Below are 60,948 nucleotides of genomic sequence, written 5' to 3'. Positions count from 1 at the left end.
AACACCTACCCTTTGCATTTAATGGGGAGCTGTCACATTGTCTTGAAATGGGTATTTGGACTTAACCCTGGGCCTCGGGCAAAATCTTCACTATTGAACTCTTTTGGGCTTCCTCTCCTTTTAAGCCCAGAGTTAAATATTAACCCAAACAATATGATTTAATTAATGGTGAATTTCTAAGTGTTGAGCCTTTAGAAGTGTCATATAGACACCAACAACAGATGATGAGTGATGGATGAGTGATGGATGAGTGATGTTTTGTTCTTGATGTTCTTATAGTTACGTACGGTGTTACCTCTCATTATATCCATGGCAAATGACTGTTTATTTACATGCCATATTTAGGCAATTGCTAGTACTGCGATATATTTATGTTTGTTTTGTGGTGGGTAGATGAGAAAGGATTTAGTGGGCTAGCCAGATTCCTTTCTCTTTATGGGTAAACTTTAGGCAGCCTGCCATGCTAATATTCACGCGACTTCAGGCATTTCTACGACGGAGTAAGATTCTCTCCTATTCAAATGTTTTCCATTTTTTTCATCCTCTCTCATTTTTTTTCTTTTTCTTTCTCTTTCTAGCACAAGCACTATCTCGTACTCTGCCATTATTTACCTTCCAACTTTCCAAATAATTAATGCATGTTCTATACGTAGAAAAATACTCTAACCTTTTGGGAATATCTCGGCAATGTATCATGCATACCGAATGCGCTATCGTCGATCGATCCCTCACATTAAACCTCACATTAAAAAATAAGTTGAGAGCATGGACTAAGATGTTTGAAAACTCTGATACCATGTGTGGAAAATTACAAGGAAATATGATGTTATTCTAAGAAGCATAAAGACAATTAGGCTAAGGTGCGATTATCTCGCTCTTTTTAAGGAGATTGAAGTCCACTGCAGTTTAACAAAAGTCCACAAACCGATCCAATAGTATATCTCTTGACTTGTCCTCTCCACGATACAATAACCCAACTGAATTGTTGAGTGACTCAAACCTATCTGCACAAAAAGGAAGAGTCTAAAGCTCCACCACATGAAAACACCCTTCTTTGGCCAATAAGTAAAACAGAAAAGATGAAGGAATAAAGAATAATTGTTGTCGAGGAATTACTAGTGGGATAATCAATAAAAGGATGGTGGAGAAAATGCTACTAATTATAGATTTATTCTCACACTTAATGAATATGGTAATAAACACAAACTAACAAAACAAAGGTTATAAGAGTTACAAAATATGAAAGGCTAAAAGACTTCATCTTAATTTTTCAATAACAACAAATAATGACAACCATCTTAATTTCCGACTAACAACAAGTTATGACAATCATCTTAATTTCCCACATACAACAAATAATGACAATTTTAATTAATTTAATATTAAAAATGTACCAACACGATGTTAATTAGATAATCATTAGACCCGTATTAACCCAAAACATGTAAGTTGTATTAGTATTTCAATATGGTTGGATGAAGAAGCTAATTAAGGTTCTGAGAAGAAAATGTCATGGGCCTGAAAAGAGCTTCATAGGTATAGAAAAAGGTAGGGGACCTTATAGTTATATGGGAATTTTCCTATACATAAATCCCAGCTTCAGAGTTCTCAGAAACTCTTATTGGTGCTGAGAATTTTGTACAAGACTACAAGTATGCCCCATCACTGAATGTAAACTAATATACAAATGAGATACTAGGAAAGTACAAGATGAATGTTGAGGCCTTTGAGGGGTCTATTATATTAACTATGTGGAGAGAGAGAGAGAGAGGGAGAGAGGGAGAGAGGGAGAGAGTGCAAAGGGAAGTTTGGTTGGTGGTCATTGGACATTAGCCCGTGCACCGACCTACACTTTGTCAGAGCATACATATATATAAAGTCTACACACAAGCCCTAATGGATCCTCACATATCAACTCCATAGACAATTGATTCTTGAAGCATCATACCATACACACACACATATATGATTATATTAGTGTGTGTAGCTACTGCGCGTGCAAGAAAAGAAAGATAAAGAAGATTGTCTTTTGTCCCCCGCCCCTCCACTTCAACACCCACATCCTTTCTCGGTTTAAAGCTAGTGCTGCTGACTGCATCTGTGGTCGACAATCCTCGTAACTTCACTCACTCTCACACTAATTTTCTCAGTTGCACAGTCTTGGACATTATTACGGGAAATGCTAAGATAACTCTCTCAAACTGAAATTCTTTATGGACTCTTTGTCACTTTATAAGTTGACATCAATTCTCATGCTAACATTATAAATTATTGTGCCAAAAATATGAAATGACAGGAGAATCTCACTTTTAAAAGTGTGTGAGATGTAAAAAATGATGTGTGAATATCACACTTTTTTTTTATTATCTTCCTTTCTTTCTCATCTTGTCACTCCCGGTATCTTATATTTTATGCTTTTTTTTTTAGTTTGAACCCCATTTTTTATATAATAATTGTCTCTATCTAACATACAAAAATAAAATCGGCATGCAGAAAACTGGAATCTTCTACTTTTTTAAGGGTTAATCACTTAGAAGCAAAGGGTCTTATAATTCTGTCATCATGTTGCCAAATCCATCATTAATTAATTAATTCTGACTAGTTAACTATGTCACATAAACTTTACGTCTATAATTTAATAGTACAAAGTTATAGCAACCACAAATTTTAAAAACTTTTAGACTTTTAAATTGTGGGAGTTTGTTGTTGCGGCTGAGAGGGTGAACTAAAGTATTCAAGCTTACTATGTATCAACAAATCTCAGAGAGGATTAAGTTTTTTATTAGTACTGGTTTTTTAACATTAAAAATGTCGTACCTAGTGCACAAGGCTTCCGTTTTACGCAGGGTTTGGGAGAGGTGAATGTCGGCTAGCTTTACCCCCATTAATGGAGAGGCTGCTCCCAAGTCTCGAACCCGAGACCTACCGCTCATGGGCGAAGGCACTTGCCATCGCACCAAGTGCCTCTCCATAAATGGGGATAAGACTAACCGACATTCACCTCTTCCAGACCTTGTGTAAAGCGGGAGCCTTGTGCACTGGGTACGACCTTTTTACGACTGGTTTTTTAACGCTCCCTACAGTTAATATGGTTGGCTTTTTCTGGTTTACTGATTTTTTTTTAAGAAGAGAAACCATGCTCAATCTAAGGTTAGTATTTTCATTGTAATTTGTGATCTGAAGCAAACATTTGAAAGAATTATGGGGAATTCTAGAATGGTGGAGTACATATATTTTTTTAAGTTGCAATATTGCAGAACAGTTCTAAACTGGTGGCCGCCCTGTGTCTGCATGGTATGTCTCGATTTATCAATATTATATGCACTTTCACATACTTGTGTTTGTGCACTGAATCAGAGGAAAGAAGATATTTTTTTATGGGTATCTTCATTCTTTAATTTACACCTTTTCTGCTTGCACTTCTACTTCCCTTTTTTGCCTTTTGGATTGAATAAACTAACAGAAAATTAAGAGACAAAAAAAAGTTTCAAAAGAGATAGGTGCAGAAATCATTTTTCTTGATTTTTCCGGTTTGTATATTTTCCAACAAATGCTTGCAGAGTGTTAGGTTACTGATGGATTGTAGTGGATTAGCTAGGACTCAATTTCATTATCTTTTTCAATTAGAAGAAAAGACAATACATATATAGGACATCAAGATGAGGAAGAAAGAAAAGGAACATACTTCATAATTTTTTTTATAGGAGCACATAAAACAACTCCTCTATACTCACATAATGATCCCTCTACTAATTTTTTACAAACGTGGATAAGTTTACAAATCAGACCAGTTAATCAGCAACGCTCAACGTACTTGTCCAGTAGGGATCGAGGAACACCATCCAACAAGCAAGAGACTGGTGGAATTGTCAGCGTCTGCAGCTCTCCATAAGCATTCCAACAATACGGGTCGGATACCTTGTCTCCTACCGCAGGAAGGAGCTCAACTTCTGAGAGTGTCAAGTTAGTGCATGGGAGAGCATCACTGCAGGCAAAATGCATTGGTGAACTCCGAACGTCATAAGTCCCCTTTATGTTTGAATAGAGTATGTCAGATACGAACACTGCTGAAGTTTGGTTTGTGCACCCTTTGGTAAGGCAATAGTATTGGTCAATCATAATAGGGTTTCTAACATTATCCATGTGAATATTACTGAATGTTACTGCAGATACCGATCCAGACCCGCCCTGCCATGTCTTGATCCTAACTCCATTATCCGTCCCTTTGATTATCGAGTCCCTAACTGTAATGTTAGAGACGCATGCCCGCGAATTGTGATTTCCGAGACTCCCAATGCTGATTCCGTGACCAGGTCCACAAGTGATGTTCCGTATGTCTACATCATAACAGCCTGATCCAATTGATATACAATCATCACCTGCACAACACGAGAGGTTTTAATAACAAACAGGTAAAATTGAGAAAGAAAAAAAATAGAAGATTTGGAAGTAGTTTAAGGCTAACCATTAGAAATGACTGAGTTATAAATTTGGACATCATTTGTGTTCTCTATGTGAATCCCATCTGTATTCGGACTTTTTGCAGGGGCGGATATAGAAATGGATTCTATATGCACATTCTTACAATTATCAAATCTGAAGTGGAATTTGGGACTATTCTTAATTCTAAGTCCTTGAACTGTCAAGTTGGAGCTCATGAAGAACCTCAGGGCCTGCATTATTCAAATTCATGTCATTCAAGCTCATTACTAAACATATATACATGATTACGTATCAAAAGCAATGGTTTCAACTTACAATTGGGCTATCGCATGGCCCTGGCAATGTGGTTCCATTTATCCCCTGTGTCATTAAATTTTCAAAGGATCAGAAATTGCTTGAATCACAAACCCCACACCCCCCGGGGCCCACCCCAACCCCGCAACCACCAAAATAAATAAATATATATATATCAGACAGGATTTGAACAATTTAAAAAAAAAATACCCTATGGGGTTTGCAGGGAAGATTCCACCATTTCTCTCCTCTCCCATCAATTACACCGCCGCCTTGCAGTGACATCTCATTGACTCGGTAAAAGACCAGCCATTGGTGCCTGCTGATGTTCTTTGGCCAGGACTCTGGTCCATCAGGTGGTACTAGAGTTCCATCAACCTTCTCAGTACCAAATATACACAAAACCAACAAAAAAATATTTAGTACTTCATCAACTAATCGGCCTAAAGTCCTGAAATAAAGTAAAGGTTAATCCAAACAAAGGCCTAGAATTAGTACATTACCTGTAACACCAAGCCCCCAAGGCAGGGACCAGTGAATATTGTAGATTGTATCATGAATGAGAAACCTTGGGGAACAAGGATCCTTGCAGCAGATTCATCACTTTGGCAGGCTGTGTCCCATGCCATCTTAAACGCCGCGGTGTCATCAGTTTGGCCATCTCCAACAGCACCAAATGATCTTACATCGAAAGCACCGGAGGAATGGTGCGGATTGGTAGGCGGCTCTTCGGGAGGACTAGCAGGCTCAGGTGAGGAGGAAGGAGGTTGTGAAATGTTGGATTGCTTGTGAGAGTGCTTGTGTTTTGTATGGTTATGCCATCTGGCTTGGGTGGACATTAATAAGAAGCAAAAGAATGAAATGCAGAAAACAAGCAGTGACAACTTGCAATTCTTCATGTTGGGTTGCCCAATTTAAATTGATTCTATAAATAACAGAGAAAAGTTCTACTTTTCACTTGAAATATATGGATGAAATTCAACAAATTTATGTCAATGTCATGAAACAAATGTGAGAACAAATTGCACCCTATATTTTGGGAAGTAGAAACTAGTGGGACAAGAAGAGAGCAAGTTGCACAAGGTGAGAAGTTGAGCTTATTGGGTTTTAGAATTCATGCAGAATATATATATGCAGAAAGGCTGATGAGTCTCTATATATAATAGTTACTAGCAAGTGTTGCCAGGGTTAGTGGAAGGCCAGTCCAACTTATAGTTTTCTCTCTTCCTCTTGTTTAATTTAATACTTTGATGGGGCGGGAAAAGGAAGCCGACCAATACCATTCAGGCATTGGCCTTCTTTTTTTAATTTATTTAACTTTTATTATTTGTTGTGGGTTCTGGAAAAAGGTGACGAAATAACAAGATTCATTGAAATGGGTGGGTAAGGTGGGAAAATCCATAAGCGCCCCATGTTCTTCCCATAACTGTCACTTTCTTTGGTCTCAAATATAGTTAGTGGCACGATCCCTCCTTCAGTTTTTTTTTTTTACTATTGAAAATTAATTGACCCAAAACAAGTAAGGAAAAGTCCGGTTTGATAGACTAACTGAATTATAGAGATCAAAACAATTACACACTTAAGAGCCATCCCCGTAGCTCATGTGTTTATATGAAGTTGAACGTTGGATAATCATTTCAGTTTTTAATTTTATTTTTTGAAAACTGAACAATTCTGCTTAATAACTATTTTAGTTTTCAAGTTCCTAAAAATCATAAAAGTCAAATTGAAATTAATTTTTATTATTTTGGAAATTGATAATTATCGAACAAGTTTTTAGTTTTTTTTAGTTTTTTTTTTTTAACAAAGTTTTTAGTTTTAAAAGTGAAAATATAAACTAAAACTGAAAAAAAAAAATTAATGATTTATATATCACTGTATCAATGTTAAAGTACTTCCAATTTGATCCCACTCGACATCTTTGGGAGTAAGCATCATGTGCGGGTGCCTAGCTTGTGACTCTTGTCCCTCCTAGGGTCGAGATAGATTAACTAAGACAAAAGAATAAATTTCTCATCCCTTGGTGTTAGGGTAATTATTGTTTATATTATTTCAATCATACTTTTTGAGGTTTTCTCATGCTTTAAAAGTTGTTGCTTAATTTCCCGTTCTTATTGTCGCATTGCGTCAGAAAATCTAGTGAGATCACGAGGTCAGTATATTACGATTCTATACTAGAAATGGCTTACAATAAGTGAACTATTACGTTAAGATTGAGTAATTAGAATTTTTGTTTTTTTTTTTTCAAATGATAGATTTTGTTAAATTAGATGTTAGATTAGTCACCAACGAGATTCGAACATACGCCGTCATGCAAGGGCTCAAAACTTTTCCATCACTGTGGTAAAGGGCCACTTGCAAGTAACTAGAAAAGTTTATTTCCTCTTCATTGCAAATTCTCCTTTTGACAATAGTGACATTGACATGATCCCCCTATATAATGTCTCATAAGAGTGAGTGAGTGTAGGCAATTATTCCCTTTCCCTAATGGTTTGTTTCTTCCTCATTTGTGGCAATCTAGGGTTACAAATTTGGTTTGCAATGATATGCGCCATGGTTGCAGTCCATTTTTTGGAGAATCATGAAAATCACTAGGGAATTCTGGCAGTTTTTTGCAACGTAATACGTTTGTGTTGTAGTATATATATTAAACCAAACCCCATACACCAAACAGCAAACACACTTGCATAATGCATAATGCAGTCCCTTTCGGTTTTCCAAGTGCTATTAGGAATGGGGTGTGACTTCGGCCGAAAAGGATTCCAGATCGAGTTTATCTCTCTCTTGAGTTAGGCAGCCCACCATCAGCTATACATCTCCAATATTTATATACATATATACGTGTGTGGTATATCTGATCTCGCCGACCCATTGATCTCACACTCACTCTCTCTCTCTCTCTCTCTCTCAGCCAGGGATTCTCAGTTGCTTGCTGCTTCTTCAAACTGGTCCAACCCTTCCTCTATCTTCTAAATTTCTGCCTGAAATCGTGAAATGATTAGGTGGGCTCAGCTGCGTATAGCTTATTTTTGAACTCTATGTGGGGCGGTGGATAATACACTACGCTATCCATTTGTGATAACTTAAAAATACAGCATTACCTTATGCCTTGTATGAATGTGCAGAGGTTGTAAATGTTGTAATTGGCACTTGTATACTTGAACTTTATCTCAACCATTATGATCGGTAGTTTTTTTTATTTTTTATTTTATTTTTTTTAGTATATCGATGCGATGGCAAGTGCCTTCGCCCATGAGCGGTAGGTCTCGGGTTCGAGACTTGGGAGCAACCTCTCCATAAATGGGGGTAAGGCTAGCCGACATTCACCTCTCCCAGACCCTGCGTAAGCGGGAGCCTTGTGCACTGGGTACGACATTTTTAGTATATCGATATTTTTACACTAAGGAGAGGAGTTCGGCTAAGCCTCACAATGAGCAGTCTAATTTAGTATCGAATTCGCCATCCACAAGATTCGAACTTAAAACCTCTCACTTCCAAATGAAGAGCAATACCACCATACCGAAGTACTGAGTAGCATGATCAGTAGTAGTATTAGCTTTAGGCCGTGGCATTTCAAATGGAACATTTCACCCAAGTGCCCCCCATATTGGGAGAGAGTGCCAATGTTGGCCTCTTATGGATTGCTTGCCAATTTTATTAGGGTTAGGAATGTTAACTAATAGGGTTGGTGGACAGAACAAAGGAAATACTTTTAACGATCAACTCATTTTCTGATACAAAACCTCCTTGCCAATATTTTCACTTCAAGGGTGTGCAAACCCATTAAGATTTGAGGCACATAATAAGCAGAATAAACTTCTTAATCTACTTTCTTTTACATACAAGGCTTAATCGGATAAATATAAAGACAAATAAAGGGGCCAAAGAAGAAGGGATTAATAAAAAAAACAAATATTACAGCTTCAAATCGACGATGGCATATAGATGGGACAGAAGCTACGGTTCTACAGCATCCCACTTGTTTCTGTGCAGATCAGACATCAACTACAAAGAACGGTCACGACCCAAGGAAGGCGCACTGTTTTCTTGCGTGCTCCGGGATCAGCTTAACAAGCATTTCTGCAGGCACTCCCTTCAGTTCTAATCAAAGTGGGATCATTAAAAAGAATTACCAGTTAGGATTAGACTGCTCAAAGAATAAAATGAAAGTGATGGAAGTACAGTACAAAAAAGAAACAACGCTTATTACCATGAGCCTTAAAGTTGAACAAAGGGGGAAGGAAGCGTCCATTTGGCAAGCGGGTGTTAGGATCACGCAACTCGTCAAAGAAGGGATGAGCTAAGGCCTCCAACTACATTGAAAACATAGCGCTTTACATTAAAACTTGTGAAAGGGTAACAAGAAGCTAAGCTCAAGTACAAAGATTAAATCGGATCGATGCGGATCACAAAAACTGTACAAGGCATATGTCATACGTGGGATGCATGATAATTAAGGTCAGACCCCAGTAACACACATCCATAATGGGACAGAAGAAAGAAGTATCAAATGGACTCCACATGTGCTTGCACATGCAACAAAAATATCAATGAATATTTCTTAGGATGGGGACATCAAAACCTAAACAGCTTAGCATTCGTACGCCTAAACCGATCTTTTGTTTTTTGGAATAAACGGAGGCCTCTAGTGATTATAGGATGAATGCAAAGACAGCACAAAAGAGGAACACTGATAATGGATCCCATCAGAAATACTCACAGCTGTACTTCGAAGGTTTGGAGAGTACTGCAGCAGCCTTGATACGAGATCCACAGCTTCTGGGGGCATGCGCTTGTGAAATATCTGATAATCAATGTTGTATAAAAGGATATTAACATCCAATTTCTTTGACAGGAAATAAACAACAAGTAATATCCCAAGTACCTTGTGCCACGGGTGAGCTTTAATTTGGGGAAACTTAAACTCTGTGTAGTTAGGGTTCATGCATTTTATTTCCTCCCTCGTTGGGGTACCTAAAACCTGCATGAGAATTGAATAAGTTATTAATGAGAACTATTACCATTAACCCAACAGCTTAACCTTAAAAAGAAAAAAGAAAAAATCAAAGGCCGCAATCACCTTGATGATTTGAACAAGCTGGTCTACTCCACTTTCTCCGGGAAACAGGGGCTGCAGAAATAGATATTACTTAATTAGCACATATATCAAAGCCTAGAGATGAAAGTGTAAGAATATGAGTATGAGATAGAGAAGTTTTAGGACCGGTTATAGGTATTCAATTTGGATAGAAAGTCCTATTGATGAAAGGAATGCTGATCCTTGACTGAAAAGGATTTTGGTTAGCATCAGGAAACAAGTGTTTGTTTCCGATGAGGATTTTGATAGGAAATCCTGATCTATTTTGGTGAAGTCTATATGTATATATACAGTGACCTCTCTTCTCACAGAACTAACGCTTATATTGGACCATAACCTATCTGTGAGTCGAGCTCTTGACAATCTGCAAGAGAAGAGAAGGATCACTGAAAGTTTGCTGCAATGGCTACGAGTTCTGGTGCAGCTGCAGGTATGTTTTCCTTTCTGGTTATTTATGTGCACATAACTGGGTTGGTTTCCTTTTGTTTGTGGTTCCTGTTTTGGTCTTGGTGTTTGTTTGTTTACAAGTTCTTACAGAAAGAACACTCACTGAAGAATAATAACTACCTGTCCAAGCAGAAGTTCAGCTAGAACACAGCCAGCAGACCAGATGTCAATGGCTGTTGTGTATTCGGTAGCACCAAATATAAGTTCAGGTGCTCGATAGTACCTAGAACAGATGTAAGATATGTTGGGTTCCCCTTTTACCTGTCAAATGTACAAACAATTCAGTATTGCAAAATCATTAGCCACAGAAAAAGGGAATGTATCTAGAGAATGCCAGGATGCAGAAAACAAACCAAAACTTTCGCACTCCCAAAGTCACAGATTTTAAGCTGGTGAGTATGGGGATTGACCTGTTAGAATGGGGATAGACGATCAATTAGTCTATTCACACAACTAGAACCAAAATACAGAACAGAGCAAATTCCAACATACCAACAAATTTTGCGGCTTGATGTCCCTGTGGCACACTCCAATAGTATTATGAATGTAAGCAAGAGCTCTACAAATCTGTAAAAAGATACAAAGAATTAGATGAAAGATCCAATAACTACCGAGTCATATATATTATTCTCCGAAAAATTGTAAAAAATAATTAGAACATCACGCAGAGTTTCCTCAAAACATGTATGTAGTGTGGTTCAACAAAATGAAAAACACACCTCATCTAAAGGAATCAAAAGCAATGCTCTACAATTCAAATGATATATATGGAAAGGAACAATTTAGTAAAGTACTACAGAATTAAAATGTAACAAAAAAAATACCTGGTAAAAGTAAAGTTTAACATAAATATGGGGCATCCTCTGGTTCATCTTACTATAGTGCTTGATCACCCTATGGGCAGTCTCGGGGACATACTCAAGTACGAGGTTAAGGTATAGCTCATCTTTTTCAGTTGTCGAAAAGAAACAATGTCTAAGAGACACAATGTTTGGGTGGTCTAGAAGACGCATGGTTTGCAACTCCCGGTTCTTGTACCTCTTGTCTTGAAGAACCTTTTTAATAGCAACAGTTTCACCAGTTTCTAAGCACTTGGCCTGGATAAATAACAAATCAAAATATCATTCAGCTAACCGCAAAAAGTTTATTAAGAATAAGCACATCAAAAGCCGGAAAAAAATTACATAAAAGCAAAACGAAAAATTACCTGGAAAACCAATCCGAAAGATCCATGTCCAACAACGCGCTCAGCCATATAGCTTATTGTCTAGAGTTATTAAAAGCAAAATCATATCACCATCTATTTGAAACGCCTGAAAGTTGAAACTACAAAATGCAGCCGTAGGAAGGGAAGAGAAAGCATTTCAAAAGCTCACCTGTTTTGGCTGGCCATTCTTTCCACCAATAGTTGTGACAATAATATGACCCGCCTCCGTTCCATTACCATCAACAACAGTTGCCCCCATTTCCTGTAAATGGAAAACGATAACATTTTACAGATTTCACAACCAAAAGGAGCTTGCGTAAAATAATAAATCTCGAGTACAAGTCATAAGAAGACAGTCACATAGTTTACCTTGTCATCCCTAATTTTCATGTCATTCATCTCATTTGGCAAATTATCGACACCGACTGCATTTCCACCGGGCTCTCTTAGACCAGAAGCAGGAACCACACTTACGGAAGCCATGATCTCAGACGAAAAGAACTCAGCGAATCGCCTTCTGGATTCCCCTTCTCAGCTCAATAAAACAAATCAATAACTTTCCTGCCGAAAATACAACCACGTATCAAGCATTCACCCAAAATGCAGTGAAGTATTACGCGCAACATAACATTTTCAAATTTTCATAGGTCAAAATCTGCCTAGTTCTGCTCGTCTAATCCTCTATCGCGCACACTAGTGCCGTTAATTAAAATAAAAAAAATAAAAAACCTAAAGCAGGTCCTTGTATTAACTACATTCCTTATTTGGTGAATCTATGAACTGTAGTTTCAAGGATATTAGTTAATTAAACAAGAGTCGGAAATCAGAAGCCAAAGAATCCAAACCGAATTCGTTTCCAAACAAATCAACTCTTCAAAAAGTTCATAATTTCACATTTGATTAAGCAATTCAATGAAATCAAATTAGAATTCGTACAAATTCAGCACACAAAAATCAAAATTGAAAAAAGAGAAGAGATTTACCGATTGGCTGGGAAGTTGGCGGAGGTGAGGGGATCGGCGCGACGGAGACATGAGCCGGCGATTAGATGGCGATGTGAAATTCTGAAACTTTGATGTCAATCAATCACTCAATCTAACTATTGATATAATTGTACAAACCGAGAAGGATAACTACGAAGAAAGAAAAATGAGATTTTTTGAGATATGGAATTTGGAGAAAATACAAGTTGAATGAAATGGATTTGGTCTGGTTTGGTGGAAGGAAGAGGAGAGAGAGAGAGGGAGGCAGTCAAACTCAAAAGCGGAGCTCAAGCATTTATGTGTTTTTTAACATTTAATATTAATCAACTAATTAATTATCAGTAATCAACTAATAATCTCTCTCTTTGCCTCCTTCTTCGGTCCTCAATCATCTCTTTCTTTTCAACTTTCAACAGCCACTCTCCCTTTTTTGACCGGTCAAACCCCTCATGGGGCCCCACCGCCACCTTCCCTTTCAGAATTTTGTCCTTATTCACAATTATGAATCTACGATGGCAGTTGGAGACTTGTCTGCTCTCCCCTCCACATGACTTTCTTTGTCCTTCTTCATTTTTTCCAAGGCCCAATTCTTATGGAGGGGCCCAATTCTCTTTGCCTCGTTCTCCATATGACTTTCTTTGTCCCTCTTCATTTTTCCAAGGCCCAATTCTTATCCTGGGTTGCCTGGCCCAATAAATTAACTAAGCCTAGTCATATTTGGCCCAAATTTGATTCCTCAAACTTGACACTTGAGCAAACTAACATATTCAATTAAAAAAGAGTTTGACTTAAAAAGAGAACATATTCAATCAAAATAGAACCCAAGTTTTTTATCTACCAAGCATAACACGTTTGTTTCACATATTAAACATATGAAATTGGCATATGCTTTTTCATCTATAGAATCTGGTTTTCAGTTGTGCTAGAATGACCCTTTTTTTTTTTTCTTTCTGAGTACATATGTATTCATTATGCAACATTCTGTTCGAAATAAATACTAGAAAGTCCAATTTGATGTCTCCAAAGACGTTTATCTATTAGTTATTCCTTTGTACTGTTCTATTGTTCATGGACAATGCATATTGGACTCATTATGCAACATTCTTCCCAACAAAATAATAGGAAGTCTAATAACGATGTTTATCTATTACTTATTCCTTTGTAGTGTTCTATTGTTCATGGACAATGCATATGTACTCAGTGTGCAACACTCTGTCCGAACAAAACACTTGAAGTTCAATCTGATGTCTCCAAAGATGTTTATCTATTAGTTATTCTTTTGTAGCGTTCTATCGTTCATGGACAATGCTTGGTTAGGATGGGAATATTTACTTTACTAATGGTTTAAATTGATAGGGTGTGGAAAATGCAAAGTTTAACATGTTTTTCTCTAATTGCAATTTGAACTAAGTTTTGTTGAGATAATTAATGGTCAATAGCCCGTTTGATAACCATTTCGCAATTGTGTTAAGATAATTAATGAAAATACATGGGGAAAAATAAGACTGGTTAAGACTAGATGAACGATGGTTGGAGAGACGTAGAAGAATTGTATAAGGAAAGAAACACAAAATGATAACTAAAAATAAAAAACTATTTTAAGTTATTTTTACTTTTAAGATTTTGTTTTCATTTTCATTCTTTTTATATAATTATCTTATATCTTAAGTACAAAATGTGAAAACCGAATTGTAAAAATGAATCTGTTGACCCTAAAAACTACCAAGCCTACGTGGCGCGCAGGCTGAGTAATCTATAAGCTAATTACGTCATTCGATGAATGCGGGGCGTGCCAACTCGTCGGTCGAGCTCGGCCGAGGAGTAAAATTTGTTGATGTTGTGTTGGGTACGCTACTGACTTCTGCGTCTTGCGATTGCGACCGAGGAAGGAACACGTCTCGGCCTCTTGGGTTCTCAAACCTGAAGACAAGGCTACTATTCTTACGAAGTTCACGAATCGCTGTCGTCGGATTCGGTTACAGTGATGTTATTCATCAGAGTAAACTCACACCAAATCGACACCAAAGTGTAAGGGCACAAATACTCAAAGCGAATATAAGTCTTAATAGTGAACGTGGTTCAGCCGTCTGAATGCCGAACTCTAAATCCCACTTGAGAGTATCCAATCATAAAATAACTCGGCGTGCAATGCGCTGAGCTCAGTAAACTGTAACACCTCACTTTGCCGAGAAGGCTAATGAGATGACCTCAATCAATAAGGATTCGGAAATCCTTCTCGACCGAGACTTGGATAGGTAACCAACCATCCTCGCCGCAGTGCTGTTGATGCCAACGGAAAATGCTACGAGATCGGCTGATTCTATGGCGACAGAGTTATCTATGCCTACTTAAGATATCACCGGTTGCTTTCACAGTGCTATTGATGCCAACGGAAGATGTGTCAGCGAAAAGAGAAAATAAAAATCTCAGAGTTGTTGAGAGAATTTGCGCAGGGCAGTTGTGTGTTGAATTGGAGATCATTTGAATGGTGCACGACCTCTCGTATTTATAGTGATGTATATCTGCTGCGACATCCAGGCTAAAATAATATTCCTCGGAATATTATCCTTAATACCCCACGGATTGCTTTTCAATTCTATCTCCTGCATGCAATCTCATCTTCAAATTAGTCTTTGATTTGATAATGTCTGACAACATCATAATCACCCTAAAAAGTCCTAGCCACCCCAGGCTTCTTAAATGTCACCATTATCCAATACTTTTATCTTGGCATTCCCCCATACTTTCATACTAGGTGCATGCAACGAACGTGATGTCAATCTTTTGAAGATACATCCAGGCCATTCTAATCCGATGCATAGCTAACAACAATTTATTCCAGACTGTTCCGCTTGCTTGGAGGTATAACTTGCATCTTATCTTATCCCATTCAAGAATATGTCAAGATAACTCATAAAAAATAATTATTATGATAAAACTCATAATATTATCCCTTAGCAAAAATATCTCCATTTTCTCATCCGACGGTTGAGTACCATGCTCACTCAATGACCTCGATTATTTGGGCCAATGGTGTAAAATCGGGTCCAAACAAACTCATAAAAAATAATTATTATGATAAAACTCATAATATTATCCTTTAGCAAAAGTATCTCCATTTTCTCATCCGACGGTTGAGAACCATGCTCACTCAATGACCTCGATTATTTGGGCCAATGGTGTAAAATCGGGTCCAAACAGAATCGTAAATTGTGTTCGATATCCAGTTGTAGAGAAACTGAAACTATGAATGTGTTGCTTAATTAGTTAATTCTTACATAAATCAATTGGTTGTTTTGTGATTGAGGCAACCAACCCTTAAACAATAAAGACTCATATAATGGCAGTGAAAGTTTTAGGTTGTTGGTGGTCGACCCACCGTTGGCATTCCATGCTTTCCAGCTGCCGGTATGTATCTAGAACCGATAACCCTAAAGAATAAGGACCATTCATTTGCTTTTGGGACATCAGTCATTCAATCATCATCCTCCATAGTGTGGCTTGACTAGTCGGATTACCCACCCACTTACACTTCAGCATTTTAGCTAAGATTTAGTTAATTTTATAGCATAAGTTAAAATAAAGATAACTTTAAAGAAAAGTTATCGCTACTATTCACTTTAAAGAAAAATCATATTTTTACACTAAAAACTTAATCTTGGTACTTTTCACTTTACCCTTTATTTTGTCTTTATCGTTAAAACTAAAAGTTTTCAAACTCTTTTCATTAGTTTTCCTTAAAATTAATGGTGTGCCAAATACTTTGGGTAAGGGTAACCCAGCAGTTGAATATGAGGTTTAGGTTCGTATTTCACATTATACGTTTTAGGTTTAATTTTTAACTTTTGTGAATTGCACTATAGTGGCCAAGAAAGACTAAAATGCAGCATTTTCCCTAAAGAAGTGAAGTGTCGTGACAAAGTTACCCGATGATAATTTTTTATTTGTTTTTAAAAATAAGATAAATAAATGGTGTGTCGCCTAGTCACACATATCTGGTACTAATAAAGGAAGGTATTTGGCGTTTGGGCAGAGACACTTGTAAAACGTCACCTAATATTCTCCGCAACCCTAAATAATTGGACACCTAATAGTAATCTTAATACCAACAAGGATAAGAAATTAAAGAATAACAAGGTACGTTACCTACAATAATTACAGCCACTGGTTGCCAGAATCCACAGACAATCAGAAACAATAATTCTGGTGATTGCTATGCCACCTGGCAATCATGCATGCAAAGGTCTTCAAGTGTCAACATTGAGGAAAGTTACCAAAAATAAAGACAGGTAATCAATAATATCTCAACGAAGAAAACTTGGCTGCTGAAAATAAAAACAGGTAATCAATAATATCAAAACTTAAACACATATTCACATGAGGTTGAATGTAAGGAGGAGTGGCTGCTGAGCCAAGTTAATTCCTATCTCAACACATCAAATTTATTTACCCAAAAAGTAAGCACGTATGTTATCAAAAGCCAAACTACCAAAGCCCTCGTCTCAGGTTTCAGAAACTCAATTAATTTCTAGTTAGGTGGGATGACTTGCAATTTGAGTTGGACACTTAAATACTTAACCAATGTGATCGGTTTTGTAAGCCCGGTTATTACGTTTAATTTAGTGGTATGAACTTTACGTAATATCTAATCATTGGTAAGTTTTATTAAATTTTTATATTCAAGATTTAACAATTAATTTTTGATTAATTAGTAATACATATCAAATGGTACATTCATGAGAAAAAAAATAGCATATTGCATGAGATTCGCGGCGAAATAAATTCAAATAACGAATTACAATTCGATGAATGGAGGGGGTGGGGTTGAGAGCTCAAACTCAAGCACAAAATCAATGTTGAATTTACAATCATCGAGGGGGGCAAGATCAAGTGAGATCCAGACCAACACCTATAAAAGTTGGAGAACAGTCTTGTATAGGGTTCCAAATCTGCACTTCTTCAAATAGCCCATAAATAACTCCTCGACATCGTCCCACGAAAAGAAAGAGCACACGGGGCTCCTTGACCTGTAGGTGGTCCGCTACATAAAGTGCGGAGTTGAGCTTGAATTGGCAAATTAAAGTCACTTTTGGAATCATACTTCCTACATCTAACACGTATTCATTTCAACAGAAACATACAACGTAAACAAACATGAACTGCTATACCAAATTCCCTGCTTGCTGCCTTTAATTTAGCATCCACTTTGGTGCTCTAATGACTTAGTGATCGAAACACTATATAACAAAGCATCCGTGGATCGAAACGCCATATAAACGAAAAACTGTTTTATATAAATTGCCCACTCCATCTCCAATTGTTGGGCTAAAAGCTAAATATTTTAGTCCAGAAACATCTTTTATGCTCCAACCGTTCTAGCCTAAAATTTTAGCTCTGAATTATTAAAGAATGAACTTAGGCTATTTTTGTGGATAAATTAAATTTAAAAAAAAAATGTAGACTATCATAAATTAATTTTAGGAACATTTTAATCTAAAAAAATTTAAATTCCGATAAATATTGAAAAATTTAAATTCCTATTTCTAGGCTAAATTTTGGAGGGAATCTGGTCTTGGTTTAGCATTTAGCATTTAACCCAAATTTTCCTCTTGGGTTGGATTGAATTTAAGGAAAAATTTTGAGAGATAATTTGATTTTTAGCCTACCATTAGAGTTTATATTATGAATGTAAAGAAAATAGAAATGTCAACTCGGCAAGCGACAACTCATTCGTGCTGGAGTCTAGAGAGGGAATGAAGAGCATTACTAGTATCCACGAAACATCCTTGCAAGTTACAACAATCTTAAGGTCACGCGTCTGACCTAAATATGGTCACGTGTCCGTCAAGCGATATGCCAAATCCATCTTCTCATTTAACGTGTACTCAACAGTGAACTGTCAAAGCTCCTGGGAACACACACGTGACACGTGTCGATGACCCAACAAACCGTAGCCACCGGTAACCGGTCTCGCCCGTCACCCCGTCCCTTTAAATACCGGTTCAACCCTAACTAACTCAATTTTTGCTGATCCAGCGAAACAGAAAAAAACCGAACTACGAGAAAATTTTCCAGAAACCGCGAGAAAATAACAAAAAAATTTATCCGATTCTCCTCCTCGTCGTCGTCGTTGGTTGTCGAAGTTTTGTTCGAGCTTAACAACGTTGTGGGATCGTAATATTGTCTGGCGGTGTTTGTTTGCTTGGTATGATTTGATAGAAAATGGTGGCGGAAACTAAGGTTGTGTGCCAGCAGAGCGTGCCGGTGCTGGATGTTGAGTACTTTGCCAAAAATGTTCACGAGGTTGAAGATGTAGTTGCAGTTACCCCATCGATTTCGTCGCCCAAAAGTTTTGACAGGAATCATGCTTCGGAACCGGTCTCCGCCGCCGCCCTCTTGAGCTCCCAAGCCGTGAGTTTTCCGATCCTCAAGTTCCCTGCTTTTGGACTATTTAATCTTGTAGTTGTTAAATTCCATGTGGGTTTTTTGTCTTTAGGCATCTGGGTTTTGAGATTTGATGATTTGGGTGTTGTATTTATTTGGGTTTCTGACTTTTCGAAATTGGGGTTTTTAGCTTACTGAGCAGCTGAATTCTGTTATCAGATATACCTTTTTGGTAAAATTAGAATAGCTAATGTTAAATTTTTGTTCTTGTTAGATAACTAATCTAATTAATTTTTTATTGATGTGAATTATCTTTTTAAATCTATTAAAAATGAGTTTAGCTTCAGCATTCAATCTTTCGGCTGTAAATATAAAACATTTGGATTGACATTAGTTGGGTTTTGATGTAGATGAAATTGTAGTCAATTTCGAGTGTAATAAGGCGGGATTTTTGGTTGCGTTTATGTGATGATATTATCAATGCTTAATTATAATTATGACTTATGAGCTATAACTATGATATCATCAATGCTTAATTATAATTGTGAGCATTTATGTCGTATGCCTTGAACTTCTACAGGGTAAATTGTTGCTCATTAGAAACTATGCTTGAGGGCATAATCATAGTAGTTTTTGTGTTGCAGTCGAAAATCTTGGCATTTAATTTCTCTTTCCTTACTCCCTTTTCCAGGATGTTAAACCTGTGGATAAAATTCCAGATTTGGTTCCTGCCTCGGGCGACCAGCAATTCTTCCCCAGGCTGCGTTCTGGTAGCTTTGCTGACATTGGACCCCGTAGATACATGGAAGATGAACATATTCTAATAGATGATCTATCTTCTCACTTGGGATCGCTCTCTAATTTTCCCAAGCCAAATGCATTTTATGGGGTAATATATTGCTTTGGACTTGTAACTGCGACGACCTTGAATTTGGTTGATTCTTTGCTTGGAGCTTACTGTGGTTGAAAATGTCATATAGGTATTTGATGGACATGGAGGACCCGAAGCAGCAGCTTATGTCCGGAAAAATGTGCTCAGACTCTTTTTTGAAGGTGCCAAATTTCCCCGAACTTCTGACGTTGATGAAATTTTCTCAGAGGAGCTTGAGAACTCCCTCCGCAAGGCATTTCATCTGGTTGACCTTGCTTTGGCTGATGACTGCAGTGTAAGCAGTTCTTCGGGGACAACAGCACTAACTGCTATGATATTTGGAAGGTATATTTCTGCCTAGAAATCTTTTTCCACTTTTTTCATTGTGCCAAAAGAACCTGTTTCCTTGTCCTAACTAGACTTTATTTCCAATATTTACTATTGAAACTAGTATTTTCTTCTATCCACAAAATCATGTGGTGATGTTTTACCTTTTTGAAACTAGTAGTTGTTGCATGATTGGTCAATCTGTTATATAGATTTAAGATACCCCGAGTGAGAGATTTATCTTTTATTCTTTTTTCATTGTAATTGACATTGTCATCTTCTTCTCCAGGCTTTTAATGGTGGCCAATGCTGGGGATTGCCGAGCAGTACTCTGTCGGAAAGGAGAAGCAATCGATATGTCTCAAGACCACAGGCCAATATATCCCTCAGAAAGGAGGCGGGTTGAAGAATTAGGTGGATATGTTGATGATGGGTATCTGAATGGTGTCTTATCAGTTACCCGAGCATTAGGCGACTGGGACATGAAGTTTCCTCGTGGATCTCCGTCACCCCTTATTGCCGAGCCAGAGTTCCGGCAGGTGGTTTTAACAGAGGATGATGAGTTTCTAATTATAGGGTGTGACGGGATTTGGGATGTGATGTCTAGTCAGCATGCTGTTAGCCTTGTTCGCCGTGGGCTGAGGCGGCATGATGACCCTGACCAGTGTGCCAGGGACCTTGTAATGGAGGCTCTTCGCCTCAAGACGTTTGATAACCTCACTGTTATCGTTGTATGCTTCTCCCCCCTTGATCACCGGGATCCATCACCACAGCGAGAACAGAGATTAAGGTGCTGCAGCCTCTCTGCTGAGGCCCTTTGTAGTTTGAGGGCCTTGCTGGACAGCAGTGCCAGTGGCTGGTTGTAGATGCAATTTTTCAATAAAGGTCTTCCTCATAAGCGACCATACATTGTTTCGGCTGCTGCAGTCGCGAGATAAAAGCGCAGCTAGCAGTTTTGTAGGTGTTTGGGTTCTTGTGTATACGTCGGTGAGCTCAGGATCGATGTACATACATAAGAAAGGGCATGTCGATCGGAATCGGATGGTGTAGTGTTGTAAAAAGATGTATGCTGATACATTCTTTCTTTTAGTTAGTCCAGAGTGATTGTATTGTCCATCCGATGTAGTCCATTTCTAATCCGGTCATGTGTATTTATGTATACTATTGGGATCATTTTCTATTAGCTCATTCTTTTCTTACATATGCTTTTCCCTTTTGGCACTTGGCAATCGACACACACTAATCCGGACAATGCTAAATTTTTTTAACTTTGTCAATCTAATTGATAAAATGTCGGACATCCAGTAGTCTCCAGTAGTCTGAAGACAAACTCATTAAGCAATTACGTTTCCGTTATGTTGAAATGGGACAAGTATGATATGAATAGTAGCCTTACTTATAAGTTCATGCAAATTCCCTTCTCTCAGCATTGCGAACGTTCATACTCAACATAAACCCTGACGCGCTTGGTAATTTGATTGAGATGACAAAATATTTTCAATATTAGGATTGGCGCAATGACAGTGTGTGTGTGTGTGAGAGAGAGAGAGAGAGAGAGAGAGAGAGAGTCGTGGGAGCACAGTAGTATTTGATTGATTAACAATTCAAGCAAAAAGTTGGTGTAATATGGATAATTTATTCATTCTTTTTCTCTGGGAAGTAATTGACAAACAGGGAAAAGCCAGCCTTACAGAAGCTGGTCATTGGACCCAAATGGTATACCAAGCAATCTCTGTTGTGCTCACTTTCTTGCTTCAGTGGCAAAATCACTCGGTAAGTTTAAGTGGTTACCCATTTCAACCATCAAACTGGTGAGTCTGCTTTGTAGGTTCTTGCAAACGTCGCAAACCTTTCCAAGCCACGTCCAAGTAAATTTTCGAGAAATGGTTGAAGCGCCTGCAGGATTCACATCAGAATCAAAATACTGATGGATTATTTCTTCCCCACCGTAAAGTAAACAACATTCGTTATGTTTCTTTGAGTAATGCAATGGAAAAACATCTGTACGTATTTTAACTGATTTGGAACTGTACAGGGTGTCCGGACCGAAGAATGTATAATATCTAAACCACACAGTTAGACTACTTACTGATGCCACTGGAAACAGAATCAGCGGAACTTCATATGACACCGTTAGCTGGAATTGAAAATTGATAAGAGCAATATGAGCAACACTGAAAAATGAGAAGCAAAAATGGCCTTTTCCCTGGATATGAGAAGCCTAGAACGGGAAACCCCATCAATGGGAATTATTTTACATTTTACCAATCTAATTACTGTGCGCTTAGGCCGTTCAATTGATGGCCAAGGAATGATCAAAGGTTGTAAAATAATTGAATCGACAACGAATGATCACCCCTCGCGCAAGGCATCAATTGAATGGCTTGATCTGACCAAGTGCGTAAAGATGTATAACACTACAAAATAAGAATTGCAAACATCCAAATTCAATATATGACAGAAGAGCCTCACTTCTACTAAGCATGCTGAAGGACCCTTTGGATAGAACCGAACAGCACCTCTGCGGATACAATAAGTAACACAGTTTATCAAGATTTCGATATCAACATAAAACAAAGGAAATTGTGTCTACTTCATTTTCACACAGCAGACTACGGTAATATTAAAATTCACCCGTTCAACATTGTATCTTCCTATTTTGTAACCTCAATAACATTAGCATCGTTTTGTTTGTGATACACTAAACAGTGACTTCAAGAAAATTCAAAACAAGATACATCGAACATTTTACACTCTTGTCAAGTACTCATCTCCATCCTATGAAATCCACAATATAGATCTCAAAATTTAAACTTATCCAATGGTAATAAGTAGAATAGTGAGGATCACCATCACTTGAGGGTGGTAAGCAAAAATATTCCCTTCAACTTCCACTTAAGGTGACGAATGGTGAACCTAGGATCCTGTCCTTAAGTTTGTGCTAGGGAATGAACCACTAAGCTTCTAGTTTACTACGTACCCACAGATAAACCAGATACATGACTAAAATTTTCTGTGCACTAGTTTTCACTTGTCGAGTTAACATACTTTCCTCAACAAATCTTAATCAAATGACTAAAGGATATTATGGGTATTTTGTAACGTAAGCTCTAAGAACACATTCATAATTTGAGCAAAAGCGTTACTAAAGTATACAGTTGCTGCTAAAATTTCTTGCTTTCTGACCTGTTAGGAAGACCTTCCAAAGATCTCCAGTGGATTTTCTGATTTGGTGTAGGCTGCATGAAGTTTTGCACAACAGTGAGAAAGGGTTCATTGTAAGGACACATCATTGAACTCAGCTCTTACAGTATATGGAGGAATTATTGAAGGCAAAATAAATTTTAAGTAAACGTGATGCGTATGGTCTTACCTGCATATTCCGAGCAAGCCATGATAATTCAATATTACGACCAAAAGCTTTATACTTCAGTGACCATCGTGATAAGTCAGGTTTGTCTTCCAATATCTGTTTTTAAAGCATATCAAATATCAATCTTTCAAAATGTGATAAAAAAAAATCATGCTTCAATCTTCGAAAAACGAAAAAACTGAATCTATAATCAGCCAAGTTGAAATCATATCAGCCACAACATTTAAAATCTAGGCTGCAAAACACAGTATTCAGTTGCTACAAGTATTAAACAAGCGATTATGTTTCCAGTATCAATGGAAAGAAACATCAAATTTGCTTCAAATATAATCATAGATCATCCAAAGTGTATCAGGAGAGTTGTTTAGCACCTTCACGGTTGAAATAAATGGCATCCAACGGGGAATCGCCTCACGGTCAGAGTAACAATCATAGGCAACTGAAATAGGCACATCAATTTCCATCTTTACTCTGCAATCGATCACATTGCCTAGTAATTAGTGCTAGTAAGCGTTCGGATTAACAGCCCAAATTTAGAGCACAAACCGCTAGAGCTCACTCCAAGAACTCATTCACGTTCTTCATGGTTTTGCATTGTAATATGTAACTATTCCGAGAAAAGATTAAGCATCGTAGGAAATCCCAAACATAAGAAACAGTTTCAGTACATACTGAATCAGCAACTATTTGCTTATGTAGCACCCTAGCACGGGCTTGTAACTCAGTTGATTAAGAGCATTTATCCCGAGATCCAAGATCCTAGGTTCCATTCCCCCTCCCTAATATCGCTTGTATCAGACAAACAAATACTATTTGCTAATGTGTATTCTTAAGTACCAAATTAACTACTTACTGATAGCCAATAAAATTCAAATTGGTGGGCAAGAAAAACAGAGGAATGAAAATAAATAAATAACTGAAAATCTAGGAACTTACGTGCAGTCCTGCCATTGCATAACGACGGGGGACGTACTTCTGAATCCGGTGAGGACGGAGCTCCGCCTGAAAGACCCACATGGGATCTTGAAGGAGAAGTCACAGAGAGAAGATGGCGGCGGCGGTCTGAGAGAAGAGCTTCTCCAGATGGGTATGTGGGTGAGACTGCCGGGCCAGTTGGGCCTGGAAATGTAGGCTGATGCTACAGCAGTTGCAGAAGTACAAGACATGGTCAAACAAACTCAATAGCTAACGTATTTTTGGTCGGAAAAAAAAAACGAGATTTATAAAAGCAGAAACAGCAGCAAAACCGAAGAGCAACTAACGAGTTACGCGAGTCAACTCAGAAGACTGAAGGCCACAAAATCACGATGACAGAGCCACCTCACCTGTCCGGGCTGCCCACCTCTCTTCTCTGGGTTTGTTGTTGCCACGGGACTGCAATTAGATATGGGCCTGTTTCTTTCCAGAAAAAAGGCTTGGGTCGAAAAACTTTACTGCGACCCGACTACATATAAAGCCCCTTAGCCAATGAGAGCAGTCAATGATAGTGTGTTTGAAGTGTTGATGAAAGTGCTTTTGGAACGAGTTTTTAGTAAAAATATAATTGAATCTTGAAAAATTACTTGAAGCGCTTCCTGCAAGAAGCACATAAGTATTTCTTCCGAAATGGACTTCTTTAACAAAAAAAGTTTTTAATCATTTTAAATGCACTTCTATACGACTCCGGTATTGACTTGAAAGTAAAAATGTAACGTAATGTAGTTGAATTATCTATCCTACTAAAGTAATGTCCTTAATTACAAGGCTACAAATGTATGTTCAAGTTAGTCAAATAATATATTTCAAATTTCCTAAGAAGTGAGTGTTTTCTTCTTATATAATTAACCGTTGGGCTTATTTGTGTTTGGTGAATTTACGATTAGCAATGTCGAGCGAACTCAATTGACTCTGAATGAGCGAATCCTAAGTTATCTCTGATCTCTTCTATAACAATTTTTTTTTACTAAATACTTTGGTTTTTCAACTTTTAATTAAGGTGTTTTGACTTGGCGCCACATCGTGTAATTCAATTCGAGTTACATATTGATTTTCATATTTGCCTTTTTATTTCGCAGAGCTTTTTTCTAGGCATTGAGGAATTGTGGCTTTTTTGATATATAAAATTTTATCGCATTTTTCAAATTTTGGGAGGTTGGCTCATCATTTCCAATAGGCAAATAAAAACAAATAAACAAAAGAAAATCATTCTTTCTAAAAATTATAAAATATACGAGTAGAGAGAACAAGATAGAAATTGGGAGAAAATCAACGTAGGATTGCACGTAAGCTTCTAGATTTCTAAATTTGGCTCATCATATTTACATTTTTATTACTATTAGATGTGTTTAAATCCGAATAGTTATTTAATATCCTCGCATCTTATGTAAATGTTTCGGTTTGATTATAAATAGGCCAAAGAATCTACCTAGTGATGACCAGGAATAATGCCCCTGAGAAAAGTAAACCAATAGATTCAATTGTTGTCATCATTGAGTTTGAAGTGGTCAGACATCCATCTTCAAAGAATTGAAATTTAGAACTTGTTCGTGGGAAGTACGAAAGTTTATAAGTAGTGAATGACAATTGTGTTTTGTATTCTTGTAAACCTTGTTTTGAATTTTTTAGTTTAAGATAAGTATAAAAAAATTTGAACGTTAGGCTTACGATATTTGAGCTGAAACTTTATGATATATGAATAATGTTTGTATCATATATGATTGACCTTAAAATCATCGAGTATCGGTCACTTGTAATTAAGGCACCATAAATTTATTGAAGCATCTCCATTGAGGCACTCTTGCCGAAGCACACGAACCAACTTCAAACAAGCGTCAACCACTTATTGGCTATCATTTATTCGATGAGAGATTCCCTTTGACTTAGAGACCAATCACGACAGGATAAGTGACAATGCCATAGTAAGCGTAGTCAATCCCACATTGACCAACTCCACAAAGTTCCTTCAACTTCACCTCTATAAAGGGGTAACTTTTAGTCCCCTTCAAAAGTAATCGTTAATTACTAATCACCACTACTAAACACGCCCATGTGTCACCCTAAACATACTTTGCTAAGCAATGAAGGTTTTTCGGCTGGTACTACAACGGAGCCCTTCAATGCTATCTTTTCCTTGCAAATCACCTAGTCATTCTACCTGAAGTTCCCCTGCGGAGGTCAACTTCACTACACCGTATGATGATCTGATTTTCGTGCACATCAACAAATAATAACTTCATGCAATCTAAATATGAATCTTGCCATTTAATATTATATTCTAGTGATATTATTTTTCACTTGTAAATAATAATTCTTAAGTTCAAATCTCTTGAACAATGAGTTTAATTCTTTTACCCCGTTCCTCTAGAAGAATAAAATGTTGCTGTTCGTGGCAGGAATTTCCGTTGGGGATGTTTCCTGGCCGACGAGCACACAGCTCCCCTGGAGGTTGGCGCCGGTTAAGGGCTGCTGTCGGGCTTCTGCTTCGTTTCCAGGCTTTGTCGGGCAAGTCTCGTCGGGCAAGACTCTTCGGGCAAGACTGAAAGAGAAGGACAGCGTTAACTTTGAGAGGTGCCTTTGTGGGGCCTTAGGTGTAGGCCTTGAGGCTCACAATCAAGGTTAACATTTTAGTGCTCAGGCGTGCCACTGCCATCTTCAGCATGGCAGATGTTGAATGGATGTCAAGTTTTAGTTGTGAATATGCATATGCCCGAGGAACCGTGTTAGATATAACAGGCGCCTTTGTGGGGCCTTAGGTGTAGGCCTTGAGGCTTCTTGTCAAACTAAATCAGCACTTGAGCATATTATATTCGGTCTTTACGGTTGTCGGGGTCTGATAACTATTATATTTCTGATTATCCGAGTCTGAGAGGTAGAGCGAACCCAAATAGGTGCCTTTGTGAGGCCTTAGGTGTAGGCCTTGAGGCTTCCTATTAGAGTCCGTTCTTATACTCAAACCATTTAGACCGCAGAATAGAATGAATCCAGATAAGTGCCTTTATGGGGCCTTAGGTGTAGGCCTTGAGGCTTCCTATCAGAATCCGTTCCATACTTAAGCGTTCTATGATAATCATGATATAATAGAAATAAAACCAAGAGGTAGGTCGATTACTTGCGCCCCAAGTAACTTCGGACTTCTCGTTTATCAAGGATTGTCGTGGATGGGTTAAGTCCACATAAAGTTCTTTTTTATGCCTTGAGGCCAAGGACTTTTAAACTAATCAGATTTACATGCCTGCGGGCTTATGACTTGGATCTGATTTAAACACTGAAGATATATTTAAATCGGATCCAAGTACTGAGAAAGCTTTGTCATCGTGATTTTGCTAGAAACAACTTGCATATAACTAGAAATATACAACATATTGCTAGACTTTAAAGAAAGAGAAGACAAAGACAGAACAAAGCCGGTCGGGCAAGATTAAACCTTATCAGTTAAGGCTGATCGTCTTGCAGGTCCCTATCTTTGTAGTTCTGTCAAAAGTCTGAAAGCTTTAGAGGGAGGAAGGGGGGAAAGGAGAATACAAGAGGTGAATTGATACTATAACAAGTTTGCACAAGGTAGCAGAGCTATTACAGAGGTTGGGAGAGAAGATTATCCCTTGGGGAATGAAGGCTTGGGCTGACTACAGCTTCGTTTTGAAAGGCAAATCTGGCTTTTTGAGCAGAGTTTGTGCTTTTGTTTGTTTGATTGAGTGTCTTTATCTTTGTCTTCTCTTCCTCCTTTTATAGACGACTTGGTTTGGCTCCTGTAGCAACAGCTTTGCCCGAATGCGGTCTGAGGGTGATGACTCATCAGTTTTATTATATGTAATGCCCCCATAAAGTACTTTATGGGCTGTGCAGTTTGATCAGTCTACACCACTTGGTCCTTGGGTAGGTAGGCAAGTGGCCCTTGTGAATTGTATTAAGTCAGAAAAGGCCCTTTCCTGCTTCTCTAAGTTTCGGCCGGACCTTGATCTTCTATTCCTCCAGGCCTCCTTTTGGGCCGACTCCATCCTTAGGCCAAAAAATCAAGTTTTGATTCAAACAGTTGCTCTGGTTATATGGTCAACTACGATAATGCTTCAAGTGATTTGAAGCATCTAATCCCTTTAAGAGAATTAACTGAATTAACTGAAATGACCTTTTTTTTTTGCTGCGCTAAGATGGAGATCACCTTGTATGTCATGGATGACGTTGCGTTGTAGCTTTTTCTTTTAAATATTATTTTTGGGTAATGTATTAAACAAAGGAGGGTTTTAGCATCGTAGGAGGGAACCTTGTACTCATTTATGTGTGCAAATCATTTTTCATGGAAATGCCATGGACCTCCGAGACACAGACACTGCTTTTAGTTTTGACCAAAAGTTCCAACAAAGTAATGTGGCTTTTACACGTACTCTTGATTCTTAATTATATACTTGCATGCTTTTCTTTGGTTAAATTCCACTTAATCCATTACAAAGTGTTTTTCTAATAAAACTTTTGACTGCTTTTTTTCTTTCTGTTTTTGATTTTATGTGGAATAATTCCATTATCTGTGTGTTTATCTTAGGTAGTGCTTTGAAAGGTAAATAAGAATCTGTGCTGGTCCTTGTTGGCCTTTCTTCCTTCCTTCTAGTCTGCATTGAGGGATCCGTATTCCGTAGGCAACAAAGAATAATTTTAGTGCTCTTTTTAGATTATATTTTTCACAATCTAATAGCTCTCTTGTCTTGTCCAATCTAATAGTCCTCATAAGAAGAAATATAGGAATGCTCTCTGTTAAAGTGCCCTGACAGGTTAATCAATTAATTAGAAATCAAGAACGTATGCCGAGGCTTATGTAGTTGATCTGTATAATTAACTGTTGGATAAAACTAATCAGGCTATTTCACTTGTAACATATAGAAATATACAATATGAATTAGGGCCAAAATGTAAGCCGAATCCATAAAATTGCACCTGTGGAGTAATTTATGCAAATATTTTTCCACTCGTTTTTTAATTTTGGCCCTCGATTCTCTTTTTATATTTCAATTAAATAGGTAGAAAAAAATAGGGGTCATATGCATGAGAAGAAAAAATGTTTGCATAATTTTTTTTTCTATACACACATACTTAAATATATAATTTTTTTTATATGCATAGATACTTAAAAAGCCATACGTCAATCACACACACACACACATATACATACATACATATACATATACATATATATATATACATACATATACATACATATACATACATACATATACATATATATATATAGACACACTATATACGTGAAATGAGTTGTTTTTGGCACTCTAAAAAAATGTCATCATGTACTTGCACTATTTCTTATACAAATACATTATTTATTTTTATAAAGTTGAAGTGCTTGATGAATTTTTTGGTGTGTTTTAACAGTTCTCTAAGTGGAAGGGTAATGCTATGGAGATTAAATTTGTAGACTAAATTTACAAACTAAATGATGCGTCACTAATAAAAAATAAACACGTAATCAATAATTAAGTAATAATCTAATCGTCAACTTCCATATCATTTGTTTACAAAATTTAGTCTTCCTACCTAATTGAAATGCCAGACAAATATATACTTTAGACATGAAAATCCATAAATCTAACTTAGATGAGTGTATAATTTAAAAGAGTAAGTGTAATGACATTTTATTGTAGGACCATGACTTTTAAAGTTTGGAGTAAGACAACTCGGAATATACATACTGTATATACATAGACATGAGTATCGATAAATAGATGAAGTGTATAATTTAAAAAGCCTATACTAAGTGTAATGATGCTATATGAGGTGATAAAACTATTTGGGCATACATTAAAAAGTCAGTTTTGCAAGGATTCAAAAGTGTTCTGGCCTAGTTAGAAATGTTTTTGGGTTAAACAAACACTTTTAGAACTTTCTGGCCTTGTTTAGCACATCGTATAAGACCACCGAATACTACTAATAATACAAAACGGATGTTTGGTGAGCTTCATAATAAATAAGCACCGGATTATTTAATCCGGCCCCACTTATTTTGTACCCTTCGCATCTGCTTGTTTATCTCATCCAAAACTTCTGTATTATTAGTCGAGTGGACCTCTCTCGCTCACTCTGTCCCTCTTTCGCAACACTCTCCTTCAACTCTCTCTCATTGCTTACTATCTCTTGTCTGGATCCCAGGTTCGTCTTCGTAGTCTTCTTCTTTTTTGCTCTGGTCCTCCCTCCTCCTTTACACACACACCCTTCCCACCTCCTCCGTTCACCTTTGATCTTTGACAACAATACTTTTTCCATGGGTTGAAGGAGGAGGACGATGATTCAAATTCTTCTGATTTGGACTCCGACGAATGAAGAGGATGACGAGGAAATGAGCTAGGCTCCGACGAGGAGGGGGATAACAATTTGGATCTGGGCTTCGACTAGGAAGGGAGCTGGGCTTCGATGAGGAAGGGGACAAGAATTCAGATTTTGGCTCCGAGTTCTCGACCCTGACCGCTTTCCTTTGTAATCGGTCGTCGAGGGTGGGATTTGATGCGTGGGGAAAATGGTGAAGAAAGGAAGACACAATTGGTAAAAGACCTGGTTTTTATTTATTTATTTATTTTTATAATTTGTCTGTAATGGTGTTAAATTTTTTTTTCTTCTATTTTTCTCATTTTTTTCCCTTTTAATAACAATTATTCTATGAATTAAAAAAAATTATTATAGCCCGATGTATTATCCGATGCACAAATTAATCTGATACAACACTAAACACTTGACTAATTTAATCAGTACTATCCGACGACCATTTATCATATCCAACTGAAATAGTCAGTACAGTCTGAGTTGCTAAACGAGACCTATGTGACAACACTTTATTTGATTTTTTAAGAAACAATTTCAAGTGAATTTTCGAACAAAAACTTTCTCACAAAACAAAAAATGCTTTCTATAAATATTGTGATTTACGATTCAAAACTAGAGTGTCAAAATAAGAATCTGAAATTGGCAAATAATTCGATCGTGAGAAGCAAAGAAGCAGCATCAAAAGTTTCTAGCAGCGATGAACGTTCAGTGGTTGCAGTCGCCCGGTCGGTATGGGTAGAAAGTACAAGGTTTTATGACTCGTGTGTTAGCGCAAGGTTCTTTTACCCATTAAGATAATATATAGTTGTTGGTTGATCCAATAGATGGGCCTGAAGATCAAGACATTGGGCCTATAAGTTAGCCCGGCAGAGCATTACTGCTACAACGAAGAAGACGATACTTAGAGAATTTTACTATTGGGTGTAGGGATGACAACATGGTGGATCGGGTTCGGATATGTCACCCCATACTCGAACCTGCTTATTTTCCCTGAACTCGAAACTATAGAATTCCTTGAACGAGTTTTTTCCGTAACTGAACCCCTTAGATAACAGATTTCCATCGGGTAAAGATTTTTCCCATTATAATGTTTATATATTTTAATATTTACTTATATTATTAATTCAATAGTAAATTTTAAATTAAAAAAGGAGATTAAATAAACTACTATTATTAATACAACTTATTATGCATATAAAAAATAATATTCAATATTTATATTGTCAAGAAAATATTTATACTATTGATAATTGATAAGCATATAATTATATTTTTAATGAATTTTGCATATAATTACTAGCATGGACTTCCATATTTAATAATGCATAACTATTGATAAGTTTTTCTCCATATAGTAAATATTTATATATTTTTTTAATTAAAAAATGAAAACGATTTGGTTTCGGGGCAGACACCTCAATAACCATAATCAGATCGAAAATTCAAAAATTTACCCCACAGTTACCTATAACCGTAAAATACCCAAAATTTAATCTATTGTGGGGATCAGATTTGACGGATTAAATTATCATCCCTGATTAGATACTACAAACAACAAAGAAGACAACACTATCGAGGATGCCTCAGGTTTAACAACCATATACATACTACAACCCGAAGTTTGTAACGTTTGACATGTAGTACGCATTCATAAGTTTAAGCTTCTTGGAGTTCAATGTTTAGTGAACTTGTTCAGCAAAGAAGCACCTGTATATCCAACACGTGTCCAACATGCGTATCTTGAGACCTTGCTAACCTTAATGCGATATACATCGTCATTTCCGGGATAATGAATGTCCAGTTGGCTTTCCAAATAGCTAGGAACTTAGTTTAAGAACTTATTGGTGATTATGGAATACAAGTCTCCCTATCATAACCTCGTTTATGGCATTGCTTCCATACCTTAAGTCCTATGGACTCATTCATAGTATATTATCTCCATAATATAAAGTCAAACTCCTAAATGAATTAATCTTGCCCTATTATTAATTAATTAAAATTAGTTGTTACATAATATTCAATATTACGAAATTTGCTTGTAGAGCACATGTATAAACAATTCGGCCCCTTTCTATAGGCATTGAGTGAGACCCAAATGTCTAGGGCTTTTAATTTTCTCACCGCCCCATCATTTAATGGGCTTAACACGTAGGTACAACCTTGTTGGAAATGTGCCCTAAAACCAATCATATGATGATACTTTACGGACATTTCAAATGTTAAACTAATCTAGTTTAACATATAAAGGGCAAAGATTATTGTTTGAGCCGTCTCATATAAATGTTATATGCTTAAACGATAAAGTCCAAGGAATATGTGATTGGGAGAATGCAATCTAATGAAGTTAGATTAATGAGACCATTCTTTCGTAGACACATCCTAAATGTTCCTGATCATAGGATTACCAATTGGGCATTGACAGTCCGTTAAGATCAGTACGTACTGTGTCTTCTCTCAGGGAGAGTGACTAGTCTCGAGTCATTGGTGTGTGTGACATCAAGACAAGTACGTAGGTGCTCAATAAGAGAATGAGTTCACTGAACGTGATCAACGAAGAGTTCTTATATTCCATGTCACATGAGAACTCATGGTTGGGATAATGCAAAGTAGTCCTTTGACCTGAGGCATCACAGTTGTCTTGTGGTTAAGTCCTTAATCTTTGATTATGTCTAATTCACCCCCTAGGGGTGTCACGGCATCGTTGGGGTTAAGCCACTTAGCTATGGAGACAAGTAAATGCGCAACAAGGGATCTCTAACCTTCAAACAGTTGAGGGAGAATACTCTATGATATGATTTGGAATCTCTGGCCAGAGTATGAATGAGATTGGGGAATGCGTTCCAAATCACATTCAAGGAAATCATATAAGCAAATGAATCACATTGGATAGTAGACATGAATAAATAAACTATCATACCAAACAATGTGGTCAAGAGTATTAGATTAGAGAAGGACCGTATTGCATTTGTAATCCCGAACTGAATAGGTTCTCTAACCTCTTCTGATTAGCTTGGGTAACCATGACATGCTGTTAGGCGTCAACCATGGTTTGTGGAAGCCCTATACGTGTATAACCACTAAAGGGAGAATTGAAAATTGTTTCAATTCACAATCGATGTAAAATTGTTTTAATCGCCCACTGCCTCGCTAAAAGGAACCTAATGGATCGCACACCGTAAAAGGTAGAGATTGGAGATTAAACGGAAATGAGTAAGAATGATTAAATGGTTTAATCATTTAATTTATGGCAAGGATTAATTAATATGTTAATTAATCAAACGAATAAGTTCGTTAAAGACCTCGGGATAGTTTTGGACCTTAAGGCCCAATGGGCTTCGAACGTCAAGCCCATTGACTTAAGTTGTATGACAACTTAATGAATAAAGATTCACAAAGGCCCAAAAGCCCAAAATTCCCAAGGTAGGCCGGCCATGAAGATGAATTAGGGTTGTTTGGTTATTTAGGTCACTTAAAGAAGTGACTATATAAATGACTTTATAACAAAATATTCAAAAGGTGATTAAGGGTTTATTTTGGGTGAAAATGGGTGAGAATTGTCTCTCCATTTTCTCTCTAAAGAGGCCAACACCTTGGAGGGTACATCTAGCAATCCTACTACTCCAAGGTCACTCATTTCTTCTACAATCAAACCTTGGTGAAGAGACTTAGAGGTTCTCAATTTTGGGAACTTGGAGAACCTATTCTTCCATCCAAATCCATGGATCTAAGAAGCAAGGAATGAAGACCCTATCTCTTTGGGTGATTAGCCTTTGCTTATGCAAAGAGGAATCTACAAAGGTATTAATTTCAACTCACTTTGTTTTGAGTTGATTATTGGTTCACCAATCTACTAGGCTTTGAATTTCATGGGTAATGTTTTGTTTTTGAATGCATACAAGCATGATTCCGCCTTTAATTTGTTAATTGCATGCTATAGATGTTATTCAAATGAACATGTTTTTCAAAATAATTCCTTCAAACCTATCAACTATTCCTGTATTGTCTACTTGACATGTGGAAAGGAAGTGATATTTACATAGAACTACTTACATGGTTTTTCAGGTCGACGCGTCTCTAGCACAACCCTTATCAAATAATGGTTGGAAATCACTTTACCCATGCATTAGGCATGTCAGTATTTATGTCCCTTCATAGACTTCTTTTCCCCATCAATGGTCAACACATGGCTCGAGATTGATGTCTGGACATACCTGTCTTTTGAGCTATGGTGCTAGAAAGTTATTAAGTCTTCCAATTGGCTTAAGTGATACGAAAGTACCTTAAGTTATGTGTTCATCTCTTCTTGTTGATAGACAAACCATGACTAGGATCGATCGTTTTATTGCAGTGGTCTTTCATTCTCATGATGGTGCTTTGTCATTTGAATTCATTCGACTAGCTTGTAGGCACAATGTCTTGATCTCCTCTTCCTTTAGTGTGCTCTCTCTAGGTCCATATGTTAAGCCAAATAACTATATATTATTTTAATGGGTTTAAAATGATCATGCGTTAACAAGATGTATTTATAACTGGTGGTGCCATTCATATACTCATTTTTACCTCCCATACACTCCTTGTTAACTTTGTCATTTGATATTCTTCAGGTCATTCAATTTGACGACTTAAAATAGAGAGGGGTGTGTGAGAGGTAAAAAGGTATGTGTGGATAACATCACCTATTTATAAATACATAATTATGAAATAAACATGAAAACAATATTAATTTTCTTTTTCTATGAGGATTTAATTAAATGCATAGGCTAAATATGGTTAGTTTAATGGACACGACACCATTCTAGAAGGGGTAATGCCATCCCAAGGTTATGGATGAGTAAAAACAAACTCAGGAAACAATCTAACGCTAGTAGATAATATAGTACAATCTAACTATAATTGATAATATACCAACACCCTAACATAAGAGTAAACCAAATTGCTAACTAGTTAAGTTTTTCAGCAGATTTATCTATAAAAGTAAGCATAATGAACTTTAGCAATATCTCTAGGGCTGGCATATGGAGTTATGTGGTGAAAGTATACAACACAGAGTTCATAATGAATGATAAATTAGACACACAATGATTCTTTCAACCCTATCAAATTTTGACTCATGACTGATGTGGCATTTTGAAGTTAGCTATCAAATTTTATTCCATTCCAACGGGTAATGGTAGTTATTATATTATTATCATATAGGACCCACATTAAAATAAAATAAACATTAAAACCATTTTAAAAATTTTATATTCTAGTGGATGATGGGACCCAACGAATTAATAATAATAAAATTGCAATTTTTTTGTTTTGAGAAAGAATAAAATTGCAATTAAAACAGATGAGTCAAAATTAATGCCAATCTAGATCACCTAAAATTTAGTTTGATTTGAAACAATGTTTACAGTTAAAAACGACTACTTAACATTCCATCTAAAATTTAGAGATGCTCTAAATCCACATATAGATATATCCTATCGTCTTTTCTGGTCAACCGAAATCCACCATCCCTTAAAAATGTTGGTGAACTATGGATTATGGACGAATGACATGGATTTATAGTGCATGCGCCAACCATATATATCCATGATAGTTTCTAGAGGAAGAAGCTAATTGGTAGGTCATCTCCCAAGGCCTTTGTTTTACATTAACATTTAGATCTCCTGAAAATTTGTCTCTTGCATTCTCTTCACATGTGCAAATCATATATAATAAGGCCTTCAAATAGCACACATAAAACAATGTATGAAAGGCACAATAGAAAACCACCACTACTAACAAGTTACCCAAGAGAAAAAAGGAAAGAGAAAAAAGCCACTAGTTTCAGAAATTTAAAAGTTGAAACGCGTGAGAATTAGATTGGTGCAAAGGTCAAAGGGTCAACTTCAGATTAAATATATATATATATAAACAAGTGAAGGATTTGTATGTTTGTGCCGTGGAAGATGTCTCTCTCCCTCTCTCTCTCTCTCTCACTAGAATTATTAATACTAATTATTTATTAACTTTGAGTCTTGAGTCTTGGCCGCGTTCGATCACAGGCACGGTAGAAATGCGGCCACTTTTTTCTTCTTTAGAAATTTAGTCAGTCCAATCCCCTTTTTCAGTCTTCTCTCTCTCTCTCTCTCTCTCTCTCTCTCTCCTCTCGTCTATATATCTACCCTTCTTCTCATGAGTTGTAATCCCCAAGCTAAGGAAATCCTAACAAGGTCAACTATTCAATTGCTGTACAGTGCACACTAAATCCCAAACTAAACCGTATTCTTTGTCTCCCAGCTCAAACCAGACAAAAGGAAATGGATATTAATAATGTTCATGATCAGATGAGATCAGCACGTTATGGCTCATTAGCAGCAGCAGCAACTCATGATCAACCAATTGAAGGACTGGACTTAAGAAAAGGTCCATGGACAGCCGAGGAAGACTCCATTCTCAACGATTACGTCAACATCCATGGTGAAGGTCGCTGGAATTCCTTGGCTTGTCATGCAGGTACATATTCTCTTCCGACCCTCTTCCAAGACAGTGAAGGAAAATACCGCTTACCAATAACTGTTTAGTTAGTCATGGTTGTCGTATGTACTATCTACCATTTCTTCCTTTTAAGCCTTTGAATAAACAGAATTCGTTATTAATTATTTTGGAAAGTAATTTACATGCATCATAGATTAAAGCTATATATGGTTTCCAATCCTTCATTTTCAAAATTCTTGGGAAGATTTATGCCTGGCCAATTCTGATCACTATGAATTTTGACAAAGTACTAATATGATAATACATGGTCATGCAGGTCTGAAACGAACTGGCAAAAGCTGCAGATTAAGGTGGTTAAACTACTTGCGACCAAATGTTCAACGTGGAAACATAACTCTCCAAGAACAACTTATAATTCTTCAACTTCATTCCCGCTGGGGCAACAGGTACATATGTATACATATATATGTGTGTATGATATATTTCTATTAATACACGTATAACGTTGTTTCTAATCTTCTGTGTGTTTTGTTTTTAATGGCATAATTAAATAATAGGTGGTCCAAGATAGCCGAATACTTGCCTGGTAGAACAGACAATGAGATAAAGAACTATTGGAGAACAAGAGTGCAGAAGCAAGCCAAACAACTCAAATGTGACGTTAACAGCAAACAATTTCAAGACGCCATGCGTTACGTCTGGATTCCCCGTCTAATTGAACGGATCGGGTCCTTGCCCGAAGCTGTACCAGAACAACCCAGTACTTGTATCACTACGACATCTGAGTCTGAGTGTCAGTACTTGGTTGATCCTAATTTCGTGCCCGAAACCTCTTGCAGTACTTCATCAGAGTCATATGATCAGGTTCAAGTTTGTTCAATTCCCGCCGACCCAACTAGCAGTGGTGACGAATTCATGACTTATCCAAGCAGCGGTCAATATGGTTCAGAAAACGGGTCGGGTTGTAGCCAAAATGGTATAAATTCAGATATTGATGGCTTTGAGCAAAGCAATTATTGGTCAACCGGTGGGGACACATCAGTGGAGAACTTGTGGACTGAAGAGAATATATGGTTCTTGCAACAACAGCTTAGTGATGACTAATATTGGTGAATGGATCGAGCCATCGAGGGCTAGTTTGTTTACGTGACGCATGGGTGATTCCATGACGTAATTGTAGTTGTAAAGTTGGATAAATTTTTTTATTGTGACGGGAACACGGGTGGTACACCATGTGTTTTTATGTACGTGATGGAAAATTTTACTTTTTAAGTTATTAACTTTTTAACACATATATCCCATTATTTATATAGTGACACGTAGTGTACCACCTCGTGTAACGGTCATATTGAAAAATCTCTCGCAAAGTTGAGTTTACAAACTTTTGTTGCACGCATTCTCAAAGTAGAGGAAGACCATGAATTTTTTGTCAATTAGCATAAATGATAAGTTTTTTGAGATTTAATTGTAAAAATAATCAGTGTTTATTACGTCATCATTATATCATCATTGCGCTGTTGTTTTATCATCGTTGAGTCATCAATATATTATGGTGATAAGGTAGTTGGAAGATAGCCACTAGGGTAAAAAAAAAAAATACAAGAATTTAAGCCCTTGCGATGAAGTTTGTTACGATTTGTGCCCAAAATTGAAAATTTCGTCAACTTTATATTGATTATTAGTACGTGAGCCAGCTCAACATGCTAACAATTAACGAAAAGTTCCATTTTAGCCTAATATGTGTACGGAAAGTTTTGTTTTAACCTAATATATGTAGCCCATGTACTATTAATTAACAGAAAGTTTATGGAATTTTTAGTTTTGAGCATAAATCCTAACAGGCTTCCCCACATGAGCTATCTTTCAACTACTGTCTCACCACGGGGACTAATAATCCAATTAGGCCAAACTCATAATTGCATTTTTTTTTCTTTTTGTTTTGAGTTGAGGTTAATTTTATGCAGATGAGGCTGCCCAGTTTTAGTAAGTATGTAAAGGAATTAATCTTGTGTGGCAGACTATGACCAAACATTTTTTTTCGAATGATAGAGATCTCAAAATGTTGAAAAGCCACGCTGAAATCTCTCACGACCATGACAACTTCCCCTCTAATAAGGAATGAGATCAAAGATGATAGTGAATGAAAAATTTGGTAAAACTAAGATCATTTTGAAATTAAAAGGTATGGCTGCTATATTAAAGAAGAGGAGTTATAAGAAGAAAAGGGGTCCATGGTTTTGACGTTTCACATTATTTTTGTGAGTCCTTTAATTTGTAACTTGCGATGCTCTAGGACAAGACGGTGAGGACTGCTATGCTCGTGCAACTGATAAGTACAGATTTGACAGAAAGTAAACGTGAGAATGTATTAAAAAAATTTAATAAGAATTTGGCACAGACACATTTGTGCTGAGTCTTGAAAGGTTAATTTGGATTTAAGCACTAACGGCCGCAACCCTTGAAGTTGAAACACGTTTGGACCTTATTTAAGTCCTGTATATCAAACATAAATAAGACGGGTCAACTAAGCAGTTAGCCTTAATCCATTGCATGTTTTGCAAATTCTTCTCAATTGGAATATAATAAGACAACTAACCAGGCAAAGGATAGTATAATATTATATAAAACATGTCATTAGCACTCATGTTCTTGGTTGTAATTATCAAGTATCACTGTTATTAGATTCACTGTTATTGGCCAAAAGTCCATCTGCCGTCAAATTCAACGCCGACGTATATCGGTCAACTATATATTTTCTTCCAGAAGAATGTTTTTTGTTGATTTTATACTCGACATATGATGAGCAGCTATTAGCCTGTGGGATGACAATGTTAGTAGAAGAAAATTGGAATACAATTTAGAGATGATTTCCAAAATGGTAGCAGCCAGAAGGGGCATACTGATGGAAAATGATATCACAAACACGAAACTTCAATAAACTATCATAAAGATAGGTGGATATGACACTATACAAAAAATGTGTCAAATTTTTGTTAGAAGTTATAACACCCCTAATGGCGTGACATTTTGTTATATTTTCTCCAACTTACAAGTTTGAAGGAGGAGGTTCTCTTCGATATCATATCATGAAAGATGACAGATGCTATTGTGAAGCTTAACTCCATTGGTGTTAGTATTGGAGAAAAGCAACTGGTTTTTATGATCCTACTAGTCTTGCCTAACATGTTCAGTCAACTGAAGGTATCCTACAACACTCAGGACAAATCTTGGATCGTTGATAAACTGATTGCTTTGTGTGTACAAGAAAAGAACTGCTAAAAGTAAGAAAACGGCAACTTTGTGCAAGCTGTCAACTTTGCTCAGTGTGTACAAGAAAAGAACTGCTAAAGGTAAGAAAAGGGTAAGGAAGTTGAAGTTGTCAACTTTGAACCAATCCTACTTCTGGTAAAGCTTCTAAACTTACTAAGCATGCTAATAATAAGTCTGGTATGTATACTAAAAATTCTAATTCCTCTAATTCTAACAATCGTAGGATTATGACTGAAAATATTGAAAACGTTAAATGGTTCCATTGTAAAACCAAGGTCACTATAGGAAAGATTGTGAAACTCAAACTGTCTTCTCAATTTGTTTTCCAACTTAATGATGATCTTTATTTGCCTGGCATGAAAAGAAATTTGGTTTCTTCTTCAAAGTTAGTCAAACAAGGTTTTGTTTTTCTTGGTGATGATGCTTGTGTCAAATTTTTCCAAAATGGCTCACTTGACCTAGTTCTAGGAAAAGCTTACTTGAATGATGATTTTATGAAAATTTCATAACATTGTAGAAAACAAAACTAAAAATATGCATGATTTTGGTCATGCTTACATGTTATGGCATAAGAGACTATGTAATATTTCAAAAGAAAGAGTTCTTCATCTCGCAAAAATAAATTTGATTCCCTCTTTCAATTTCAAATTGCGTCCGATTGTGTTGATTGTATCATAGGTAAATTGACAAATGTTAGCATGTTATATGCTAAAAGAAGTCGTTTTAAAATCTTTAAAAGTGAGGTTGATAAACAATTGAACCTAGTAATTAAGATTGTTAGATCATATAAGGAAGAAGAATATTTTGGTAGGTGTATTGAAGCTGGGAATAGAAAGGTCATTTTGCATAGTTTCTTGAGAAACAAGGCACAGTGGCACAATATACCACAACTGTCATAACATAATAGAGTAGTAGAGAGAAGAAATCTCTAATAGCGATGGTTAGAAATCTGATTTCAAGGTCCAAGGTGCATGTTTTTCTCTGGGGAGAGGCTTTGAATACTGCAAACTGCATAGTGAACAAAGTTCCGTCAAAGGTTGTACCAAAGTCACCCTTTGAGATGTGGAATGGAAGAAGACCAAGTTTTGACTACTCTTATATTTAGGGATGCAAAGTTGAAGCAAGATTTACAATCCAAATGAAAAGAAACTTGATTCAATACGTAGAGAAGTAAAAAGGTTTTAAGTTTTATCATCCACAAGCTCATACAAGAATTCAAGAAACACATAATGCTATTTTTCTTGAGGATGAAGATGCGTTGATTGGGTTCCAGATGCTTTTTTTTTTTCGAAGAAGAAATTGATCAATCTGAAAATATAATGGTTTATCTCCATTGAACTACAATTACATATCTATGTTGCCTCTAAGGAAGGAACAAGATCAGGAGATGAATGAGTCTAAGAAGGAACAAGATCAGGAGATGAAGAAGTCACTACTACAAAATTGGCTTATTGTGTCGGTTAGTGGTAGTGGTTTTATACTGTTACTGTCAGATAAAATGTTTTCTGACAACATGTTTAAAAAGTGTCGGAAAATAAAGTATTACTGTCGGTTATATCCGACAAGAATAATGAAGTGGGCCCTTAACTCCATTAGATACATTTTTAAATAATTTTAACCAATTATGGCGGATATATCCGATATGAGTAAGTAATGTGTCAAATCTGTCAATTATTTTCAAATTTTTATACTAACTCTAGCTGTTTTAATTGACACAAATATTTTAAAATTTTTTATACTAATTCTGGCGATTATATCCGACACAAATTGTGTCAAAATATTATATTATTCTCAATTTTTTTAAACCCTTACTTTTGATTAAACTTTCTTAAAAAATATTATATTATATTAAACAAATAGTGATTTTATTGTTTATAACCGTCGAAATTTTGGGTCCCGTTACCTAATCTCTGAATGTTTTTTTTTTTTTTTTTTTTTTGTGATTTTTTACACATGCTATCTTGGAGTATATACAACCATATTCGATGGTTGGATCGTTGAAACTAGTTTCGTAGAATGCATATCCTATCAAATTGATAGATTTAACAAACACTTAAAAGAGTTTTTGTTATATTTCCATTAAGTATAAGATTTATCCACTATTGTAATTATTTTAAATTGAAGATCGAATTCATTCATTGCATTCTTATAGGGTCGAGGAGTGTAGCCGTAAAAAATCATCAAAATCAGAGCTCAAATAACCGTTAAATTGTGATTTTTCATTTGTAACCGTCGAAAACTTTTGTTTCGTTATGTAATCTCTGAATGTTTTTTTTTTTTGCGATTTTTTACTTATGCAATCTCGGAGTGTGTACAAATAAGTTTGACGGTTGGATCGTTGAAAAACGTTTTGTAGAATGCATATCTCGTCCAAACGGTAGATTAAACAAACACTTAGAGTTAATATTATGCTTCAATTAAGTATAAAATAAGATTTTGTGGCATCCACTAGAGTAAATATTTTAAATTGAAGATTGAATTTGTTCATTGCATTCTTATAGGGTTAAGGAGTGTAGCTGTAAAAAAAATCATCAAAATCGGAGCTAAAATAACCGTTAAATTGTGATTTTTCATTTTTAACCGTCGAAAACTTTTGTTCCATTACCTAATCTCTAAATGTTTTTTTTTTTTGCGATTTTTTACGTATGCGATCTTTGTAGTATCTACAAACAAGTTTAACGGTTAGATCATTGAAACTAGTTTTGCAGAATGCATATCTTCGTTAAATTTGCCTAAATTTTGAAGTGGGAAAATCAATTTGTGCTATATTTTTATTTATGTTTTTCAAGTATTGATTAGACAATATTTAGTTTGTGTGATGACATTTTCATTGTACAATTATCTTTTTGTTTCTTTATTGCATATTTTACATGGGTTATTATCTATTAAACCAAACAATTATTTATTTAATTTTTAAAAACATATTCTAAATACATATTATTTATTTATTTATTAAACCAAACAATTATTATTTTATTTTTTAAAATTGTAACAAATTTTGGGGGGGGGGGGAATTTAAAATTTTGGAAGGGAATTTTCAGGGGATTTTAGCCGCCAATTTTTTTTGTCGGTTATAATCGACAGTTATGAAATTTTTTTGTCGGTTTATATTTTAAAAAATGTTTATGTCTGTTTTAACCGACAGTAATGAAAATTTTCCAAAATAAAACCCCTACATCTCTTCCTTGCTCCGGTGCCTTCTCCCTTCCCCCTTCCTTCCCCCTTTTCTCCTCTCCTCATTTCCTTCTCCTTCTCTTCTCCCCTTCTCCTTCTCTCTTCAATCACCATGGATGAACAAATCGAGGAGCAACATTCCAAAACAAGTACGTTTTAAATTATTTGTAATACGTTCAGTTTGTGTTTTAAATTTTGATTATGTTATTAAATCGAGTTTGTATTTTGAATCTTGATTTGAGATACCTTATCAAATATTATGCATAAATTGAAAATTGGTCTTTGTTTAGAGCTTTTATGTAGGTTTTGTTTTTGTAAATATGCATCACCAATGTTTTTTTGTTATTAACAAGGAGCAATGCCTCAACGGAGAACTCGGAGCTGTGGAATCCCAAATTGTATAATTTTCCTTTGACGAAGGATTGGTACTTGATTAAGGAAGATGAAAAGGAAGTCGAATGTAGATATATATATATATATATATATATATATATATATATATATGAACATATGTTTTATTTTTAGTATTATATATTCAATTATTAGTGTTGTTTATGTTTATTTAAATTTTCCTTTATATATATATATATATATATATTTATTAATATATTTTCTGTCAGTTTTATTCGACAATGAATGCTCTTAGTTATTCATTATTAATAAATTATCTGTCGGTTATATCCAACACAAGTTCTGTTGGTTTTAGAGTATTTTCTGTCGGTTTTATCTGGCAGAGAATGCTTTTATATATTCATTATTAATATATTCTCTGTTGGTTATATCCGACACAAATTCTGTTGGTTTTAGAGTATTTTTTGTCAGAAAATTCATTTCCTAACGCTGGCAATTATGTCGCTTATTATATCCGTCATTGCATCTATTTTCTGTTTGATTTTGCTTAATATCCGACAGTAATATATGTTTCTTGTTGGTTATCATAGCGACACTAATAAATGGTTTTGTAGTAGTGAGTCTAAGGAAGGAACACAAACCCAAATTGTAGCAAAACAACTAAATGTGTCAACTGAACATCAGATTCAAGCTGTTCAGGAGACTGAACAAACACCAATTTTTTACCCAACTTTGAGGAAGTCTAGCAAGGAAACCGGCCATTTCAGTAGATTATGTATGTTTTCAAGAAGCTGAATATGATATAGGTGTCATTGATGATCATATAACCTATCCGTAAGCAATGAACAATCATCAAGTAATTTGATGGCAAAAGGCAATAGAAGAAGTATTAGAATCAAAGTTTAAAAAAAATATTTTGGCTTTGGTAGATTCAAAAATTAAACCCATAAGCTACAAGTGTATTTATAAAACTAAAAAAGAATGTTGCAGGAAGGGTAGAAAGGTACAAGGCAAAGATAAGGTATTGACTACAATGGTACCTTTTCACTTGTTTCTTCAAGGACTGTTTGAGAGTTGTAATGGCTTTGACAACTCACTTTCATTCAGAATTGCATCAAATGGACATTAAAATTGCTTTTCTAAATGGTGAGTTACAAGAAGACATTTTCACGAGGCAACCTATTAGATTTGTTGAAAGGATGAAGGAGAATATGGTTTGCAAACTCAATAAGTCAATATATGGACTTAAGCAAGCTTTAAGACAATGATATCTTAAATTTGACCAAGTGATTACTACACACGACTTTGTTGAGAACAAGTTGGGTGATTACATTTATCTCGAGTTTAGGGATCAAAATTCATCTTTCTAGTATTGTATGTCGATGAGATCATGCTTGCAAGTTTAGATTTGTAACTTTTGAAGGAAACAAAGGCCATTATGAGTACTAGTTTTGAAATGAACAATCTGAGAGAGGCACACTACGTTTTGGGAATTGAAATTTCAAGAGATGGACGGAGAAAACTTCTTGTTCTGTCCCAAAAGATTTACATTGAAAAGTGTTGACCATGTTTTATATGGAGAACTACAACAAGGCATATATTCCAATAAACAAGGGAGATAAATTCTCGGGTGATCAATATCCCAAGTGCCAGCCATATGCTTCATTAGTTGGCAGCCTTATGTACGCAAACAAATGCACTAGACTAGATACAACCTTTATAGTTGGGCTGTTGCGAAGATTTCAATCAAATCAAGGTGAAGCTCATTAAGTGGCTGCAAAGAAGGTTTTATGGTATTTGCAAATAGCAAATGACTTTACACTAGTGTATGGCCGAGATGACTCATTGGAAATAGTTGGTTTTACTGACTCTGATCTTGCTAGAGATATGAACGACCGAAAGTACCGGAGGGCATGTTTTCATGATTAATGGAGGTTCTATTTCATGGTAGAGTTCTAAGCAAACTTTAGTGACAACACAGCAACAAAATAGTTGTTTAGTGATAAAAAATTTCCCTTGCTAATAGTCGTAATTTAGTTGCTGTAAGTTTTTAGCAAGGAAATTATTTCTTCGCTCGTTCCTTGTAGTAGGCTCGTAAGGAATGTGTACAACGAGAAATCTTTTCCTCACCTAAATGAAATAGCGAGAGTGGAACTTATTCTCGTGGTGGTGTTGGAGCGGCAAAACTTTCTTGCTAAAGGGGTAGGAATGTGGTCGCCAAAGTCTTTTGACAACTGAATATTGACATCCCATAACTTGTGCAAGGAGAAAATCCCTCGCAAAAATAATCAAATTCATCATTATAGATATCTTTGGGTGAGGAATTTGTATGTCAGTTTTACATCGAGGAATTTATAAGTTATACTAAAGCAGAGTGATTGAATGAGGTTATCTAGGATTTCATTTTTTTTCCACTCATATTGCCCTTCTAATACTTAGAAGTTTGGGCTCTGAAAAACTTGGCCTATCAACGAGAAAGTGTGAATAAAATGACGCCTTATTTGAAAATATTGAAAAATTACAACTGGAGTGCTACAACGGAATCTCATTTTCCTCGCTAATTTATTTTCAGCAAGAAAAACAATAAATTCCTCGCTAATATTTTGGAGGGAAGGGAACTAATTCTTGCTATACCTATAACGAGATAAACAAATTTTCATCGCTAGCATTATGTATAGCTACAAAAATATTTTCTCGCATGAAGAAATTTTTTCTCGTTGTTTCTTAGACATGTGTGGAGATCAAAATGTGCTCACTTTTTGCAAGAACTCGAAATTTTCCTCGCCAAAAGTAATTCTACCGTGAGAAAGATTTGTTTCCCTCGCTAAAACATTTCTCATTAAAGGACCAATTTGTTGTAGTGTAACTCCAACAGTAGAGGCTGAGTTTGTAGCATGTTTTGAAGGCATAAAACAAGCAATTTTGTTGCTGAGACGAAGATTGTTGATTCTGTTATAGGCCTTTGAAGATGTTTTGCGATAACAATGCAGTTGTATTTTTCTCGAAAAACTATAAGAGGACTTTAACTTCAAGATTAATAGATGTGAAGTTTCTCAAGAGAGGGTCAAATTAAGTAGGAGACATTGAGGTTCAATATTTGTCAACAAATTTGATTATTGTTGTTGATGCACAAAATCAGTGAGGACTTTGGTATAACAGAAAATGTTAAGTTTGTGACCTTAGCTAGATTGCTCCGGCCACTAGTATGGATAAGTATGTAAATGGATAGAGATAGGGAAGCAAACAAAAGATGTACGTGGTTCACCCAGATTGGCTACGTCCACGGAGTAGAGGAGTTCTCATTAATTATGAAGGGTTTACACAAGTACATAGGTTCAAGCTCTCCTTTAGTGAGTACAAGTGAGTGATTTAGTACAAATGACATTAGGAAATATTGTGAGAGAATGATCTCTATTTATAGAAGAGAGTTTCTAGTTTCATTCTGACATTGACATGTGTCATGTTGTGATTGGCTTCTGATGTTAACACATGTCGTGTTATGATTGACTTCTGATGTCGACACATGTCGCGCTGTGATTGGCCTCCTGGTTAGAGAGAAACTCTTCTGGGTCATTGACGGTATAACGTTGACCGGTGCTCAGTAGTTTTGGGTTGGTCAAGTATGGTACAAACAGGGCTCCCCTAAGTTCCCGAGTGAGGGAAGCTCCTCGGTTGGGGACTTGCAAGATCCAAGCTATTGAGTAATCACGAAACTTCTAAGTACCGAAGTGTGGTATCATTTTCACTTGCCTTATCTGTCTCATATGTAGATGTGGCATATTCTCTGGAAGTACTTTTCCTCCATCCAGGGTTGGTATCTTTAACCGATGAAGATGCACAAGGTAATGTATCAATTTCACTTGAAGCTTACTTGTAGTTTCTGGCTTGGTCAAGTGCGATAAAAACCCTATAGTAGGAGTCCCCCAAGTTGCCAAGTTAGGAGATTTGCTGAAGGAGGTAACAGACAAGGTAAGCAATCAGACTTCCAAGCAAGCAACCTGGATCGGAGGTTTGACTTTGGCTTCCAGTTGATTGTTCTCATTCTCCTTGTGTCATAAATAGCACCAAGGATAAGGAGAAGCAAATGGAGAAGAGATGATATGAGATACTTTTGCTTTTGAAGAAGTAACTTTCCATAGGCTTATTCTTGAACTGGGCTGGAGGGTTTTCTGGTTTCCTCCAGAGTATAAGGCCGACTCAAGAATTTGAGGGTCAAAACAAGTCCATCAAATCTAGAATACGTTCGACCCGATGATATGGGATACTTTTGCTTTTGACAAAGTAGTGGATGTATTGGCACATATTTTGTTATGCTTGTCTCCACATGCTTCCTTGTAACCTTCTCACTTGCCCTATCTGTTCCTCAGGCAGATGTGGTATCTTCTCTGGAAGCATAAGATGTTGAAGATGAGTACTCGAGAGCAATGTCAAGTAAGTAATCAGGCAAGGGGTTCCAAGCAGTTAGTTCCTGACTGGAAGCTTGATTCCAACTGCTGACTGATTGCTCTCTTTCTCTTTGTCTTGCAGGTAAGAACAAGGCCAAAAGAAAAGACAGGGAAAAAACATGATATGGGATACTCTTGCTTTTAACCCTGATAATATGAGATATTCTTGCTCTGGTATGGCTTGTTTGCAGAGGTATTATCGGGAGGAAAAGAAGCTGAGTATTTCAAGAGACTCTGCTGAGAGTGCCCTCTCGGATGTGAAGAAAAGTTGAGCATTTTTTTTATTTGCAGGTTTGCCTGGCTGTGGAGGATGGAGGTCGACATATATAGGAGTCTCCCTAACAACAAGTAGTAGTGCTATTCCTTTAACCTTCTTGGTCATAGCAATGTAGTGGGAGCTGCAAGCTTCACGTGCTTTAACTTTGTCAGAGCACTTTGAAAAAATGGTCTGTGGTATCTGGAAAGCTGATGTTGCGTGTGAAGATTGCAGATAAGCTTTATCCAAGGAAATTTGGCTCTCGAAGTTCGGAGAGCGGTGCTTCTTCGGTTTTCGAACAGGCAATCATGTCGGGAATCTGGCTCTTGAGATTCAGAGAACTGTGCCTCTTCAATTTTGAAAGCAATCTTGTTGGGAGTCTGGCTCTAGAGATTCGGAGAGTAGTGTCTCTTCAATTTTTGAGAAAGTAGTCTTGTTGGGAGTCTGGCTCTCGAGATTCGGAGAGTAGTGTCTCTTCGATTTTTGAGAAAGTAATCTTGTTGGGAGTCTGGCTCTCGAGATTCGGAGGGTGGTGCCTCTTCGATTTTTGAGAAAGCAATCCTGTTAGGAGTCTGACTCTTGAGATTCGAATAGCAGTGTCTCTTCGATTTTTGAGACAGTAATCCTGTTGGGAGTCTGGCTCTCAAGATTCAGAGGCTGATGCCTCTAAGATTTTTGAGCAAGCAATCTTGTTGGGAGTGTTTTCTCGAATGTGAGTAAAGGTTGGACATTTTTGCCAGTCTGCCTTGCCACGGAGCACGGAGGTTGCACACATTGAGACTTTTTAGTTATCAAGCGGTGGTGCTGTTCCTTTACCTTTGTGGGTAATAGTAGGGTAGCTGGACCTTTAAAATTTATGTGTCTAAACTTTGTTAGAGATCTTTGGCAAAGTTATCTGTGGTACCCAAGAAGCTAATGTTGCGTGTGGAAAGTGGTGCCTCTTCGATTTTTGAACCAACGACCATGTTGCCTTTTCTTTTATAAGGGCACCAATTATGTGCAAGAAGTACATTCAGAGAGTTATTGCTTGTAGGAATTTTCCCTTTACTTCAGAGATTTATTGCACCTCATTTCTCCTTCATCATTTCTGAGAATGTCTGGCCCATCCGACCGTCGTTTTGACTTGAATTTTGGTGAAGAGGCAGCCATGACTTCTCAAGACAACATATGGCACCCATCCTTTTTATCCCCTACTGGTCCTCTTACCGTTGGGGACTCTGTGATGAAGAATGTATGATCGCTGCGGTGGTGGCCAGAAACCTTCTCACTCCCAAAGATAACAGATTAATTTCCAAACGGTCTGATGAGTTGGCTGTTAAGGATTCTCTGGCTCTCAGTGTTCGGTGTGCATGTTCTGTGTCTAATATGGCCCAACGCTTATTTGCTCGAACCCACCAAGTTGAATCATTGGCGGCCGAAGTGATAAGTCTCAAACAGGAGATCAGAGGGCTCAAGCATGTGAATAAACAGTTGCACAAGCTCGTACATGACTATGCTACAAACATGAAGAGGAAGCTTGACCAGCTGCAGGAATCTGATGGTCAGATTTTGCTTGATCATCAGAGGTTTGTGGGTTTGTTCCAAAGGCATTTATTGCCTTCGTCTTCTGGGGCTGTACCGCGTAATGAAGCTCCGAATGATCAACCTTCGGTGCCTTCTCCTTCTGGGGTTCTGCCTAGTACTAAGGTTCTGAATGATCACCCTCCGGTGTCTACTCTTTCTAGGGCTCTGCCGACTGCTGAGACTTCTCATGAGCAACCTTTTTGAAGGCTCTCTCTTGTTTATTTATTTTGATTCATGTATATGTACATATTTGTAACTTATCGGAGATATCAATAAACAAGCTTTGCTTCATTTCAATGTATTGTGTTAAATACACCAATGCCTTCTTCACTAAGTTCTTTGAATTTTTTCTTTTGTTGAAGCTTGTATGTTGAACCTTTGAGAGTGAAGCATGTATGTTGAGGTAGTGCTCCCTTAATTTCCCGAGTGAGGAAAACTTCTCGGTTGGAGACTTGAAAAATCCAAGTCACTGAGTGGTCGTGAGACTTCTGAGTATCAAGGTACGGTAACATATGATAGGTGTCCCCCAAGTCTTCGGTCGAGGAAGTTGACGAATGAGGCATTTCCTTTCTAAGTGGTAGCCCAAAACTCCTCTTTCATATATATATTTGTTATGAAAGTTGTTAGGCCCAAAGAAGATGAGGCCTAGGCAAAATTTTTTTTTCTTTCGAATTTTCGAATTTTTGAATTTTTTTTTATTTTTAAATTTTCGAATTTCCGAATATATATATATATATATATATATTAAGCTTTGTAGGTGAAGCTTTGAGGTTGAAACTTTGTTAGGCACCATGAATTGACTTTGCTTCACACTATCTTGATCAAGATAGTGTGAAGCTTTTGTAGGTGAAGCTTTTGTGGGTCAAGCTTTTGTAGGTGAAGCTTTTGTGGGTCAAGCTTTTGTGGGTCAAGCTTTTGTGGGTCAAGCTTTTGTGCGTCAAGCTTTTGTGTTGAAGCTTTTGTGGGTGAAGTTTTTGTGTTGAAGCTTTTGTAGGTGAAGCTTTGGAGTTAAAGCTTTGTAGGTGAAGCTTTGGAGTTGAAGCTTTTGTTGGGTACCATGAATTGATTTTGCTTCACACTATCTTGATCAAGATAGTGTGAAGCTTTTGAGAATTTGTAGTTATCCTCCATTGATGAAGCTTTTGTTGGTGAAGCTTTTGTGGGTGAAGCTTTTGTGTTGAAGCTTTTGTAGGTGAAGCTTTGGAGTTGAAGCTTTGGAGTTGAAGCTTTGAAGTTGAAGCTTTTGTTGGGTACCATGAATTGATTTTGCTTCACACTATCTTGATCAAGATAGTGTGAAGTTTTTGAGAATTTGTAGTTGTCCTCCATTGATGAAGCTTTTGTTGGTGAAGCTTTTGTGGGTGAAGCTTTTGTGTTGAAGCTTTTGTAGGTGAAGCTTTGGAGTTGAAGCTTTTGTTGGGTACCATGAATTGATTTTGCTTCACACTATCTTGATCAAGATAGTGTAAAGCTTTTGAGAATCTGTAGTTGTCCTCCATTGATGAAGCTTTTGTTGGTGAAGCTTTTATGGGTGAAGCTTTTGTTGGGTACCATGAATTGATTTTGCTTCACACTATCTTGATCAAGATAGTGTGAAGCTTTTGAGATTTTGTAGTTGTCCTCTATTGATGAAGCTTTGTTGAATTTCCCTTTTTTTTTTTTTTTTGAGAAACTAGAAATTTGAAAATGTGGGAGAGACAACATACACAAATTTTGCTTCCACACTGTTGAGCAAGAGATTGTGATGCAAGCCACACTTTGTAGTAGTCGAAGGTTTGGATGAACCATATAAATTTAATTTTGCTTCGAACAGTCTTGAATTTGCTTCGAAGGTTTGAGAATTGTAGTTGCCCTCAATTGATAAAGCTTTTGTTGGCACCATAAATTGGTTTTGCTTCACACTATCTTGATCAAGAGTGTGTGAAGCTTTTGAGAATTGTGGTTGAACTCCTTTGATGAAACTTTTGTTGGCACCATAAATTGGTTTTGCTTCACACTGTCTTGATCAAGAGTGTGTGAAACTTTTGAGAATTGTGGTTGCCCTCCATTGATGAAGCTCTTATTGGTACCATAAATTGATTTTGCTTCACATTGTCTTGATCAAGAGTGTGTGAAGCTTTTGAGAATTGTGGTTGAACTCCTTTGATGAAGCTCTTGTTGGCACCATAAATTGGTTTTGCTTCGCACTGTCTTGATCAAGAGTGTGTGAAACTCTTGAGAATTGTGGTTGCCCTCCATTGATGAAGCTCTTGTTGGCACTATAAATTGGTTTTGCTTCACATTATCTTGATCAAGAGTGTGTGAAGCTTTCTACGAGTTGTAATGTTTGCATTGTTACAGAGGGGAAATGTTTGAAGTAGATGCAAGAGGGCTGAATAGCTTGATCTTCGTATGCCATGCACTGAAGTTGTTATTGGCTTGCAATAAGACTTTGTTGGTGACTATAACTCTTGTTAGGCATAAGTGCTCCCCTAGTTGAGTTGTCAAGCTTAATGGTTTTTTATTATTTGTGAATGCTAGGAGTTCATATGTACAAGTTGTACCACTCGTCTTCTGGTAGGTGGAATGAATGGTGAGTTGCTTTCATCACTTGGTTGGTGGTACGAATGTGAGTTCCTTCATCACCTTTCATCACATTTCATCACCTAGTTGGTGGCACGAGGATGAGTTCCTTCTTCCCCTGGTTGGTGGCATGAATGGCAAGTTGCCAAATGATATTAGAGTACGGGTTGTACATTTCATCACCCGGTTGGTGGCATGAAGGAGAGTACAGGTTGTACATTTCATCACCTGGTTGGTGGCATGAATGGCAAGTTACCAAATAATATTAGAGTACGGGTTGTACATTTCATCACCTGGTTGGTGGCATGAAGATGAGTTCCTTCTTCACCTGGTTGGTGGCATGAGTGGCAAGTTGCCAAATGATATTAGAGTACGGGTTGTACATACCTAGTTGGTGGCATGAAGGAGAGTGCGGGTTGTACATTTCATCACCTGGTTGGTGGCATGAAGATGAGTTCCTTCTTTACCTGGTTGGTGGCATGAGTGGCAAGTTGCCAAATGATATTAGAGTACGAGTTGTACATTTCATCACCTGGTTGGTGGCATGAAGAAGAGTACGAGTTGTACATTTCATCACCTAGTTGGTGGCATGAAGATGAGTTCCTTCTTCACATTTCATCACTTGGTTGGTGAGAATAAGGGTAAGGTGTCTAGGCACATTGTAGCAAGTGTCGAATGACACAAAGTATGTTGAACCCTTTCAAAGAACAGTTGGCTTATGTATGAATATGTTGGAATGTATAATTGAACGAATATATTGTGAAGCTGTTCGTTTATTTGTATAGTTTTGTTAACATATACTTAGACTTTGTTTCATGTTGGAAGCATTCATGTTGAAGCTTTGAACCCGAGTGTTTCATTGCTAGGAATGTAAGGGGATCAGGATCGAGTTGTCTAAATCACCTCTTTATTGAATTCATGCCAAATAGTCTTCGTTACATAGGATGCCGAACGGCTGAAGCTTAACACTTGTACAATGTGAGTTTACTTTAAATAGTACTTCAAGTGATCAGCGTTCCATGGATGGCCAAGGGTCTTGCCATCGGAGCTTCTAAGCTTGTAGGAGCCAGGGCAACTGATGCCAACAACTGCAAACGGTCTATCCCAATTTAGACTAAGTGTTCCTTCACTCGGGACTCTGTCGCAGAGTAATCTTTTCTTCAATACCCAGTCCTCCACTTTGAAAGAACGGGGTTTGACCCTTGAGTCATAGTAGTTGGAGATGTGCTGCTTGTAGGCAACATTCCTCAAGTGAGCCTGGTTTCTGTGTTCCTCGACTAGATCTAAGTTGAGGGTAAGTTGTTTGTCATTTTCGCTTTGCACGTAGTTTTGGACTCGGAACGTTGCTTGCTCAAGCTCAACTGGGACAACTGCCTCTGTACCAAAGGCAAGTGAGAATGGGGTTTCTCCTGTTGATGTCCGATACGAAGTGAGGTATGACCAAAGAACTTGGGGTACAAATGCTGGCCAACAACCTTTAGCCTTGTCCAAGCTGGTTTTCTAAGTTCGCTTGATTATTTTGTTGATAGCTTCAACTTGTCCATTAGACTAGGGATGAACTGGGGAGGCAAAACATAAGTTGATGTTGAACTTAGAGCAGAACATCCTGAACTTATTGTTGTCAAACTGTTGCCCGTTGTCAGTGATTATCGTATTGGGAATGACAAATATGCAAAGGATGTTCTTCCATATGAAGTTTTCTATTTTTGCCTCAGTAATGGTTGCCAGAGGTTCTACTTCGGCCCACTTTGTGAAGTAGTCAACTGCAACGATTGCATAACGAACTTTACCCTTCCCTGTAGGCATTGGGCCGATCAAATCAACTCCCCATTGGGCAAAGGGCCAAGGGCTGATCATAGGAGTAAGCGGCTTGGGAAGGGAGTGAGGAATAGTTACGTAACGTTGACACTTATCACATGAGCGGGATATTCTGATGGCATCTTGGTGGAGTGTTGGCCAGTAATATCCTTGGTGAAAAGCCTTGTGTGCTAAGGATCGAGATCCAGCATGATCTCCGCATACTCCTTCATGTATTTCCCAAAAGACAGTTTCCGCTTCTGCGGGCGTAAGGCATCTTAGGTATGGTAGGTTAAAACCGAGCTTGTAGAGTTGGTCATTAATGATCAAGTAACGGGTAGTTTTGTATCGAATTTGCTTAGCTTGGACTTTGTCATTTGGAAGGGTGCCATAAGTAAGGAATCTATAAATCAGGGTAATCCAACTATCCCCATGTTGTAAGTTGCACACTTCCGCAGTCATGGTGCTTGGTGCTGCCAACAATTTGACCTAAATTTTTCTCCTAATCTTGTCTTCCACCGTTGAGGCGAGGCGAGCCAAAGCATCTGCATAACTGTTTGCCGCTCGAGGAATTTGGGTGATCTGGTAGTGGAAGTGCTTGAGCAACAATTGTGTTTGTGCCAGATATGCTGCCATGAAGCTATCCTTAGCGTCAAAGTTGTTGGTGACCTAGTTAACCACCAATTGGGAGTCACTGAAGATATCAATTCGTTTAACCCCAAGGTGTTTAGCCAAACGTAAGCCTGCTAGAAGGGATTTATATTCGGCCTCATTGTTCGACGCCTTGAATTTGAAACAAAGAGCATACTCAATTGCCACTTTATCAGGGGTCGTAAGGACTAGTCCTGCTTCACAACCTTGTTGGTTGGACGAGCCATCAACATATAGGCTTCATGATGGGGCTGTTGGTTCTGTTTTCTGAGCTATCGAGGGTAATGAAACCATTTCTTTAGGCGTAGAAACAATGTCAACAAGATATATGAAGTCGGCGATAAAGTCTGCCACTGCTTGGCCCTTCTCAGTTGGCTTTGGTTGGTAGGAGATGTCAAGCTCACCCTGAGGGTAATGAAACCACTTCTTTAGGCGTAGAAACAATGTCAACATGATATGTGAAGTCGGCGATGAAGTCTGTCATTGCTTGGCCCTTCTCAGCTGGCTTTGGTTGGTAGGAGATGTCAAGCTCACCCAATGCTATCGCCCATTTGATCATTCGCCCGGAAGTGTTAGGACTTTGGAGTATCTGTCGAAGATGATGATTGGTAAGCACGATGATGGAGTGTGCTTGGAAGTAAGGGTGAAGTTTTCGAGCAGACATAACCAATGCTAGAGCCAATTTCTCAATGTTTGAGTATCGTGTCTTTGCATCTTGTAAGGCCTTACTAGCGTAGTAGACAGGCCATTCGACATTACCATCATTTTGAATGAGAACGGAACTTACTGTTGAAGCCGATACCAACAGATAGATAATAAGAGTGTCACCAACCTCATGTTTGGAGAGCAGAGAGGCCTTACTCATGTAGTCTTTGAGGTTCTTGAATGCCTCAGCACATTTATCAGTCTATGTAATGTACTTCTTACTTCCCTTAAGTGCTTTGAAGAAATGAGCATATCTGTCTGTGACCTTAGAGATGAACCTAGTTAAGGCTGCCACCTTGCCAGTAAGACTTTTGATGTCTTTTGAAGTTACCGGTTCCTTCATGTCGATGATTGCTTTGATCTTCTCGGGATTAGCCTTAATGGCTCGTTGGCTTATCATGAAGCCTAAGAATTTGCCAGAGCCTACGCCGAAGGCACATTTGTTGGGGTTCAACCTTATTCGATACCTATTCAGAATGGTGAAAGTTTCAGATAAGTTGGTGATGTGTTGGTCAGCATGTTTGCTCTTGACTAGCATATCATCAACGTAAACTTCCATGCTCTTCCCAATCTGTTCGATGAACATTAAATTGACTAGTCTCTGATAAGTCGCTCCTGCATTCTTTAGGCTAAAGGGCATGACTTTATAGCAATAAAGTCCCCTGTCAGTAGTGAAGGCTGTGTGTTCTTGGTCCGGAGGGTTCATGAGGATTTGGTTGTATCCTGAGTAAGCATCCATGAAGCTCAGGAGTTCACACCCTGCTGTAGAGTTTATAAGTCTATTTATGAGAGGAAGAGGAAAGCTATCCTTCTGGCATCCTTTGTTTAGGTCGGTGTAATTGACACACATTCTCCACAAGACCTTTTGGAGCAGGAAACTTTCCTTGGTCGGATTCTTCTTAACAAGGACAACATTTGCTACCCACGTTGGATAATTGACTTTGCGGACGAAACCTAGGCCTTTGAGTTTTTCAACTTCTGCCTTCATTGCCTCGTACCGTTCAGCGTCATAGGATCTTCGCTTCTGTCTCACTGGCTTGGTCTTGGGGTCAATACTTAAGCGATGACAGATGATATCGGGAGAGATGCCTGGCATGTCCTCGTATGACCAGGCGAAGACCTCAGTGTTCTCTTGCAAAAAAAAGATCAATGCCAACCGAATGAGTGGTGACAAGGTGGTGCCAATCTTCGCCATACGATCCGGATAATCTTTTGAGATAAAGACCTTCTCCAACTCTTCAGTGGGTTGTGCTTGCTGGGTGAAAGAGTCATCTCGAGGATCGTCAGGTTGACTGTTGCCACCGTGAAGATCCAAGTTGGCTTCGTCTAGGCTGGTCTTTATGACTTGGTCATGTATAGAAAAGGTTTCCTTGGGCACAGGCAGGTGCTGTTGCTTGACCGAAGTGTTGTAACATGATCGTGCACTAAGTTAATCTCCTCTGATGTAACCATTGCCATAGGGGGTTGGAAATTTCATCAACAACTTATGTGTGGATACCATGGCCTTGAGATCATTGATGCTTGTGCGTCCCAAGATGACATTGTATGCCGTTGGGCAATCAACCACCAGGAAGTTAGTGGTAATGGTAGCTGTGTAGGGGCCTGTACCAATGGTGAAAGGTAAGTGTATGCTCCCCAAATGTTGCACGATATCACCACAGAAGCTTATCAGAGGGGAAATCGAGCGATCGAGCAAGTGTTTAGCTACATTAAGTGCCCTGAAAGCTTCGGCAAACATGATATTGACCGAAGCTCCCGTGTCTACCAAGATTCGTCGTACTTCAAAGTATCAGTGGGTCGTTGTGAGGGTAGATGATACCTCTTTCTTCCTTAGGGTAGAAACATATTGGATCCTAGTTAGGCTTTTGATGCTTGCCTCCCCTAATGTCTTCCACGTGAAACACTTGGTGGCCAGACCTTAAAGCTCGTTCACTATTTTTCATGGCCCTGTTGGAAGATTTAGATATGGGTGTCCCACCACTTATGGAATATATCACGTTCACCTGGCGTTGGTTACGGTTACCCCTTGGAGGGTGAAGGAGGAATTGATTAACTTTTCCTTCACGTGCCAAAGCTTTAATATGATCACGAAGGGTGATACATTTCTCGTCGTCATGGCCGTTATACTCGTGGTAGCAGCAAAACGTGCCCGTGTTCTTCGTGGACTTGTAATTCGGGTGCCTCGGCTTTGGCTTCGGTATCAGGTGTGTTATGCTGGGGTAAATGGCCACGCATGTGGCGTTCAAAGGTGTGTATGCCTTATACCTCGGGGTAGGGGCTGTCCTGACACGTGCTTGACCTATTGTGTTGACTGCTTGGGGTTGGGGATTATCGTGGTGATACCCTTAGTTATCGCGGTAGTGTCCTTTACTCCTTTTACTAAAATGAGACTGGTGAGGATGAAAATCTTTCCTTTTGCCCTGAGATTGATATGTCTGTTGACTTGGAAAAGTATTAGGTAAAGCAATGGGAGGCACCTTTGCCGTTTGGAAGGTCGAGGTCTTCTCATTTGGTTGGATTTGGCTTCCACGCCCTACTTGCTGATAAGGGGTGGCTATGGGGGGTTTCCCTTGATATGTCCTTACCTTGGCGGAAGCATGGTTGTAAGCATGTGCCATCACCTCAGAGTAAGTCTTCCAAGTGTTGGTATTGATCATGTACTTGAAGAAACAATCACGTAGGCCTGCCGTGAAAGCCTTGAGGGCGGTCTTGTCATCTGCTTCAGTGCAGCGAGAATACTCATGGCTGAAGCGACCGGCATACTCTCGTAGTGACTCGTCCGGCTTTTGACGAATAGTGTACAAGTTATCTGCATAATGCAAGTGATCGGTCTGGAAAATGTGTTGAGAAACAAACAGTTTCCTCAATTCCTCAAATGAGTCTACCGTCTCAGGTGAAATATGGCAATACCAGTTTAGAGCTCCGCCAGAGAGGGTGGAGGGGAATGAAGGGAAAATTATGAGTTTAACACATGGGATTTCTAAATGACTAGCATGCATATACAATTCAAAATTTATATACATGAGCAACGGAAGCAATTTATCAAATAATATAAAAGCTATAGTCATGCAAATCCCCTTCAAGGTTCATAGGTTTATATATAATGCATCTAAAACATTCAAGTAAAGAACTAAGTGAAAGTTTAGATCTATACCTCTTGATCTTGATTTTAGACCAAGGATGGACTACCTCCAAGTCCTTTGCTCCTTGAAGTCCTTGAGCCTAGCCTCCCTCCTTGCTTCCTCCACTTTGTTAGTAAGAGTGCTCCAAGGTTCTCCTTTAGTCTCCAAAGGAGAAGACCTCTAAATATCCACACCCACTAGTGTAGTGAGATGGATGGAGGAATAACCAAAAGGGTGAAAGATTGTTAGCTAAAACACCCTCTAGGTGGCCGGTCTTTGTGGTTTTAGAGAGCTATTTTCTTTTGCCTCTTTGTTGTTCAAAAACACACAAAAACCCTAAGGATTAAAACTCTATAAAGTTCCTTATATAGACAAAAAGAAACCTAGTCAACAACTTGACTAAATATCTCTCCCTCTCCACTTGCAAGGGCCGGCCCCTTTGTGTTGGTTTGGGCTTTGGGCTTTTATATATTTCTAGTCATCCAATGCTTGAATAAAAGCCCAATGGGTTTAGGCTCAATGGGCCCAATTAAACCCGAACGTTTCTTTAAGCCCAAAACGATCTTTTATCGCTTTTATGATTTCTTTAGACTTTCTAAATTAATCACAACACTTAATTAATCCAATTAATTATTTCCATCATCCATTAATTACTCACTACAAGAGTGTATCGGTGTACAATCATTTTAGGTTCTAATTAGCAAGGCAGTGAGGTGATTGGCATCAATCCAATTGATTATATTTAATTCAATCACTTAGTGAATTAAAACTTCATTTTAATTCACCTTTCTTCTTTGATGACTACATTTAATCATCTAGAAGAACTCACAAGCTATGAGTGACATCTAAACATATGTCATAGCTACCCAAGCTAATGTAGAAGTTGTTCGGAGAACCTATTCAGTTGGAATTACAATGTAATTCGATCTTTCTCTAAAACAATACTCTCAATCACATTACTAGGGTATGGATATATTATGTCAAACCCCTAATGTGATTATTCCTTCTTATATGATTCTATTGAGTCGTATAGGAACGCTTTCCTTTATTACGCTCGATACTTCGGCCAAAGATTCCCGAATCATATCTTAGAGTATTCTTCCTCTCTAATCGAGGATTAGAGATTCCTTGTTGCGCATTCACTTGCCTTCATGACTAAGTGGCTTAACCCCAATTATGCCGTGGACATCCGCGAATGGGGTGACTTTGACATAATCAAAGATTAAGTACTTAGCCACAAGACAACGACGATGCCTCAGGTCAAAGGATTACTTACATTATTCCAACCATTAGAGTTACTTGCTTGACATGTGAGTAGACCTCCATGCAAGTACTCTCGTTCGATTGTGTTCAGTGAACTCATTCTCTTAATGAGCACCTACATACTTGTCTTAGTGTCACTACACAAATGGGATGAGACTTTCCATTCTTCCATTTGAAGCGGACACAGTATGTACCGGTCTAAGCATTGTCAGTGTCCCTCCGACAATCCAATGACCAGGAACCTTTTTGGACATAATGGTTATGTGAAGAAGGTCTCTGTAGTCTAACATCATTAGATTACTTCTTCAATCGATCTATTGTCCATGGATTCATTAATTAGGACATATATCGTTTATTGAGATAGTCCTAATTAGTATCTTTTCCATTTGATGTATAAGAGTCATCCATACATCGATTCATTTGTCCTGAAAGGTTTCTTCCAAAGATTGACTTTCAGGGCATATTTCCAACAGGGAAGAGAAGACATCGCTCTTCGTCGGTGTGCATCTGGTATGCCATGGTGGACTCAAAGAGGTTAAGGTGTTTAGTCGGGTCCTCATTTCCAGTATAGAGTTGCAAGCCAAGCTTCTGCTTTGTC

The 60,948-nt window shown here is 37.6% G+C and overlaps 5 protein-coding genes and 1 long non-coding RNA gene across 8 annotated transcripts; 3 read left to right on the top strand and 3 right to left on the bottom strand.

Annotated features, from left to right (window-relative positions):
- Window positions 1–3,590: 3,590 nt before the first annotated feature.
- On the bottom strand, window positions 3,591–5,856 carry LOC103417457 (polygalacturonase At1g48100-like). Its single transcript, XM_008355643.4, has 5 exons — window positions 5,241–5,856; window positions 4,948–5,115; window positions 4,759–4,803; window positions 4,466–4,673; window positions 3,591–4,379 (listed from the first exon to the last, which is right to left on the bottom strand). Exons 1-5 carry the CDS (start codon window positions 5,634–5,636, stop codon window positions 3,796–3,798), a joined length of 1,401 nt encoding a protein of 466 aa, XP_008353865.2. The 5' UTR covers window positions 5,637–5,856; the 3' UTR covers window positions 3,591–3,795.
- Window positions 5,857–8,444: 2,588 nt separating this feature from the next.
- Window positions 8,445–12,844, bottom strand: LOC103417458 (glycogen synthase kinase-3 homolog MsK-3). The gene is made up of 13 exons (XM_008355644.4): window positions 12,473–12,844; window positions 11,859–12,050; window positions 11,659–11,751; window positions 11,490–11,549; window positions 11,107–11,379; window positions 10,775–10,849; window positions 10,636–10,692; window positions 10,403–10,543; window positions 9,818–9,868; window positions 9,623–9,718; window positions 9,458–9,541; window positions 8,948–9,050; window positions 8,445–8,838 (listed from the first exon to the last, which is right to left on the bottom strand). The coding sequence occupies exons 2-13, from the start codon at window positions 11,970–11,972 to the stop codon at window positions 8,756–8,758; spliced, it is 1,230 nt and encodes a 409-aa protein (XP_008353866.1). The 5' UTR covers window positions 11,973–12,050; window positions 12,473–12,844; the 3' UTR covers window positions 8,445–8,755.
- Window positions 12,845–18,491: 5,647 nt separating this feature from the next.
- LOC139193551 (probable protein phosphatase 2C 49) lies at window positions 18,492–21,255 on the top strand. Its single transcript, XM_070816691.1, has 4 exons — window positions 18,492–18,883; window positions 19,548–19,745; window positions 19,837–20,072; window positions 20,344–21,255. The coding sequence occupies exons 1-4, from the start codon at window positions 18,695–18,697 to the stop codon at window positions 20,918–20,920; spliced, it is 1,200 nt and encodes a 399-aa protein (XP_070672792.1). The 5' UTR covers window positions 18,492–18,694; the 3' UTR covers window positions 20,921–21,255.
- A 370-nt stretch (window positions 21,256–21,625) lies between these two features.
- LOC103421925 (uncharacterized) lies at window positions 21,626–24,767 on the bottom strand. Of its 3 annotated transcripts, XM_029108689.2 has the most exons (7): window positions 24,364–24,767; window positions 23,799–23,898; window positions 23,428–23,523; window positions 23,241–23,293; window positions 22,527–22,575; window positions 22,144–22,191; window positions 21,626–21,950 (listed from the first exon to the last, which is right to left on the bottom strand). In XM_029108689.2, the coding sequence occupies exons 1-7, from the start codon at window positions 24,591–24,593 to the stop codon at window positions 21,858–21,860; spliced, it is 669 nt and encodes a 222-aa protein (XP_028964522.2). In that variant the 5' UTR covers window positions 24,594–24,767; the 3' UTR covers window positions 21,626–21,857. The 3 variants fall into 3 exon arrangements, with proteins under 3 accessions (XP_028964522.2, XP_070672794.1, XP_070672793.1); XM_070816693.1 differs by lacking the exon at window positions 23,799–23,898 and having other exon boundaries at window positions 24,364–24,758; XM_070816692.1 differs by lacking the exon at window positions 22,144–22,191 and having other exon boundaries at window positions 24,364–24,720.
- A 5,704-nt stretch (window positions 24,768–30,471) lies between these two features.
- Window positions 30,472–31,082, top strand: LOC139193734 (uncharacterized). Its single transcript, XR_011578184.1, has 2 exons — window positions 30,472–30,555; window positions 30,679–31,082. It is a non-coding gene; the product is annotated as an uncharacterized lncRNA (long non-coding RNA).
- Window positions 31,083–36,886: 5,804 nt separating this feature from the next.
- LOC103405934 (transcription factor MYB108-like) lies at window positions 36,887–38,481 on the top strand. Its single transcript, XM_008344963.4, has 3 exons — window positions 36,887–37,209; window positions 37,508–37,637; window positions 37,749–38,481. Exons 1-3 carry the CDS (start codon window positions 37,014–37,016, stop codon window positions 38,293–38,295), a joined length of 873 nt encoding a protein of 290 aa, XP_008343185.2. The 5' UTR covers window positions 36,887–37,013; the 3' UTR covers window positions 38,296–38,481.
- The last annotated feature ends 22,467 nt before the right edge of the window (window positions 38,482–60,948 follow it).

The sequence above is a fragment of the Malus domestica genome, chromosome 17 (genome assembly GCF_042453785.1).
Source record: "Malus domestica chromosome 17, GDT2T_hap1".
NCBI lineage: Eukaryota > Viridiplantae > Streptophyta > Magnoliopsida > Rosales > Rosaceae > Malus > Malus domestica.
The sequence above is the reverse complement of the archived record's forward strand: the minus strand, read 5'-3'. Positions and strand labels throughout refer to the sequence as shown.

Coding starts and splice junctions, on each gene's coding strand:
- LOC103417457 (XM_008355643.4), bottom strand. CDS start 5,636: ATGAAGAATTGCAAGTTGTCACTGCTTGTTTTCTGCATTTCATTCTTT. Junction 4,804..4,947: donor TTCCCTGCAAACCCCATAGG/GTATTTTTTTTT, acceptor TTAATGACACAG/GGGATAAATGGAACCACATT. Junction 4,674..4,758: donor GGCCATGCGATAGCCCAATT/GTAAGTTGAAAC, acceptor TGAATAATGCAG/GCCCTGAGGTTCTTCATGAG.
- LOC103417458 (XM_008355644.4), bottom strand. CDS start 11,972: ATGGCTTCCGTAAGTGTGGTTCCTGCTTCTGGTCTAAGAGAGCCCGGT. Junction 11,550..11,658: donor AGAATGGCCAGCCAAAACAG/GTGAGCTTTTGA, acceptor TAATAACTCTAG/ACAATAAGCTATATGGCTGA. Junction 8,839..8,947: donor GTTCAACTTTAAGGCTCATG/GTAATAAGCGTT, acceptor CACTTTGATTAG/AACTGAAGGGAGTGCCTGCA.
- LOC139193551 (XM_070816691.1), top strand. CDS start 18,695: ATGGTGGCGGAAACTAAGGTTGTGTGCCAGCAGAGCGTGCCGGTGCTG. Junction 19,746..19,836: donor AGCCAAATGCATTTTATGGG/GTAATATATTGC, acceptor AATGTCATATAG/GTATTTGATGGACATGGAGG. Junction 20,073..20,343: donor ACTGCTATGATATTTGGAAG/GTATATTTCTGC, acceptor CTTCTTCTCCAG/GCTTTTAATGGTGGCCAATG.
- LOC103421925 (XM_029108689.2), bottom strand. CDS start 24,593: ATGTCTTGTACTTCTGCAACTGCTGTAGCATCAGCCTACATTTCCAGG. Junction 23,294..23,427: donor GGCTTGCTCGGAATATGCAG/GTAAGACCATAC, acceptor AACTTCATGCAG/CCTACACCAAATCAGAAAAT. Junction 21,951..22,143: donor TTCTGTTTCCAGTGGCATCA/GTAAGTAGTCTA, acceptor TGAATCCTGCAG/GCGCTTCAACCATTTCTCGA.
- LOC103405934 (XM_008344963.4), top strand. CDS start 37,014: ATGGATATTAATAATGTTCATGATCAGATGAGATCAGCACGTTATGGC. Junction 37,210..37,507: donor TTCCTTGGCTTGTCATGCAG/GTACATATTCTC, acceptor ATGGTCATGCAG/GTCTGAAACGAACTGGCAAA. Junction 37,638..37,748: donor CATTCCCGCTGGGGCAACAG/GTACATATGTAT, acceptor ATTAAATAATAG/GTGGTCCAAGATAGCCGAAT.